The following is a 72089-nucleotide window of genomic DNA, read 5'->3' as shown; positions in this document are numbered from 1 at the left end:
AGAAAAAATAACTTCTTTAACAAATAGAGCTTGAAAACCTGCAAATCCAGATGTAGCAAAATGAAACTAAACCTTTATCTCTCACCCTGCACAAAACTCAACTTAAAATGGATCAAAGACCTAGGCGTTAGACCCGAGACATTGTGCCTACTAGAAGAAAAAGTAGAACCACATCTTCATCATGTTGGCTTAGGACATATTTCCTTAAAAAGATTCCTACTGCACAAGAAATAAAATCAAAGATCAATAAATGGGATGATATCAACTAAAAAACTTCTTCACACCAAAGGGAAAAATCAATACCATAAAGAGAGATACTACAGAATAGAAGAATGTCTTTACCACATGTACATGAAATGACACTAATCTCCAGGATATATATATATATATATATATATATCCAAAATCTTAACACCAGGAAACAAATAACCCAATCAATAAATAGGCTTAGAAACTGAACAGACACTTCACAGAGGATGATATACTATCCATCAACAAATATATGAAAAAATTTTCAACATCTCTAGCAATTAGAGAAATGAAAATCAAAACTCCTCTAATATTTCATCTCACTCCAGTCAAAATGGAAATTATCCACAATAAAAGCAACAATACCTGTTGGTGAGGATGTTGGGGAAAAGGTACACTCATACATTGTTGGTGGGACCAAAAATTTGTGCAACCACTCTGAAAAGCAGTATGGATATTTCTTAGAAAACTTGGAATGGAACCACCATATATGACCCAGCTATCTCACTTCTTGGTTTATACCCAAATAACTTAAAGACAGCATACTATATGACACAGCCACATCAATGTTTATAGCAGCTCAAATCACAATAACTAAACTATAGACCCAAACTAGGTGCCCTTCAATAGATGAATGGATAAAGAAAATGTAGTATATGTACACAATGGAGTATTACTCAGCCTTAAAAAATAAAGTTATGGCATTTTGGGGTAACAGATGGAGTTGGAGAAAATCCTGCTAAGTGAAATAAGCCAATCCCCAAACATCAAAGGCATAATGTTTTCTCTGATAATAAGTTTTGATCCATAAACTGGGGAACATAGGAAAGTATGGAGGAACTTTAGATTGTGCAAAAGGGAGTGAGAGGAAAAAAGGATGTGGGTGGAGAAGGCTGGCAAAATGAGGCAGTCATTATTACCCTGTGTACATACTTGTATGGTTGCATAAACCATAAAACTCTGTATCATATACCACCAGAGAAATAAGAAATTATACTCCATTTAGTTAAAATGCATTCTGCTGTCATTTATAACTAATTAGAACAAATAATTAAAAATAAAAATGTATACAATGATAAAATTACACATTTTATGAAGTATCCATGGAAAAAATATGGTAAATCACAAAGGATACCTTATAAAATAAATCAGCTCCTAATGATGTGATCCCAGTGTAGGCAGGGTAAGATGGAAAGCCAAGATGTGAAAAGCTTTATCTAAGAACCACAAACAGGGAAATGAGGACAATCCTGAAATGCAACTTCATCATTTCCCTGAGAACAACTGTCTTTGCATTACTCTTCTCACAGCTTCCTTTACCTGCTTGTTCCTGAGACTGTAGATGAGCGGATTCAGGAAGGGAGGAACCATGGTGTAAAAGGAAGAGAGAACCATGTCCTGGAGGGTGTCAGAGGTTGCTGAAGGTCTCAGGTACACACCTGTGCTGGAACTGAGGAAGACGGACACCACAAGGATGTGAGGGGTGCAGGTGGAGAAGGCCTTCCCTGGGGCTCTGGTGGGAAAATTCAGCACAGCAGAAAAAATGCAAATGTATGAAATGATTATTATAGCAAAGCAGCCACCACCTATGATTATAATAGAGACAAGAAGAAGGACCATGTTGCTGATGGTGTCAGAGCTGGAGAGCCTCAGCAGAGAGGGAACATCACAGAAGATGGACCACATTTGACTGGCAGAAGGACAGCTGGAATGTGTTCCCATTGTGCACACTTGCATACAGCAGACCACTGAGCAGGGAAGCCAGGGTCATGTGGACACAAATCTGGGGGTTCATGATTAAGAGGTACAGAAGGGGCTGGCAGATGGCCACATAGCAGTCCCAGGCCATGATGGTGAGAACTAGCATTTCCACATATGCACAAAAAGTGACCAAGAAAATATGTATTGCACAACCAGCTACTGAAATGGCCCTGTTGCCAGTAAGAGAGTTGACACATGGATTGGGGACAGTGACAGAAATGAAGTACATATCTAAGATGGACAAATCCCTGAGGAAGAAGTACATGGGTATGTGCAGGTGCTAGTCAGCAGTCATGACTGTAACAATGAGAAGATTCCCTAACATGGTACACAGGTAAGTCATTGGGAATACAGTGAAATAGAGGCAACTCAGATTCCAGCCATCAGGAGAGCCCAAGAGGAGAAATTCAGTTACCATGTTGGCATTGGCCATTTGCTGGAAATTCTGGTTGTTTGAGAAGATGAAGAGTTAAAAAGAGCAAGTAAAAAACATCATTAATGCAATTAGTTCACACATTCATATCCAAATCGTTTTCTTATATTTTGTAGTCACTTTCCCTGGAGAGGAAGGTACTCTTGGTTTTCTGATACATTTAATCATTCTGAGCAGAGTACACCTCCCAGTGCAGGTGTGGAGGCTGCAGCCCAGGGTCTGCGCCTGAATTGCACAGCTTTTCCTCAGCTCCCCATCAGGCCTTCCCTGACCTCCTGAGACTCCATGCAGAGCACTTCCAGGGTTGCCCACCTCCTCGCCTGCATGACCACTTGTGTGACAGTTCATTGTTTAATGCTCTGTAGTTTACTTACCTTCATCCTCCTCCATAAATGCAATTCAATATTATTTTGCCTTTACCTCCACACCTAATAATGCAAATTATAAAACAAACTATAATATTTTTTACATTTTATGTAAAGATCTATATATATATCATGTTGGAGTACTGATCACTACGAACATGATAACATTTTACTCATGAGAAAACCATCTCAAGAATTCAAATTTTCCCATTCCAGTGTCACAGGCCCAGTGTTGTGGAAAACTGAGGTGACCTGAGTGCCCCTTAACTCTGCTGAAGTCTCTCACTCTCCCTGGTGCTCCCCAGGATGGGGGTGGTGCTGTCTCATGGACACACAACCTCAGCCAGCCTGTCCCTGCTCCTGCTGGGCTCTCTATTCCTCTCCAAGTTATTAGGGTAAGGTCTTCAGAGCCTCAGGTTCCCGAGCAGCTGACACTCTCCTCAACTTTTACTTTGTACCTTTAAATGTTCTTACTCTGTGTTCACCACCATGAAGTTGAAGTCCCCTTTGTCCAGACAATAATTTATATTTTCCTTGTGGACACCTTGCATTCCCCACCAAATCTATGCATGTGGTAAACAACTTATTTAAAACCATTAAGACAAATGCACTTGATGTTAAACAGCATTCAACATTTTAAACAATGGAGGCTAAATTTTTAATGTTAAATTATGATACTTGATAATGATAAGAGGATTTCAATAGTGTCTTCTTGTGTAATAATGACACACTTTTGTACTTGCTCCATTTGAGTCATCAGAATCTTCCAAAAATTAGCATCTTTCAGCAAAATACTTACTGCAAAATACTTACTTCTCCTTAGAAAAAAGAGAAGCTAAAATGGGTAATTTGCCTATATTTTACTTGGATGTAATAACACAAAAAATTTTTTGTAGAGTAGGTAACGCTTTTCATTGAAGACACAACTAAAAGGTATTCCAGTGAAGAAAAGCTACAGTACAGAATTATACAGAGCATTATAACTATTTGCAGACATGGAAGTCAAAGGAACCAGTGTATGGCTGCATAATGAAAACCACAGGCAATGGGTAAACACTAAAAGGCCAATACAAAGAGCCTGTGACCATTCAAAACCCAGAAATTCTGGTTAAAAGAAAAAATGCATTCATAGAAGAAATAACTGCAGCAGTTCCAGGGAAAAACTAGCTGTATGGCAGAAAAGAAACTCCTCTCTTGTGGGCTGAGGAAAATCTCACTAACCCAATTAAGAAAGGGAGAAAAGAAATATATAGACACATCTCAAAACAAGAAATACAAATTGCCTTTAAACACATAAAAAAAGTTCAACATCTCTAGCACTCAAGGAAATACCATTCAAAATTATATTGGAATTTTGGCTCAACCCAGTCAAAATGAAATTTATCAACTATTCAAATTATAAGTGCTGGTGAGGATGTGGGTGGAAAAGTAAAATAATACACTGTGAGACTGAAAATTATGACTGTCCCTCTGGAAAACAGTGTGAAGATTCTTCAGAATACTAGGAATATGACCACAATATGACCCAGATTTCCCACTCCTTGCTCTTATTCCCAATGTAGTATAATCAATACACTCACATGAGACATGAACTTCAATGTTGTAGCAGAGCAAGTCACAATTAGAAAGTTATGGAAATAGCCCATATGGAAATCAACAGAAGAATGTACTTTAAAAAAAAAAAAAAAAAAAAAACAAGGGGAGACACTGGGCACTGAATTTGGGCAAACTAGTTTTTCATGATGCACCACTATGTCAAAATGAATCCCCACATAAAATATAACAACAGTGCCCTACAGATTCTAAAATACAAAAATTGTATCATCAAAATCTCCCTTGTTTTGTGGAAGGATAATATTTATAGCGAAAATAGAAATATTATGTAAATTATCCTCAATTCAAATACAAAGTTTTCAACAAAGGATATTTTTGGATTCTGCCTAATATGTCAAGAAAAATTGGATGCACTGGAAGATTTTCTAGGCAGAGTCCGTGTGTGTGTGTGTGTGTGTGCGCGCGCGCGCGCAAGAGCCTCTTCAATTCAGGTTGCTTTTCTAGGCTTTCTTGCTGAGATAGCAGAGAAAAATGGCCTTTCTTTTTTACCCTTTCTAAGACTGAACTGTGGCTTAAAACAGTGGGTTAGAGGCACCCATAACAAGAATCTGGGTGGGTGTAGGAGAGAAACTGAGACACAAATCTGCTGAGTGTTCTGGGAAGATAGAGAATCATCCTGTGTTCTATTTAAAAGAACAGAAACTCAGGGCACCTTCATCCAAACATGGTGTTTGCAGCTCTGCAACAGCTAGTGCCAGGGAATATGTCTGGTTAAAAAACCTGGCTCCATGTATAACCAAAAACACACAGCAGATATCTAAAGTATGGTCAATCAACTCTATTCAGAGCCTTTTGGAGTTGTTGCCCCATTTGACCACAAAATTATTGGAGGCAAAACCCTGAGAATTTCAGTAGAGAACAAAATTTCTATGTGAGAGATCAAAAACCCCTGCATATTTTGTACCTCCAAGATGAAGTAGCCAGCTTTCCTCACATGAGAAGAAGTATAACAGTGTAGAGGAAAGAGAACAAGGGAGGAAATGAAGAACAGAAGAAAGGGAGGGGCAGGAAAAGAGGTGAATCATGAACTGAAATCAAATTTTATTGAAATAAACCTGACAAAACTACTCTGTATAACAATAACTATGTAAACTACTCTCATTAAAACTACTATCTAAAAATATTAAGATCTAATAAAAAATAAGATTGTAAAATATATTCTCAATTATAATGGTAATTCTGAGACCCTAATATACATCTAATTTTTAAGATTCTTTAATTCAATTTTAGTTACTACTTACTGTAATTTATAAATTTAGACAAAATGTAACTCAGAAATTTTGTGTATCAATGAGTTTAATACTGATATATGTTGATGAACTATTTTTTGCATAATGAAAAAAACTAAATTGCTTGCATTTTTACGGCACAAAGCTGAAGAGAAAGAGATAGTATTGCTTGCAATATTCATGAGTATGATAAATTTTCATAGTATAAATAATGAAAATATTTTTGAAATTCTAATTTCTGGGACTTTGAAGAATTGTGCTGCCCTAAACATTGATGTGGCTGTGTCCCTGTAGTATTCTGTTGTTGTTGTTTTTTTTTTTTAAGATCCTTTGGGTTTGTCCGAGGGGAGGGTAGCTGGGTCAAATGGTGGTTCCATTCCCAGATTTCCAAGGAATCTCCATACTGTTTTCTATATTGGTTGCACCAATGTGCAATCCCACCAGCAATGTATGACTGTACCTTTTTCCCACATCCTCACCAACACTTACGGATTGTTTGTCTTCATAATAGCTACCATTCTGACTGGAGTGAGATGATATCTTAGAGTAGTTTTGATTTTCATTACTCTGATTGCTAGAGATGATGAGCATTTTTTCATAAATTTGTTGATTGATTGTATATCCTCGGACTCTGTATACAAATCCGTGGATTTTACAGTGATATTTTCATACATATGTAAATAGTACTTGAATCCCAACCACTTTCCCTACTTCCATTTCTATCTGTCCCTTCATTTCTTCGTCCCTTTTTACCTTTCCTCTTCCCTAATAACCCCTTTTACATTTCCTAGTCATTCTTAATTTGTTTTCAAATTGCATATGTTATAGAGAATGTGATATTTGATTTATGTTTCTGACTTATTCTGCTTAACATAATAGTCACCCATTCCATCCATCTTAAGTTTTTGTCTTTGTTTCTTTCTTTTCTCTTAAGGGCTTGAAATATACCATTTCATGTTCCCTGGCCTTCAAAGTTTCTGTTGATAACTCTTATGTTCTTTTTATGAGTTTATTCTATAAGTGGTTTGGTCTTTTTTACGGCTTTCAATGTACTTTGGGCAATTTTTATAAACGAACGTGGAGAAGTTCTATTCTGGTCATGTCTATTTGGTGTTCTAAATGCTTCCTGTATCTGGACATCCATAGCATTCAAAAAAATTAAGAAATTTTCTGCTATTTTTTTCTCCAAATAAATTGCATTGCCTATGAGCCTGTACTAATACATCATTGTCTATGTTCATAATTCATGAGTTTAGTCTATAAATCAGGTACCAAGGACTTTGTATATTCTGTTTCTTCTTCTTTTCGTTGTCATAACTAACTAAAGGTGACATTCATCATTGCCTTCCAACTCTGATATTTTTTCTTCTGCTTAATCTAGTCTATGATTGAAAATTAGACTTATATTTTTTTTAAATTTGAAATATTAAGCTATTTATTTCCAAGATTGCTGTTTGATTTCTTTTAAGAAGCTCTATTTTTGCACTGTTCTCTAATGCCTTGTAAGGTTTTTATTACTTTATTCATCTTCTATTTGTATCATCTTTGAATTCATACATTATTTTTAATATCTTTTTAATCCTTTTTCTGGCATTTTGTCTACTGCAGTGTCATTGGAATCAGTTGCTAGAGAGTTATGAACATTTAGAGGATCCATGTTACCTTATTTGTTCATATTTCTAATATTTGTGCTAAATTTTGTGCATCCATGGGTTTGTATGTTTCTTCCACATTTATGTGAGAATCTTCTTAGGAAATAACCTTCTCTTGATGATGTATCCTGGGCTACTGGTTTATTTTGTCGAGATTATTTCCAAATTATCGACTCTGTATTATAGACTTTTATGTTTTACCTGACTGTGATTCATGGGTTTTGTCACAGTTTGTACTATCATAGCCTGAAGGACCAACTTTCTTTGTCAATCTTGTGAGAATGGAGTCACATCATGTAGGCAGTGGATTATGTGGGCTGCATTTTTTGTGGTCATTACTGTAGCCTTGTCCATAATTTTCCATCTGCAAAGGCATGGGAGAGACCTAGTGCCACAGTCCAGCTGGGAAAAGTAACCCAGAGGTGACAAGAAACTGAAGATTGAAGCAGGAACTGAAGGTAATTTAAGTTAACTGCTTTATTGAGGAACAGCAGAGGTATGTATATCTAACTGATTTACATAAAGCATGACCCAATCAGCATCATTCAATCATAGCATTGCTCCCCTACAGATATAGCAATCAGCCAATAAGGAGTCCCAACCATCTTGATGGCTCAGTGGCACTGCCTTAGAAGCCACTCCTCCTGGCAAACTGCCAGGCGCCATCTTGACTTGGTCATGGCCTCCAACAAACTAGGCTGAGGTGCTGCTTGGTGCAGGCTTCATACCTGCACAACTCTGTAAACAGAGTTGTTTCACCTCTCTCTGCTCATGCTATGAGGGTGGCTGCCAGAAACTGGATTATAGTACATTTGATCCATACCTACATGGGTACATGTCAGCTGGGGGCTTTTATTTACCCTGTTATTTGACTTGAAGTACCTGTCAAGTTATAAGCGGGAATGTATGTCTTTGGTGGAAAGTAAGATGCATTTTTTTCTTACCTTTGCTGTGGGTTTTAGAAGTTGCAAAGTACCTGCCAATGTGTTCAAGGAATGGGGCTGTATCCCCAATGCAGATGAAAGAAGACAAACAACAATAATACAGCATGAAGGCAAACTAGATATAGGTATGCAGAAACAATCAACAAGAAAAAAAAGGAACACCAGTAACAACAGAGAAGAAAGGGATAAAATATTTAGGATCCACTAAATTGTTAAAGGTTCATAAAAGTAAAAATTATTTTTAAAAAAGGAAGAATGAGAAATTGGAAGAAAATTTTTAAAATTCTATTAAATTATGACAATAAGATAAAAATAACGAAACAAAATGACAAAGTAATAATTAAAAAGAAAGAAACACAAAGCAAAATCTAGTCAAGAATTTCTTCTACATGAGTTGTATGTGCACACACTGTCCTAGTCTGTGCCCAGGGCAATGGTCAATGCCTGCATAGCAGCAAGCCCTTTATACCTGCAGAACTTTGGCATTATGAGGGTTGTGCCAGAAAGTCATATATTCTGCCTGTAGAACTATAGTCTGTGTGGGCTGGGGATGTGGCTCAAGTGATAGCGCTCTCGCCTGGCATGTGTGCGGCCTGGGTTCGATCCTCAGCACCACATACAAACAAAGATGTTGTGTCCCCCAAAAACTAAAAATAAATAAATAAATATTAAAATTCTCTCTCTCTCTCTCTCTCTCAAAAAAAAAAAAAAAAAAAAAAAGAACTATATAGTCTGTGTGCCCAGGGATGTGGCAAATGTTTGAACTCCAGTATCTACCCAAAATATGAATTGAGATTGCTCCAAAGAGCAAATGTATTTTTTTCTATAAGCTGAACGTATTTAGTAAATAAAAATTAGTTATTTGTGTGACTAAAAATGAGTTGTCTCATTAAAATGAGGTGAAATACTCTGTGACATTTTTAAACTATTTTCTTGAGTAAATATGTAATTAAATTATTCATTTGTGTATTTTCAATTTCTTCAATTTATAAGAATACCCATATTCTATTGCTTTGATCTTTATCACCAATTTGGAGGTGACTGTCTTGCCATAATATATATTAACTGTTAATGATAAGCTCAGAGAGTATGTTATTTTTTTATTTAGTAACTTTTTGTGTGTACAGTACTGTAATCAAATATAGGGCATTATGCATCAGGTAAGTGCTCTTCCACTGAGGTATATCCTTGGTCCCTAATACATAGTTTTAAATTCACAGAAAAATATGGAAGGCACAGAGATATTTTCTTCTGTACTTACTTTACTTTCACAGTCCTCCTCCATTATCAATGTCCACTACAAGGGGCATACTCTTGCTACCAATGATGAGCCTACATTTATACATTATTATCACTCACATATTTAATTTATATTAGGATTCTTTCTTGGTGCTATACAACCTGTGGTTTTTAGAGAAATGGATAATATCATGTATTCATAGTTGTAGCTTCAGAAACAAAATGTTTTATTGTCCTTATCCTCTTCCTAATCACCTCAACACACATGTAACCCCTTCCAACCACTGATCTCTATTATATCTGGAATATTTTTTTCCAGAGTAACCTTATATTTGGAAAAGTATAGTATATTTAAAATATTAAAGTTCCAATGTAATTAAATGTAGTCATTTACAAAATACTTTTTAGTTTTTCTTTCTTTTGTGGTGCTAGTGATTGAATACATTACATCAAATGATATAGGCACATTGTCTATGAGTGGGCTACATTTATAGCCCTTGTTTTCCATTTTTTGTTCACCAGTATAGGACATGAGGGCATTCGGATTACATGCAGAAAAAGCAGGAAGTCTATAACAATTTGCCACATAATTAAAAGGAATAAAAAAAATTGGATCATGCTGTACAATACAGTGCTACCTGTAATATCCTACTCAACTGGGATCAGATAAAATCTTCTCAGTGGAATCTGACAATCTCAAGAAGTCATAGTTTATACAATGGTCATCAAAAAGTATTTTACAGCCTTGCTGTAGGAAAACTTTCTAGAAAGTGAGTAGTAAACATGAATTAGAATTATCTCCTCTTCAGTTGTCAGAATGAATCTTTGATGGTTTGGATGTGAGGTGTCCCCAAAAAGCTCATGTATGATATAATGCAAGAAGGTTTAGAGGGGAAATGATTGGGCTAAGAGAGTCTTAAATCAATCAGTGAATTAATCCCCTGATGGGATTAATTGGGTGGTAACTGAAGGCAGGTAAAGTTCGGCTAAGGATGTGCGTCATTGGAGGTTTGCCTTTGATATTTTATAGCTGGTGAGTAGAGTCTCTCTCTGTGCAACAAATGAGCTGTTTCCCTATGCCTTACACTTCCACCATGATGTTCAGCCTCATCTTGAGTCCCAGGGAATGGAGTTGGCAGTCTATTTACTGAGACCTCTGCAACCTTCAAATAAACTCTTTCCCCACTATAATTGTTCTGGTCAGGTCCTGTAGTCACAGCAATGAAAAATCTGACTAAAACAGAATCTCAATGAAATTTGCTATGTACAATTATGACTGCCCATAGTGAATCTCATCAACATGTATATCCCCAAGGTACTAAATTTTTTTAAAAAGTATATAAATAAATAACAGTTCAGTACAGTAGATGAAAGGAAACAAAGCAAGGGGGGAAGAAAAAGGGTATCTACTGGGGGCTGAATTTAAAAGAAAAAACAAAGCTGTAGAATTTGATCAAAATGAATCCTTATGTTTAAATTAAAAGAACCAATAAAAACAAAGAAAAAGTAATTACATTGCCATCTGCTTGAGGTAGTATATTGAGTAAAATAATTCCATAAGTGCTTTAAATTTAGCAAATCCAACATTGTCTAAAATTATGTCCCCTTCTTTGTATAACCCCTTTGGATTAATTCATACTATATGCTTTACGTTTTTGCCATTACAAATTAATGATGTACTTCAAATAATCTAAAAAGTAATTCTAATATTTTCAGAGAAGAGTATAAAATCAGACTATTTAATTTTAACAAAACTGACATTCTTTTAATTTTTTATTATTTTTATTACTATTATTATTTCAGTTTTAGGGATCGAATCCAGGATTCATGCATTCTATGCAACACACTACCATTAAGCTCCATTCTGTATCCTATCAGTAGATTTTCTCTTGGGGGAAATGCCAAAAGAGTCACATTGTTTTGTTTCATAATTTAAGTGCATTGTAAAGGACTTTTTCTCTCATCAGAGAGACAATGGTTGGCACATTCTGAAAGCATAATAGTTTACTTTAAAACTTTCTCATATCAGCTATTTCTACATGACAACTTGCTGCTACCTCCCTAGTACTTCTAAGTTTTCCTATGACAACAAAGTATACACCAGAATGTACAAACTCTCAAGGATGTCATCTTTTTAGTGCCCCCATACACACACACACCGCCCGCATTGGAGGTAATGCCTTGTTTGTATGACACATAAGAGAGAAAGCATCTGGAAATAAGAGAATAATATCTTCACCAGAACAGGATTAGTGAGGGTAAACGTATCAATTTCTATTTAGCTCTCCTCAAATTTAACCTGGAATGTCTATGTAAGAATTCCAATCCCTGGTCTGTTTTCTTGAGTTTTGCCATGCAGCAAAGTACACTGTCCATGCATCCACCTTTCTTGTAGTAAAGGGTTTCATTTTAACCTGAGCAGTTTTGACTGAAAATCTGGAGCTATTGTGTATCATAATAGCCTAAGAATATTCTCTGATATTTATTCCTACTGCAATTAGTCCAGAAAAATCATGCTATTTGTTTGACACTTTCATCTCTATGCTCCTGAATCTGCTAATGATATTGTTTTCTGTCCATCTTGTAACTTTTAGATAAAAGTACAGTCATGGGACTGTTTACCTTTACTTTTAGGTATCAAATTTTGATAAATCCCATGCATCTTCCTTGCATTTAAAAAGTACAAAGTATGGGACTGAAGAGTTCTTAATGCATTAATTTCCTATCAGAAATATAATTAATATTCATTCTAGAAAAGGCTCCATATATGGGCCTAGAGGAATACTCTATAAAAAAGCATCAGACTCATACACTTTTAATATTTTATATTTTCTATTGTTGATTAAATACATATTTTACTCTTTTCTTTAATAGTGGATGAAGAGTCTATGGATGACAATTTAAAAAGGTAAGATTTTATAGAGTAAAAAATTGTATGATAGCTAATTATAGAATGAAGATGAAAGGAACAAATATTTGTTGAGTGTTCCAGTCTAGGATAGACAATTGTATCTAACACTTGTTTGTTAAAGTCATCGAAATGACTTTGAAAGTGTCTGTGCTATTATAACCTGTTATTTGCTAATTAAGCAGTTCTCACTCATTAATAGAAGTTGACTAATTGTCCCATATTCCCACAATTAATAAGGACCAGGCCTGTAGTTACACTGTAAGCTTGCCTGGCTGACAACTTCATTGTATTGCCCTACTGTGTAGGTTGATGTCAGTGCTGTACTAGAATCAAGATGCAGATCTGTATCATCAATTCAGATAGTCAAAGTCAGTTGTGTGTTAATTCTGATTCATAATTTACCTGAGAAGCCTGGGTACAGAGTTTGTCCTGATATTTTTGACAGTTTCACTGATAACAAAATTTCTTTTGTTGTTCATCACAAAGCTGTGGTATCATGTTTTCTTTATACAGAAGATCAGGCTAGTCCTGGAAAGGAATCATTTTACTTGAAGTTAAGGATACCTTTGTGTAAACCATGTTATATTAAATATATTAAGGCTCCATAGAGAGAATATTTTAATTGATATCTCTACTTCCTGATTTCCCAGTTTGGTTTCCTTCAGTATTCTACCCCCATGTATCTTTGACCTCTGTTTTTATAAACTGCTTATTAAATCAAGAGCTACAATTTTCTTCCTATTTACTTTTATGAAGAATTTTTCGTTATAATCTTGTTTTCTTTTTCTATGATTAAAATCTTTTCTTGAATTTTTATTTTTACTTTTTGTTGTGCTCTCTTTATTTTTTTAAAGTTGTGTCAATTGAATATTCATTTTTTTCCTATTGACAGAATCAAAAGCTCAGAGAATTTAAGAATTTTAAGGAATTTTCACCTATCAATGTACCCTCTCACCCTTCAATATATATTTGACATGCTGGCCAAATGATGGTCATGATGATGACCCTGAAACGTATAGATATGAAAGGGACTTTTGTGGATGTAGAAAGGAATAGCAATAAGATTCAATCTGAGGTTCCTTCATGCTAACTCAGTACTTTTCCTGATTATCATTGTGTAGTAAATGTGTTCATAACAGATTAGAGAGGGTCTGTAGAAACCCAACTAAAGTGGATAAGACTGGGATTACTAAGTAAGCCCAGTGATAGAGTATCAGAGTGACACTAACAAAGGGAAGGGCAAAACTGAAGAGAAACAGCACTGTGTTGAGAAGAAATAAGGGTTGTAGAAAATCGACCAAAACCTTGGGGTTTATGACCAGTTTGATTAACACAAAATGAATATTAAGGACATAAAATACTGGAAGGTCTCTATAAAGGCCTATTAAAAATAGGATTTGAAGGAAGTCCTGATAGGTTGTTATTTTCTTGTTTGTTTAACTGGAAGATGTGACAAAATTCAAGGTTTTTTTGAAAGATGTCAAAATAATTTGAGCCACTGGGAAAAGTCTCCAGAGTTTAGAGATGTGAGAGTGGCTTAGGGACTCTAAAAACCCAGGGGACTAGAATTTGTTGGACACATGGATCTACAGCCTATAGCAAGTGTCCATTCTCCTCTACTTCTCTTCTTAACTCATTGATGTCCTTCTTACATGCACATATAGTAGATCATGAAAATAATTGACTGGAAAAGTCATCGAAGAGCTTCAGTTAGGTAGTTGGGAAAATGTTTATGCTAAGCCTGTGACTGAGACTCCATTCAGTTTGTTTCCCATAAGCAGAAAGAACTGTGACTCTTAGTCCTTTGAGTGTAACTTGTATCAGGAATCTGCATCTTCATAGAATGTAGATTTAAAGTTTAGAGTGTCCCACTGAGTCCTGCAGATGAGAGATTGGGGAGTGGAATCCCAGAGGAAGGAGGATATTTAAATAATATTTAGGGAAACACAGGTATGATTACCAGTACTCTGTTTTCCTAGCAATATTTCCACTTGGGTATCTGAGGGCCTTGTAAAGGTTATAGGTGCTTGCTAGTTTATGTAGATTTGAATAAACTGGGATCTATACAGGAAAATATGTATTTATAATACATTAATAATAAGTATTCCCAATAACAACATATACATTCATTTCTTGACTGAACATTCAGTGTTCAATTTTTTTTTTAAGGTTTCATGTTTTCTTTTTCTTTTTTTTTCTTTCTTTTTTTTTCTGGTACCAGGGATTGAACTCAGAGGCATTTGCCCACTGAGCCATTTCCCTAGCCCTACTTTTTATTTTATTTAGATACAGGATCTCACTGAGTTGCTTAGTGCCTCACTTTTGCTGTCTTCTTTTTGATTTTTTTTCTTCTTTGCAATAGGGACAAAACCTAGGGGTGCTTGAACACGGAGACATATCCCCAGCCCTATTGTTTTATGTTTTGTTTTGAGACAGGATGTCACCAAATTGTTGGGGGCCTCACTAATTCACTGAGACTGTCTTCAAACATGAATACTCCTGCCTCAACCTCCCAATTTGCTGTGATTACAAGCATGCATCACCACACGCTGCACAATGGGGTATTTTCAGTAGGTGATATCCATGCTGAAGAACTAATACCACCATTTTAAACTAGTTAGTCTTTGATCCATGGATAACCAAGAGAGAAGCCACTGTGTTTCTTGCTACCCTGTCTTGGGTTATAAAATGGTGTTCCACTTAAGGTTAAAAAAAAAATGTGTGTGTTTGTGTGTGGATGTGCATGTGTGTGTGTGTGTGTGTGTGTGTGTGTGTGTGTGTGAGAGCTATTAATTGGATTTTAAGTTCAGCCTTCAAAAAAGGCAGTTTCTGAGAATAAGTTATTCTCATGTTCTGCCAATACATTGACTGTCAGTCTGAAATGGAATTAAGACTACCTTCATTGAATATTTCATAGTTTAATAAAAGTGGAGGCAGAAAGAGCTTTATAAAACAGAAGTTATGTTTAAATCATATCAGTCAAGAAATACAATTTAATAAAGTTAAATCTAAGTTTTTACCAGAGTTTATTAAAAATACTATCCACCTATTTTATTATACATTTTTACTTTACAGGATTTCTAATAAAATTGATCCTGATGATCATTGTCTCACCTTGGATGAGGCCATCTATAAATATTATGACAAGGTAAAGAGATTTTTGTGAAATCAATTTTCTTGCTCTGAATTTTTGGTTGTGTGGTTTTAAAACTTAGCAATGGTTTCCTAATCTATTTTATGCAAATTTGCTCAGAAAAAATCATTTTAAGAGAATTATGTTGATATTTTTTTAACTTGTACAAATGCCAATGTTCCCTTGAGGAGTTTAGTTTGGTGGGGGATTGAAGAACCATTGTACTGGTAAATACATATAGATAGAAAAATCGCATCAGGAATAAATTTCCTATTGCAGAAGCAATAGGAAATTTAGTCAAGAAATTTTTGTTAGATTTACATTAGTGTGACTTTAAATCATAATTACATGATTTATAATACTCATGCAAAAATTAGTTTTTGTAGAATCAAGAAATTTCCCTCATGCCTTTAATTTGAAATAAATAAGGCACATTGGATAGAGTTTTTTTTTTTTTTATTAGACCCTTTATATTTTACTCAATATATTTCTTGCAGGCTTTTTCCATTATTTCTATCCTTGGCTCCATTTTTACACTAAAGTAACATTAGAAATTATGGAAACATACACATTTAGAATAAGTATATTAATGTTTAGATTAGGGGCTGCAGTTGTAGCTCACTGATATAGTACTTGCCTACCATGTACTGTGAGGCAAGGGGTTCAATCCTCAGCATCATATAAAACTAAGTAAATAAATGTATAAAAATATAATAACATTATAAAAATGTTTGCATTAAAAAGGTATTTCTTCATGCCTTCTGACTCTTTCCACTAAGAGTATATTTAAAACTCTTTATCTAATTGAAAAATAGATATCTTGTGAAAAATAATAACCACTACTGGAAGCATAGACTCTCAATAATTATATGATAAGACTTTAGATTTATATTTTTTGTATCATAGTGTTTTAAAATATTCAAATGCTTATGTCACATTCTGAGATCTCATATTTTAGAAGTTTTTTACTTAGTTATTTAAATATTTATTTAAAAGCTTTTTAAATTTTAATAAGCTAGTCAAGGCTAATAAATACATTTGCATATATCCTGGAGCAGCTACAATATAGTTCAAACATAAGAAAATAGCTTCTTAAATTTTTGAACATGAATAATTGTGTAAAAACTGATGAAAAAAAATTTCTTTCTTCTTCTTTTTCTTTTCTTTCTTTTTTTTTTTTTTTTTTGTTTTTGGTACTAAAGATTGAACTCAGGGGCACTTTACTGCTGAGCCACATCCCAAGCCCTATTTTGTATTTTATTTAGAGACAGAGTCTCACTGAGTTGCTTAGAGCCTCTCCATTGCTGAGGCTGGCTTTGAACTTGCGATCCTCCTGTCTTAGCCTCCCAAGCCACTGGGATTACAGGGGTGCACCACCACACCTGGCTTAGAAAAAAAATTTCTATAGAATGAAGTGTTCTAAATAACATAGCATGCATGAGATGACTATTATTTAACTACTAAATTCTAAAAATATGCTTTAAGTTTGAATTTTCTTTTGATATCTGGGATGTATAAATTCAGGTGCATTATCTTGAATTAGTGCCATAAAGAAGAAGCAAACTAGCCAGGGAAATTTCATAAATATGAAAGTAGGAACCAGAATATTCTTCAAGCATCCGCTCATTATGAGCACAGATTTGGACTTAAGATGAACATTTGTTTCTCACTCCTTGTTTACTTTTTTAAATTATTTACTCCAAGACTCAATATTCTCTTGAAGAAAAAAACTTCTCTTCATTGTATGTTCTTTGAGTCATCTCTGTCTCCATTCTTTGGTTATTTGGTTAATCTTTCTATTTAGTAACTGTGAGGTTTTCATTCAGTGCTATTGCCCCCACAAGGTTGTTTTTGTCATTCTTCTCTATCTTGGAAGGCTCAACATTTATATTAAGTTGTATTTTTAGCTATTTAATACACAAGATGGACAGAACTCATACTGTTTGTGATTTCTATCAGTTTTATTTATAAGATACTCTTAAAGCTTAGGTCTCATATTTTCCCTCAAGAGATAATTTATGCCAATATAAGCCACAAACACACATTTAAAATATCACACATAATTATTTTAAATTTCTAAAAATGTTTTTTTTTTCTCAAAAGCACTCTAAACTACGGATGGCTCCAATTTCATCCTAGGTCATTTGGATTAATAAAATAATTTAATGGATATCAGTATTTGTGAAATTATCTTGGAGGTAAGGGGAATAATATTTTGGAGATCTCTCATCATCCTCACCCCATGAGCAGACATAGCTTAGTAAGTGGCAAGATTAAATTGAATTTACATTGGAATGGCTCAGAAACATGTTCTCCTTCTCTTGTATCCTGCAGTAATGGAAAATATTAAGCTAATTTTTCAAATTTGGTGCATATTACACCTAAATATTTTTTTCTTCCTAGGATATCCCCAAAGAAAATAGAGAATTACCTCACACTTCTAATGAATCGAAGAATGATGGTAAAATATTTTAAGTATCTATTGCAAGCTGATTATTGATTTAAAATTATGGAGCTTTTTCTGTACTCTCTATTTTGTTTTTATTTTTGTAGAAGAAACAAATGAAACTGAGGAACCCAAACTTAAAACATTACCTGGAAACTGTGATGCTGATATTAAAAAGAAAAACGTGATTGAAATCACTCCTGTGGAGGAAATCAATATAAAGAACTATCACAGTAATTTTTCTTCCTCAGTTGGCTCAAAGGTAAGATTTTTTAAAAAATTATTTTTCTTATTGTTTTTGCATATCATCTCTCATATACACACGATACCAAACAGCCTAGAAATACATATAAGGCCATAGAGTCCTAATAACAAGGATAGCAACAGTTTTAACTATACCATTAACAATTATAGAATGTGGTGGGACTAATCTTCAGGATGGCCTTAGGTCTGAGCCTAAACAACTCCATTTTAACTTCATTTTAAAAGACCTTCAGTTTCACCAGGCACATCTACAGATCCCTCCAGAATGGCCTCAAACAATTTACTTCCCCTCACCCTGATAAAAAAGAGTGAAGCCTCTGGCAGGCTGTCCTCATCTGATAAGAGGGAAAGGCCAGAGGATCAGGGTGGAGACCACCAGACCAGATGTTTCTGATCCCAGGATAAATAATGTCACTGAGAAATCCAGTGGTAGCTCATAAGGATTATAAAGGGGGGTCAAAAGCCCCCAAATTTAGTATAAATGATAGAGCAAATTAACAGGGATTCAGCCAGCTGAAACAAGGATGAACTGGAGCTGGAGAGCCTTCTGAGGACCTGACATCCCATCACTTGTCATCATTCCTGAGCCTTTGTGTGATCCTCACCACTCTCAAACTCTACTGCCTCTTCTGGACCTTGGTAAGAGCCACAGCTCCTCCCTACAACCCCTTCCTCAATCAGTCTTCTGCTCCACACCAGGAAAGCCTGCCTTGGTTCTCGACCTGATCACCAAGGTCTGAGTGAGTGTGCATCTGCTGGAAGCTAATCACATGTTAACTTGTAAAAAACCTTATTTAAAATGATCTCTAACTTTAATAGCTGATAAGAAGTGATACGTGATAATGTACAATGTACAAAAAATAGGCACTAGTGATTCCAAAATTAATATTAAAATATATAGGCAAAAAATGGACTGAGAATAGTGGTGCATGCCTGTAATTCTAGCATCTTAGGAGGCTAAGGCAGAAGGATCATGAGTATAAAGCCAACCTCAGCAACTTAGTGAGGGGCTAAGCAATCCTTGAGGCTCTATTTCTAATTAAAATATAAAATGATTGGGGATGTGGCTCAGTGGTTGAATACCCTGAGTTCAATCCCTGGTGCCAAAACAAACAAACAAAAAAAGTGGTGGAGGGGCAAAGGAAGGAGAATGAAGACAAAAATCACAAAATAAAAATTAAGAAGATACAGATGTGAGACAACAAAGCAAGTGCAAAGAAAACCAATAAAACAATAAAAGATCATATGAATTGGAAAGACAAATTTAGTTTGGAGAACATTAGCTTGCTAAAGTGCTTTACCAAGCTTTATATTTTAAAACTTGTATATTAGAAGAACATGAGTATACTTAATATGCAAAGAACTAGTAGTTAGCATTATGATTACACAGATGTCCTTATATTAATCAGGTTTAATTTTTTACAGTAAAATTCAGAATTCATAGATCCTTACAGGTTTGCAGAGTTTAGCAGCACTACCAAAAAGCAAAGGATAGCCTTAAATCTCTTATGCATGTAGACAACAGTGTTAATGGTCAGAACTAGACTTAGTTAAAGCAGACAGATTTATATCAGTTTCTCGATTGGCAGTGTAGCTCTTTTATGTCAGATGCAATATATAAAAGATATATTGGTGGTTAAACCTATATGAACTTTCATTTTATAAACTTTTACAGAACATTTAAATAAGGCTCAGACAAACATATTTAGTTTCAGATGTATACATATATCTAGGGACATATATTCAGGTTATTCATGAAAAAACAATCAAGCCTGGCCAAAATTATAAGTTATCTGTTTCTCTAACAAAGAAAAATCCTAAAAGTAATGGGCATCGCACTTTAATATTTTAGAGCTCAAGCCTTGCACAAACTGTTACTCATTAGTGTGGAGTTTTTTAACAGGCAGCATAGGCAGAGTAGGAGATCTGGCAAATCTGACTCAAGTCACATTTCCATCAACCATCCAGAAGAAGATGAATCTCCATTAATGTCTCTCTCTTAAGGGGTTATCCCCTCCTCCTCAAGGGCAAGTTATTTCCTCCTAAAATAAAATTGTGGTTGAGAAAACATTGATCACTTTCTCAGGGTCCTTCTGGTCTGAAAAGCCTCCTTCTCTTCTAGGAGACCTCCAGCAGAGCAGGAAGGCACTTGCAAATGAAGTTGTTACTATTTGCATGAGCATGTTATCTGTACATTTAATTTTTATAACAAATTTTATCCCAGGAGAGGGATCAGGCTGGAATAGTTAAAAACAAAAAACTATGCCTTAATCTTTTTCCCTTCCAGTTTGTGCTCAAGAGGTTGGAGCACAGGTTGCTGTTGTTTGACCAGTCTCCCTTATCATCATCACAATGCCATCAACTTTAAGTGAGTTCCCCACTGTCAATTGTACCCAGAGATTCTCTCTACATATGTATTTATGTATGTATCTAGGGAATTCTGTAAGTTCACATTGACCATACAAAGACTGTTAGGGACCTCTCTCTGCAGAAATCAGCAGTGCCAAGACATAGGTGCTTAGGCCCTTGTATTTTAGCTTTTTGGATAACAGGTAGGACTGCACCCAGAAGTGTCCTCTGGCCAAATAGGACATGCTTTCAGAGCTTAGAAAGGGGAGACTATTTTCTCCCCAGGTTATTGTTTTATTGAAGAGTACTGGAGACCATTGCCCCTTTCCTAGTGACTGGCAGCTTTTTTTTTTACCCCCCATTAAGATAGGCTAGTTAATCATCAGACAATGAGTGTAATGGGCTCCAGATAAGGCTATTTATTTATTTGTTTAATTTTTCCAAATGTAAAGTAAACCCAGTGAGGTCCAGCATTCCAGTCCACTCCTTTGTCCCCAGGGTGGCAGGAAAATGGAAATGGGGGTGGACCCAAATGGAGGTTACAAAAAAAATTCATACTTCAGGGCTAAAGGCATTCAGCCAAATAGAAAGTCACGGCCAAGCCAATAACTTTCATCCCTTCCCAACATCCTACAGCATAGATTCCAACAATTAGTTTGAACGCTTTTAATGTCTGTTCAGCATGGACTCTGATCAGAGCCTTTATCCAGCAGCCTTAAGTTCCCAGACTAGTGTACTCAAGTGGAAAAGCTTTCAGCCACTTTCTTCCTCACATGACAGGGAATTTCATTTCTTTTTCCTCACTCAAAAATAATTTAAAAATTTTTTATCCTCTGCCATCATCCATGGATTTCATTCTTTGAACCCATGAGACAAAAACACAGAAAGAAAATGGGTGAGACCTATAGCCCGCATACATTTCATTTGTCTTCAGAGGCAGCAAACTGAGCCCTGTTCTCAAACTTTTATCCCTGGGCAAAGAATGGCTAAAAAGCAGAGTAGAGGGCAGATCCTGTTTGCCCATTTCTCTACAGACCAGGCAGCTTTCTTGAGTTGTATTCATTTATTTGTTTATTCTTTGATCCCAGAACTGGTGTCCCTCACCCACAGCAGGATGATTTGCAGTTGCCTGGGGCCAGGCTGAGAAGGTGCTCACACTGTCAGCACTGGGTTGAAAGAAAAAAACTTCTTTTTTTCAATCCTCCTTTGGTGTCCTGCTGCTCACACATTAGGGCAGCACCTTTTGCATCCAACTTAGTTTTGACTGTTAGACTCCTTATTATGTAATGGCCTACATGTCTGTATATACAGAACATTTATTTTATCTCTGACAGTCCAACTCCCAACTGTACAATAATTTAGAAAACCATTCAAAGACCAGATTGTCACATTTTTTCTTAGTCATGTTTACATCTATAGGTGGCCCATTTAGTCAAGATATTTCCCAAGAAACAATCTATAGGATCAACACCCTATTGCCCATGTCTTAAAGGGCCAGAAACAGATACAAACAAAGAAACAAAATGACAGAGAAACAGAGAGGATCCCCAAACCATGGCAGACAGATGGGGACCTTTAAAACAGACCAGATAGTGGGAAAATCTCCCCAAGTTCCCAATTCCTGCTTAACTGTGACTCCTACATCAGTGGCATCACAGATGTTCCCATAGGGGTGGGGAACCAGGTGCTCCCACAAAGGGGACCAGAAGTGTAGAATCAAAGGTCTCAGTGTGCACTGGGCAGTTTACCAGGTGGTCAAGGTGCCGAAACTTTACTGCATTCAGTTTCCTTTTTCTCCAAGTAGACCAAGATGGAGGGATCCTTACAGTGCAGGGAAGGAAGGCGGAGTCCCCGGAGCTCAGGGGCTTCAGCAGCTGCTGGGAGTCCCTGTGTCCCTCCCTTTACTTACAGGAATAGCTCCTCTGGTTCAGTTCCAACCGAGGCCCACTCACCCCTAACTTTCCAGGAGCTCTCCAAAAGTTCATCTTACATCCTCAGCATGAAAGTGCAGTTCATGGAGTGCCAGGCCTGTCCAAGAAACCCAGAGCCAGGGCTTCTTCTCGGGTCCCATCCGGAGTGCCAAGATTTGTAACCAAAAGCTCAGTCCCTGTCTCCAATGCCAATTTGATAATGAGGCCAAGGTTTTGAGGAAAAGAGAAGCTTCATTGCTTTGCTAGCAAAGGAGATAAAGAATTTTTTTCAAGGGTTACATTCCAGGAGGGGGCCTTCAAGTTGCCCTGATGGTCTATTAGTATTCACATTTTGGAGATCCTCACTTCCCAGATCCTCAGCAGACACCCTCTTCCTGTAGCAGGTGTTCGAGGGCAGTTAACTAGGGAAGAAAAGATGACACTGTCTTCCAAATCTTGTTAGGGAGGGAGAGGGGAGAAGAGAGGAAAAAAAATTTTTTTTTTAATAAACCTTAGAGCAATGAGGGCTACATTCAGAGGTGAAGGGACCACTGTGAGATGAACCCAGTGATCTCAAGGGAGGGGAAGCTCAGACTACCAGGATGCGGGTGGGGAAGGGCTGACTGGACTCTGGTCCTTGGGAGCCAACAGGGTGTTACCGCTGAGGGATGGGGAGCTGGAGTGAAATGCAGAAAGGAGTCACTGAGGTGTTTGGTCTACGCGACAGAGAAATGAGCAGGCCTCCCTTCAGAAGGGGAGGCTTTAAAATATCTTTTTATCATTCAGGGAGACCTGGAGATATTTGTGGTTAAAGATTTAGACATATAGAATAGAGCTTAGAATATCTTTTTTTTTTTTTGGGGGGGGTGGGGATTGAACCCAGGGCCTTGTGCATGCAAAGCAAGCATTCTACCAACTGAGCTATGGCCCCAGCCCCTAGAATATCTATTTTGATGACAGGTGGCACTTGACTGTGAAAAGCTAAGGCTTAGGAGAAATAATGAAGAAGGTCAGGAATTAGATACAGATTTAGAGGATCTGGCGGGTAATGAGCCAGAATCCCAGGGGAATGGTGGGAACCTTTTAGGAATTGGAAGGAATGAAGAAGAGGTTGCAATAGGAACTGTGGAGATCCCTGAAGCTTAGCACACTGGAACTGAGAAGGACTGACATTTAGTGGCCCACAAAAATCAAAATAAAATCCAGGAGGTGACAAGTCTCAAGGCCACTGTTGAGACAAGGCTGTCAGGTTCCAGGGCAGGCAAGGGGTGTTCCTGAGGCTCCCCTTCACCCTGCAGAGAGCAGAGGCTTGTAGACTTGCCACTTCCCACAGAGAAGGCTTCCTGTCCCAGAGAATGGCTCAGTTCCTGGAGGTTTCACCCCAGAGAGCCTTTGTCATTCCAGTGGGGAAGGCCGCACTGCAGAGCTGTCCCCTGCACTGCTTGCACATCAGAGACAGCTTGGTTTCTACATCTTTCCACCTCTTCTGTTTGCAAATGAGAGGCAGAGAGGGCAAGCATTTGCTTGTCATCAGACAATTAAGAATCTGAAAAGAAGGTTGTCATTCACATGATTGCTAGGCCAGGGAAGGACAGTCGCAGAAATCTCCTGGAAGAAAAAAAGCATCTTGAACTTTGAGATGGAGTTAAAAAGGAAGAATACACTTTGGGTAGATTATCAAGAAAACATTAATTAAGTTTGCTCATAATTTATATTTGTTCAGCATTTAAGCATTTAGCATTAGAATATTACAATATTTGTTTAGCAATTACATATTAGATAAAAATGAAGACAAATGTGGCAGAATAGGGGGTCTTCAATGACTTTTAAAGGATTTTATTGGAAAGATACAGAATATACTTCAAAAGTAAGTTATTTTTATCATTTCATCTTCAACATCACCATTTTATTTAAATAACACAGTTAATTTAAACTAGTCACATCAATCATGACCTTAAATACCTACCCTAATACTGTGAGGGCAGTAAATTGTTCCAGGCACAGGAGACCCTGAGGGAAGGACCCCTGCTGCGGTACTGGGGCCAGTCCCCTGAGCAGGCAGGAGGCTGCAGCTGTCCCCTGGCCCCATGAATGGGCACAGTCCTTTGGCAAGCTGATGCAAACCTTCCTTAGTCCCTCCTGACCCTGAAGAAAACCAGCTGAATCAAATTTCTAGGGCATTCCTACTTTTACAAACACATGCAGAGATAAAGAGAGAAGATCGAAATCCATGTTATGATCGGAGCAATGAATTTCACGATCCTCAAAAACTGTTCCCAGAATAAGGAAGACAGAAAGCAAGTGAAGACTGTGACTGGAAACACACACGTGTGAAGCATGATTTTGAATATGTTGATGTAAAAGGAAATGAAACTTTAAACAATCAGAGGTATCCAGGAAAAAAAGGGGGGGGGGCAAGGAATGAGACAGAGGAAGAGCCAGCCAGGAAGGTGAGGGAGGGTCCAGGAGGGAGCAGCCTCAGCCTGCTGGGCCCCCTGCAGGGTTTCCATCTCTCAGGGATGGGAAGATACTGAAGAGAATGGAAATTATAAGGACCATACAGAACTCTTTAATACGAGACTATTAATTTGAAAGAAAAGCCATGGAGTAAGTGGGGGGCCATTCGGGAAAAGTTTGAGGAGACCCTCCAGGTCCAACGTTCCCGCATACACAGCATCTCCTGTCTGCTTGGATTTCAAGGAACCTCCCCAGGCCCGAGCAAGAGGCTGCCCTGAGCTGGGCACTTGGTGAAGCTGTATATCCGTTCCGCCGCTCTCCAGGGCCCTTGGACTGGCTGCGGGAGGACCCTGAGCACAGCACTTCAGGACTGAAGGTTGCCCATGAGAGGAGGGTCAGGGTGGCCCCCGGACGCCAATGTCTCTGCCTCCGCTTCTGCCATCGGTGGCAAGATCAGCGGCGCCTCGTCGCAGACGAAGAAGTAGGGCCGGAGGACACCCGACGACACCTGGCTGAAGCTGTAGATGTGGGACCCGTCCGTGACGTTGTAGAAGGACACCTCGCCGGCCTCGTAGTCCAGGAAGACCCCGATGCGGCGCGGCCTCTCTAGCTGCAGCAGGGGCGCTGATGGGGAGGCCAGCACCCTGTACTCGCAGCCGCGCAGCAGCCACAGGGCCCAGACGCCATTCTCCGGGGACGGCGTGGCTTCCCCCTTCCTCTGCACCGAGTCCTGGCAGACGCCCAGGCCCCACTCGGCCCGCACTCCCACCACCACCTCCCAGTAGTGTCTCCCTGATGAGAAGCTCTGCAAGCCCAGGATGCAGGGCCAGGTGTCGAATCGCTCGGGGTTGAGGGGCACGTCCCTCCACAGCTCCCCGTCCTGCACGCTGCGCAGGTCGGCAGTCAGCAGGAGGCTGGGGTGCGCGGTGGAAGGGTCCAGCTTCACGTCCACTGCAGAGAGAGTGATGGGACACGTGAATGCACGGGAAGGACTAGACGCCCCCCCTGGGGGGGGGCCGGGTGAGGGTCGGCAACACCCTCTCTCAGACTGCCCCAAGAAATAGGCCTTTCTCCAGGGTCTGAGCAGGTCTTTGATCTGCTGGGGCGCCCAGGGCGGCCTTAACCAGGCCATTAGGACAGCAGCGCTGTCAGCTTGCTGGGAAGCCAAACACCCAGTCGAAGGCAACTTTGCATTTGCACCCAGAGCTCTTGGGTGCACTTAGGATCATCTGTGCTTGGCATGAAATTTATAAACTGTTTTTCTCAAAACCTATAGGATAATTTCATTAATATGAAATCCACTACTTTCAAAATGGTGTGACTGTGGTGGGGGAATTGTACACTAGATGCCCTGACTCCACGCCCTGGTGTTATTACCTTCATCATTATATGACATTCTAGAACAACAGAGGCTATCTGGGAGGGTCTGATCTAATCCCACAAGCTCTTTAAAACTAGAAAGTCCTCTAGCTATCAGGATGGTGGCAGAAGAGAGTCTTAGACTTGGCTCTGATACAGCCTTGCCAGGGTGGAAGGTGGGAAGGGTCACGAGGGGAAGGTGAGAGCACTCTGAAGCAGACTGGCCCCAAATGATGGCTTGCAGGAAAAACAAGGACCGTGGCCTTGCAGCTGCAGGGAACTCCAGCTGGAAACTCCTTCCCCAGACTCCTCAGAGAGGCTCAGTCCCTTGGTTTTGGCCTTCGTAGACCCTAAACCAAGCAAGGGAGCCACCTACTCCCACCTGCAAGTCTGATCTTTGGACCTGTGAGCTTACTAGTGGGTGTGGTCTAAAGTGGCTGTTTGTAGTGATTGATTCCACAACAGGAGGACCATCTAACATGTACTGTGGAGTCCCCGAAAGACTGATGCAGGATTGATTCACATATATAGTACGCAAACGCATCTACATCAAAACCAGAGTACTTCCTTATAAGCACTCAAAGGTAGTAAATTCATTAATAGACCTTAAGGTCATGGCAAAAACAGTTACTACTCGTACTAGTCCAATTCATCTTCAAGCCACACGTCATGAACTTCTATGGATATCTAAACCTGACTGGCCACATCACTAGGCTCTGTGTGTTCATTACCTATGTTAAATCAGGAAGCCACCTTCTTCTTAATTTTTTTTTTTTTTTTTTTTTTTTTTTTTTGGTATCAGGGCTTGAACTCAGGGCACTCAACCACTCAGTCACATCCCCAGTCCTATTTTGTATTTTATTTAGAGACAGGGTCTCACTGAGTTGCTTAGCACCTTGCCATTGCTGAAGCTGGCTTTGAACTCATGATCCTCCTGCCTCAGCCTCCCCAGCTGCTGGGATTACAGGCATGTGCCACCAAACCTGGCTAGGAAGCCATCCTTAATGTGGTTACTACCACCTCACAATATTGATGAGGAGATTCAAAGACTGTACCTGATTTCCCAACTCCACAGGAAGCAAATACCAGCCTGGAAAGTGGCTGGGGTGGTGGGGGAGGGACTGCGGGGCTCATTTAACATGCACAATGCTCAGCTCCATTATTAGCAAAAGAAATCTGTGAAAGAGCTTTGGCTAGTTCTCTCTGTTCCTTTCTCCTAAACCCAGCTGTCAAGGGCAATACCTTCCCAGCAGCCACCAGGGTGGTGAAGGGACATCTATGTCAGTTGGCACCATGAGGACCTGACTGTCCTGGAGAGATTCCTGCTCTTTTCTAGACTCACCAGCACCCATGCTTCCCTCCATCTTGGTCTCCCCTCTCCTCCGTCACTGCTCCAGGTCAAAGCCGCAGTGCCATGTTGGGGACTTCTTTCTCAGCCCATGCCCTGGGGTTCTAGGTTGGCTCACTCAACTCTCCAGTCAACTCCAGTCCTCTGCTACTGACTGCAGTGCATGTTGCCAGCCTGGCCTCTCCCCTGAAGGTCCTTATTGTGAACTCATCTGCCTCCCTGGCCAGTTTTGGATGCTAAGTATCTGCCAACCTGCCCCCAAACCAGTCGCCCTTCTTGGGCCTTGCCTGCAGAATGGCCATCAGCACAACCAGCCGTTTTGTGTGGCAGTTCTTGGGGTCCAAGACCATGGGTCCTCCTCACTCTCCTCTCACCACAAAATACAGCTCATCCAGGAGCAGATCCCAGCAGCTCTGCCTCCATGGCTGGCCAAGGATGTGGCCATCTGGCACCTTTCATACCAACACTGGGGGGCACCTACACTCATCTGCCACTGAACAGTGACAAAGGACACCAGCTGCTGTCTTGGCATCTTTAATTCATCACAATAAAGCACCCGGATGATGTGCACACAAGGCCAGTCCTGCCCAGGGACACCCTGTGCTCTCCCACTGAGTGCTGCTCACAGAAGCAAAACCACCTCTCCAGCCCTGCTGCATCCTTGTCCTCCTCGCCCTCCCCCTGGGCTGCGCTCACCATCCTGTCCTCACAGTCCCAGCACACCTGCCACACTTCCCGCTGCCCGACGCTCTGCTCTTCTCCCCGTCACGCAGATTTTTCTAATTATTAACATGCATCAAATCACACTCTCCAGAAGTCCGTGTCCTCTCCTCACAGCCGTGTGCCTGGGTAACTGAAGTCAGTATTTGCACCGTGAATCATGGGTCATAGCACATTTGATTTGCTTTTGTTCTTCAATGATTCACTCCACTGGTAGAAAGGGCAGCATAAACTAGGCAGCAAGGGCTGGATTCATTCACTAACTATTTCATTCGGTAAAAAGGAAAAGCATAGGAGGTGACAGAGTCTGGGGGTGTGCTGCGAAGGCCCTCATCAAGTCACATGGCTAGTGTATGTTCACCTGTCCACCAAACAGAGGGGTCACTGGGCGCTACAACTGCGGTAGGTTTTCTCATTACAGGACAAGACTGTCCCTGAGAAGCCACAGTTTGTATTATGTGGTGCAAAGTAAATTTTAAAAGGAAATAGTAAAAATATTGAATCATCACCATTTTAAAGAACAACATGATTGGTGAACAAAGCCATTTCGTGCAGACCCTCTGGGTGTCCCTGACTGGCATCCACTCGGATTGTGCACAAATGTCCCCTCCCCTTTCCTGCAGGCAGGTGCATTGCTCCACCCCTTCACAGCCTGACACTGAAATCCTCAGGAAGGCCAAGGGCAGTGCATGAGTCATGGTGAGAGAGTGCGGTGTATTTTTGGTCTATGTCCCAGGTCCTGACACACCAGTTCCCAAAAGTCCTGAGATAAGGGACTCTTTTGCATGCTAATGAGATGGCTGGTGCTTGGTGGCCTAGATGACCTCAGGATGGGGCTGTTTTCCAGGGAACCCCCTTTGTATTAAAGGGATAGAACCTTCAGTCCAACATCCCCCTACCTCTGGGAGGAGAGTGGGGCTGAAGCTCCAGGAGTCAGCAGTGGCCAGTGGTATCATTGGTCATGCCTGCTGAATGAAGCCTCCATAAACCCAAAGACGGAGCTTGCCAGTGGCTGCACACAAGGAGATCCTGCAAGGAGCAACCAGAGAGGACGTGTTGCCCCTCCCCACACCAACCCTGTTGGTTTCCTCCACCCGGCTGCTGGTCCCCATCCTCTGCAACACCCTGTACAATAACTGACCAAGTGTGAGTAGGGTCTGAGTTCTGGGAGCTGCTCTAGCAAACAAACTGCGCTCATAGAGCGGGTCCCGGGAAAGCTGCTTTGCAGTTGGCTGGTCAGAGGCACAAGCCACAGCCTGCTTGTTCCTTGCTCCTGAAGCAGGACACAGCCTTGCGGGACAAGGCCCTCAACCTGTGGGATTCGGTGTTGTCTGCAGGTGGACAGTGTCAGAATAGACTGAGTGGGAGCCAGCAAGGCAACCCCGGAGAACTGACCGACTCCTCGAGGGAGACACCCACATGTTCTGCTGGACAGGACTGACGCATTGTGCCCCAGGAAGGAGCTGGAGGTCTGCCAGGCTGGACCCCAGGTGAGAGGCCAAGACACCCTGAGAGCACACTCACATATGAGAGCACACTCGCATAGTGAGTCTCAGAGACCTGAGACTCTGCTGTGGCTACTCTGCTGTGGCCACAGGCCAGGGCAGTAAGGGCAGCAGTAAGCTTCACACTCCCAGCATCAGTTCCCAGGCTCGGGGGCTCCACCCACCTTGGAATCTCCTCAACATTTCCCGCATACCAGGGATGCGACATGGGGTCTTCAGCTCCATGGGGATGGTCTCTGGTTCCAGTGGCATCACAGCCTTACTTCTGAGAAGAGCAGAGAACCCGGAAATGTCAGCATGGCCACACCAGCCCTCTCCGCCTCCCCCGCTCCCTCACTGGAGTGGAAAGTACACTTACCAGCTCAGGGCTCCTTGCACACCCTGAAAGTAAGAGACACAAGCAGGTGTAAGTGCTTCCCACAGTTGACTGGGGACACACCACGGAAATGTCTTTAGAATGTACTGGAAATAATTAACAAGCAACATAAGACTGCAGATGACAGTGGATCTCTGTTAATTAAAGGCAAAAAAGGCTATAATTGCATTCTCACATGACTCTCAAATTTAAAAATCAGGCATATAATTATAACAGAGTCAGACTACACAAAGTTTATATTAATTCCCATGAAACCTATCCATGAACTATGGATTGTCAACTGATAGCTCTGGTTGTTGGGCTATTTTAACAGTTACATTCTGCACTTTATACAGATGGAATTAGGGTAAAAATCCTACATGTTTTCGGAATTTACTTGAGGAACATATATAAGTACGGCGTAGATCCTGGGACTAGGCATATCGCTCATGGTCGAGGGCTTGCCTGACTTGAACAGGGCCCTGTGTTCTGTCCCAGTACTCCAGAAAAAGTCATCCTCAAATTCGAATTCTCTGAACCAACAGACAAAGCTACTAACTGTCTAAGGAGATAAGAAAGGAAGTCACTACTATCCAGCAACAGTGTATCTCAAAGCGGGTAACAAAAAGGTCACCTCCAACACACTTGTCTTCTTCCCTAAAAGTGGTCAACAGTCGGACAAATTTCAACAAGGCATGAATGCAGGGAAACCATTTGCCTTGTCCTTTATGGACATGATCGGCCTGGGTCTTGGCCAGTGGGGTAAAATGAAGATCATTGGTATCAGAGAAGAAAGAGAGAGGACACAGACAAAAATTATGTAAGAGTATATTCTTACTATGATTTGTACTATAAACCATTTTAACATTTATATGGTGCAAAGAAATACTCATTTTAAATGAGATGTTATCTGAGATAATGCAGTGAATATTATTTTTGAAAATGCCAACGTTCCTGTGCTTACTTGCCACCTATACTTGAAAAATTAATTTCTTTCTGGCTCTCTGTTTACTCATTAGGAAATGAGCACAGCCATGACATTGGTAATGGGAATAAAGATATTATGGGCATATTAAATAAAGTGCTTGGTAGATAAAAGCGTTTCATGCAGTTACTTAGTGATTCCCCATCAGATGCCACAATATTGACAAATGTGTTTGCAAATGTCCCAGGACAGGGACTGGATTTATGTGTCTGGAACTTGCAGTGTCCAGAGACCAGTCAGTTGGGACACTGTGGGCCAGCTGCTCAGTGGGGATCTGCACTCTCTTTTAGGTTAGAATCCTCATCTGTCACTGGGGCAAGGTACAGAGAAAAGTACCAGGTGAATGAATTTCTCTTGCAGGCGACCCTGTGAACAACACCTGTGGGACGGAATGGCCATGTCTGTGACCCCAGACCCTGGGGACGCTGGGGCAGGAGGGAGTGGTTCAAGGCCAGCCTGAGCCTCTGAGTGAGACCCTGTCTCCAATTAAAACTTTAAAAAGGCTGCTCCGAAGTCCCAAAAGATTGAGAAATCTGCATGGGAGTCCATACACTCCTACCATGCCTGGAGTCTGTACACTTCCACCATACACTCCCCTTAGGACTTAACACGGGAATTTCAAGCTGGTCTAGGTAAAGGACTGCTCATATTTCTGGCTATTTTCCATGAAATGGGCTGCCAGAGGCTTTGGGGGTTGAACATTCATGAAAATCAGCAATATCATCTTTGACAAAAGACGGTTTCTCAGCCAGAATGGCGCAGCTTATCCTTGCTCCAGCTGTTCACGATTCCATAAATAATTAATTTTCTCTCATCACGTATTGAAGTTTTTGTCTTTTGCATGAGCTAAATGGTCCTCTGGGTGCCTCCTGACTCAGGGCCCAGTATTCAGTCATAAGATGCCTTCTAAGGAAGTACTGCTGAGCTCTGTCCTAGAGAGCTGGATGCCTTCGTGTCCCATGCCAAGGCTTGTCCCCATCCCCTCAGCCTCTGTGGGCCTGCCCTCCTGAGGCCGCCTCACCTCCAGCAGCCCCAGGGCTGGGCGCTGGCACCTCTCCTCCAGCTCCTCTGCCAGCTCCTTGAGGGCCTTCCTGTGCTGGGCCAGCTGGTCCTTACTGTCCCGAAGTCTCTGCAGGGTGGCTCTCTCCTCCTCCTCCAGCCTCCGTAGCTGCAGCTGCTCTTCAAGGGCCAGAAAGCCGCGGTGCTTCTCAAACTCCAACCTGAAGCGCTGCCACTGCATCTCCACCTTCTCCTGGAGCAACAGGAGACCCCATCAGGCTGGGGGAAGGTGTGCGGGGCCTGCCTCACGTGGGACAGGCAGCCAGAGAAGGGACGTCCCACATCATCCCTGAACCCACCCCCCTCACTCTCCTCTGGGGAGGACCTCAGAAACCAGAGGCCGGGAACAGGAGAGGTGGCCGGTGGGGTTTTCAAGCAGAGTCTGGGAAGACTGTGGCTGTGGGCCCCCTTCTGCTGCAGGGCCAGAGGCAAGGCCTTCGACACGCAGGTTTCAATATCATGAGTCAAATACAGCAGAAAGAGAAGCGTGGGGATCATCTGGGCACCTCTGAGAGCCTGTGTGGCCCCACAGCAGAGGGCTGGCTCTGCTGCTGGATGGGTGGCCAGGAAGAGCAGGAGGCCTGGGCTGTGAGGGACAATGTGACAGGAGAACACCGGATGTTCTCTTGTCCCAGGAGAAGCAAGAAACCAGCACAAGGCTGTGTCCTCTGCAGAGCCCAGAAGAACTAACTGCCACGCAGGCCACTCACTCCAGGCTATTACACCAGCCCCTACCCAAATCTCCCATCACGGCTCTTGTTGTTGCTTTCCTGGTGCTGAGGACAGAGCCCCTGAGGCACACTGGCCCTCACAGGGCGATGTCTGACTGAGCCTAAGGATCACACTGTGCGCAGGGGATCGCATCTAAATGTTATTCTCTTGAAATTAGTAGCTAGAAACCCAGCTTTAAACTGAGCATGAGCGGCAAGTCACCCTCCCAAAGCATCTGCACCTTGGGTTGTCCGTTTTGTTTTTAAACCTGATAGCTTCTTGGTTTAATTGAAAGGCATAAATTATCATCAAAATTATTATAAAAGATATATATATATATATATATATATATATATATATATATATATATATATATATATTTGTAATCCAAATAATAGTTCTCCCCAAATGTCTGGAGGTACTTTGGATCGCCCCTCTAGGGGAGGTGCCGCCTGCTGCCGCCATCCACCACAGAGGCTGAGTGCTGTTGAAGGACAGCCTGCGGGGGCAATGCCTGCCCCGCCCCCAACACACACACACAAGGAACTGAGGGCCCCACTGGCCACAGCGCCAAGGTTTCCCACTTCCTTCTTCCCATTTTGCATTCCTACCTCCTTTACTGTTTTCTAAATCACTAATTCATACACTCTTGGCCTCCTCCTCAGGGACACTGACTCTGCATTTCACATTCTGCTTCCTGAGAGGCATGGCTCATAGAAATGCATACTGTCTCCCAGGGCAGGCTGCTGGAGAGAGGGCTGAGCACTGTCACAGGGAGAGGAGTCCAGGGGTGCACTAGGGATGACGGGGTGGAGGGGCTACGGCAGCCCAGCTTCCTTCACATCACCCTCTTGAGTGCCACCTTGGGTTGTCTGTTTTGTTTTTAAACCTGATAATTTCTTGTTTTTCTCCTACATTTCATTTACACACAGTGGCTGTGAACCTGGGCCAAAATGCCCTCCTCTCCAGTTCCACAGCTGGGGATGCTTTGGGTCACCACACTTGATGCTGCCATTCATGGCAGAGGCTGGAATGTTGCTTGGCTCCTTCTGGATGTGAAGAAAGAAGAAGTGCTGCTGCAGAACTTAGAGCTCCTTTCCATTAAGCCTGTGCCTAATGGTTCTGGCTCGTGTGAACATGAACGACCAAGAAGTTCAGACATGGCTACTTGCCTCTGAACGAGATATCTTAGCATCACTTCTATGTTATGTCATGCATTGGAGGTTTTAAAATGTGGGAATTCAGATCTTGCACTTGAGTTCCTGATCTCATAAATCTGTGGTCAGGCCAATATTTTAAAAAATAAAATATTATTAGCTTTAAATAATAAAGATTGTGAATCAGTGCTTAACTTTACCTTTAATAGACATAGCAATAGGAGAAGATAAGACTTATTTCATAAGAAAAATGTTAGCAAAAATGGTTCTTATGAACCAGGTACAGTATTGCACTGTAATTCCAGTGACTCACTGAAGCTGGAGGATCACAAGTTTAAGGCCACCTTCTACAACTTAGTGGGACCTATCTCAAAGTAAAAAGTAAAAAGGACTTTGGATGTAGCTCAATGGCAGAGCACCTTGAGTTAAATGCCCAGCACAATAATAAATAAATAAATAAATAAATGTCCTTATGAAAATATCTGTATGAAGATAGTATATCAAACTAAATTTTTTAAAGAGAATTTTATATATATATTTATATATATTTTATATATATATATATATATATATATATATATATATATATATTAGTTTTTGGTGGACACAATATCTTTATTTTATTTTTATGTAGTGCTGAGGATCGAACCCAGTGCCCCGAGCAAGCCAGGTGAGCGCACTACCGCTTGAGCCACATCCCCAACCCAAACTATATTTTTGAGGAAGAAAATAATATAAAGAATGATTCTAGCAGGAAGAGGAATATTCTATAAAATATATCTGATCATGTTGTATACTGTGCTCTGTACATAATATACCCATCCACCCATGCACTATATGTGGTTCACAGCCTTGACACTTTGGCAGGTTTGACCTACAATTCACTGTTGAGGGGTGCAGTTGCTGCTCTGGGCACTGTAGGGAGCCGAGCAACTTTCCAGCCTCTGCCATGAATGGCAGCAGTAAACGTGGTGACCCAAAGCCTCTCCAGCTGTGGAAAGGAGAAGAGGGCTTAACTTTACCTATAATAGACATAGCAATAGGAGAAGATAAGGTTCACAGCCACTGTGTGTAAATAAAATGTAGGAGAAAAACAAGGGGGGAGGGGCTGCAGAAAGAGGGGACCCTGGATGGATGACCCAAGGAGGCTGAAGGCTCCAATTCCCTCCCTGTATAGATGGTGCCTGGGAACTGCACCACATCTGTCACCAAGCCTGTGGCATTCACTATTTAACTGTCTGACAAATACAGTTTGACACTCCAGTAGCAGGTGGTGGCACCCACCCCAGCAGTGAGTTTCACAGTAAGATCAAGAGAGTAAAGCTATTTATAATCTGGATAGGGTCCTGCCGACAGAGGTAAAAACAAAAATGAACAATGTCATTTGGGGTCTGGGACAATTCAGGATGGCCATGAGATGTTTCTCTGGAGCGCCTAAGTAAATGGCAAGCTCACAGGAGAATGGAGACTCAGGAAGAGGGTGGTGCCTGCAGCTCCCAAGGCCCAATGCCCCCTACCTTCCACTGCACGGTCTTCCTCCCCATGTTGGCTTCCTGCATCAGGGCCTCCTCCATCTCCTTTTTCACCAGCTCTAGTGCCATCTGCAGCTTCACCTGTGTGGAGAAGACTGTGAGCACCTGCAGGATCAACTGGAAAACTCCCTAGAACGCAGGTGGACACCTTCACTGGTAACTCATTTAATACCAGATGCAAAGATTCATCTAAAATCGTGCTCCTTGCACCATTACAATACTAAAACTACAATGACTGAAATGTAAAAATGAGTAACAAAACATTTTACATCAACACGATAGGAAACTTAATGACAAGAAATAGAATTACAATGTCAAATAAGTACATTTTATAACAGTGCCAATTTTGAAAAAAAATGCTTATAATGAATATGTAAAAAAAATAGATGGAGGGAAATGAAGACATCATTAGGTGAAATGTCATCTATTGATGCTAGGTTGAAGAGTGATACAATTTCTTATTAAATACGATGAGAAAAGTATTTGATATTAGTACTATAAGTAATGATATTTCACCAAAAATCAATCTTGTTGGTTAAAATATGTTAAATGAAGTCAGATGCGGTGGTGCATGCCCATAATCTCAGCAAGTTGGAGGGTGAGGCAGGAGGATCTCAAGTTCAAGGTCAGCCTCAGCAACTTGTGAGACCCTATCTCAAAAAAAAAAAAAAAAAGTCTGAGGATGTGGCTCAGTGGTAAAGCCCCAGGGTTCAATCCTTGGTGTCAATAAATAAATAAATAAATAAATAAATAAAATACTTTAGGTGAAAAACACAATATTCTGTACTTCTTAAAAGGAGTAAAAGAAGTATATAAAAAAGCCTGCCAAACAATTAAACAAACAAAAACCCAGAAATTAGATCTCTGTTCAATGATAAGACCCTTCCAAGAAGCAAATACATGCCTTTTTTTTTAAAACAGGAAGCACCCCTAAAGACACATATAGAAATATGTTTTTAGTAGAAAATAATACAAATTCGACCTCCAAACTTATTCAATAAATCTTACATATATATCTTTCACTTAAAAATATTATAATACTCTATATAAAGTACACATAAAGTAACGTTAGAATTCATGGTGGCATCAGAATAAAAAGAGGCATATGTTTGGTGTTTGCAAGGAATAGAGCCATTCTCACTTGTAAACAGAGGAAAGCTCTCTGGGACCGAAGACACTGAACAAAAGCAAGGAGGTGAAAGAAGAGCATGTTTGGGGACAAGAGTGACTAGGCTAATTTTGCTGGGTCCCATGTTTGGCTTGGATAAGAGCAGAAGGAAGGGAACTTCAGAACCTAGAAAGTCGTGATTGACAAGCCAAAGAGTTTGGATGGTACTTATTTTTTTATTTAGTTGACTACTGAAAACAGAGAATGTCTTTAGCGATATCACAGCAGCCATGTTCTGTATGGTACCTTGGGGATTTAGACAGGCAGGAGCATACTTGACTTTTCAGGTAGGCTAGAGAACAAACGCCTAGTACCTGTAATTTGCAGAGGATAACAGAAATCAAGAGGAAAAATCAAAATTTCCAAGATTGTCCAGATGAATGTTGACTGGTGAATACCCCAGTCCTTAACTTAAAACAAACAAATAGAATAAATAAATGAATGCTTTAAGAAAGCTGGTGCTTGGAACTTATTCCAGTGTCACCGAGTGCTTTGGCTAACTGTGCCATAGATTAAAAAAACAGCGTTGACCTCTTCTGTGCTAGCAGCTGTTCCAGATGCTGGGGACAGGCACGTGTTTAGAGTATGGCCCAGGACCCAAGGGCACCTGTGGGAAGACACCTGGGCAGAGTCCCTCGGAGCGCTCTCGGGGTCAAGCACCTCCTCAGGGGAATGCTCAAGTCCTCCGTTCCCAGACCTTCGTGTGGAGTCCAGTGACTCCCTACTTTAGGGGACCCAGACAGTCCAGGCACGAGCAGACGCTATTCCTCAGCCAGAGGGTGGCCTTGGTGCCCGTGTTAAGGGACCTAGACAGACACCAGGCAAATGCCGCGCCCTAGGAATCCCGTCAGTGGAAGCGAGTACCACAGAGGTGCAAGGCTGTCTCACAGCACAGCCCGCCGGCTCGGGATCGGGAAGAAAAAGACCGGCTTGAAAGCCAGGGACCGAGGGTCCTGCGCTCGCTCGGCAGTCGGTCCCGCGCTGCCTAGCTGGAGCCAAGGCAGGACGACCCCGCTGGCCGGGCGCTCCGTGCCCCGGTGCCTTCCGCCTGACACGAGCGGCCCGCGGCCCAGCTCCGCACCCCGGGCTCCCGCGCTCACCTGGTAGCTCCTGGCGGCCTCCCGCAGCGGCGCCGTGTGGTGGCCCTGGTGCTCGGGCGTGGTGTCGCAGACCCAGCACAAGAGTGCCTGGTCCTCCTCGCAGAAGCGGCTCAGGTCCTCGCCGTGCCGCGCGCACTGGCGCGCCCCCGCGGGCTCCGCGCCCATCCCGAGCTGCCGCACGCTGTCCACCAAGCTGGCCAGCTGCCGGTTGGGCCGAAAGTTCTCGGGCCTGAAGGGGCCGCGGCACTGAGGACAGGCGTACACGTCGCCCTGCGCGCTGTCCGACTTCTCGCAGAACTCCGAGATGCACCGGAGGCAGAAGCTGTGGCCGCAGTCCACGCTGATGGGGTCCTGCAGGAAATCCAGGCACACGGAGCACCGGGCCTCCTCCCGGAGCCGCTCCCCAGGCGTCCCGGAGGCCATGGTGCTGGCCTCGCCTGGCCGCGTGGCTGCCGCTGCCCCGCGGCGCCGGTTATCTACTCTGTCGCCTGGAACCAAGAGAAGGGCTCATGGCCAGGATGGGTTATCGCTGGCTGGGGTTCAAGAGTCTTAATTAATCACTTCTGCTGATGATTTACAACTCAGACACCCCCAACCACAGGGGTGAAATTGACATTCAAGTAATCCTCACCTCCTAGGAAGCTGAGCTCTTTCTCTCTTCCTCACTCTTCCGTCCAGGGAACATTTTTATTTCAGTTCTTTGATGTAATGCAACATTTAAGTCATCTGAAAGGGAGACATTATGGAGATTTGACTACTTATCTCAGAAGTTCAAAAGTCCAAAGTTTAACAAAATTTTACAAAGTAAGGGCTGGGGTTGTGGCTCAGAGGTAGAGAGCTCCCCTAGCATGCGGGAGGCACTGGGTTCAATCCTTGGCACCACATAAAATAAAATAAAGATATTGTGTCCACCTATAATTAAAAAAATAAACATTTTTTAAGAAAACAAACAAACCCCCCCCCCAAAACAACAACAACAACAACAAAGAAAGTAACCTGAAGTGCATCGATGAAGGGGATTAGCTGATTGTAGCCAGGTTCTGTGGGCTTCATGATATTCCAGGTGAACTCAACATGGTGGCACATATTTGCCTAAGGGTGAGCCCAGCTGAACTTTTCTCTCCAGGCTGTGCACCTTCCCAGTGGAGCAGCTACTAATGTTTCCAGGGTCAGGAGATTTGAATAACTGAGCTCCTTCCTCTCCTTATTGCTGATCCACTCCATGGTCTTCCTATAGCAAAGTCATTATTTAAATCTTTTTCTTTATATAGTATGCTCATTTTTCTTAATCTTCTTTCCACCAACTTTAGTTTTTCTATCTTCTGTGAATTATCTAATGATAAAGAAATGAAACCATTGAAGAGGAGATACCTGAATAGATGCACATAATGATGATAGGTCTACAGCCCAGCAACAATTCTGAAGGTTTAAAAAATATGGCACTGGGACTGAGGTTGTACAATGGTAGAGCGCATGCCTAGCACGTGGGAGGCACTGGGTTCCAACCTCAACATCACATAAAAAATAAATATTTTAAAAAATGTGGCACCCATTTGCTGACAGCCAGTATGGACTGGTGTGTTACAATTGGGGCAACGCATACACTGGAAGTGAGAAAGAGGTAATCCAAGGTATTAGTTGGAAGGCACATTTCCCTCCACCATCAGTGCATCTATGGGAGGAGGGAGACTGAGACAGGAGCAGGTAGGGGATTAACCAAAGACCTGCTCCCCCAAGGGGAGGCAGAGTTGGAGGAGTACAGTGAGGTCTTTAATGTCATCTACAAGGCTGGCAGGTCGGTGGGAATGTCTGTCATCTGAACAAAGTGTAATTTCACTATGGATGAGTTTTAAGGTGACAGTGGGTCGTGCTTCTGGCAAATCAGTCTGTCTGTGCATGTTTATGTTTATTGGTAGCCACGGAACCCTGGGGCCTGAGGCATGAGGATGAGGAACAGAGCCAGGACCTCATCTCTAAAGCAGCCTTGAGATCAACTGAGAGAGATGAGCACAGAGTCAGGCCAATGTGTCATTACAAGTTATTACCTGGGAGAAATATCACCCACCGGTCCTGCAGGAATATAGCAGAGGACTCTACAGTGGCCTGCAGGGTCAAGACAGACCCTGATGTGTGGGGGCGAGTGAAGGTGCAGGTAGATCCCCCACCAGTGCACACAGCGGCTGTGGAGGAAGGCAGCTGGGGCACCAGGTGGCCAGAGGCGGCCAGCCAGGCTCATGCTGGGCCTGAGGAGTGGCAGCAAGATAAGTTTGCAGGGAGTGGCTGGGCCAGATGACTCAGGCCCTGGCGTGTCCTCCAAGGTTGATGCCTATGAGCCCAAATCCTGGCCTGGGCTTTGGTAGTCACTGGGGTGTAAAGGACCTGAGGTTGCCTGCCCAAAGGTAAGGTGGAGAGATGAAATGGATCGGCACTTCAGGTTCGAGCAGGACACTGAAGATGTGAGGTTTGAGAAGAAAGGGAAAGGGCCGCGGGCCTGGAATTGGTGAAGCCAACCTGGTTCCAGGTTGCAGGCTGTGCCACTTACTAAGAGGCTGGGATGAGCTGGGTCACTTTCCCTGCTGCATTTCATCTCACACTGGAGGTCAGTCCTGCGGCCCTCTTACGAGGCTGTGCAGAGGGTCACATGAGCTAAGAGGCACCACATGCCAAAGAGAGGTCCTGGCATAAGCTGGATATATTTAACTAAAGACAGAAAAAGAGATGACAAAATGAGTGGAGCGAGGATAATGAATCAGAAGATGAGCTGCTTCGGGTCGGGGCCGGCTCCTGTTTTCACTGCTGTGTCCTGGGGACTTCATAGAGTGAGTGGCACATATGACACTCAGAAAATACTAGCAAGCGGGGGTGGGGAAAGAAGGTAGGAGAGAATTCAAAGGTGACCATTATACATCCAGCATGACATCTGTATCTTTCTTATCATCTTGTTCTGTCCCCATGGCTCTGACAGAGGCTGGAATATCTAATTCACAAAACTTGAAATACAATAAAGCAACCTATTGGCTCCCATGCATGGATAAGTTGATAATTAGGTAATTTGAACCAGACACCCCCATAAGATGGCAGGCTAAGGAAAGATCACCATTACTGGTGGGGTCATGGTGGTTTTTCCGAGGTTGGGGTGAGATAGGGGAGGTCACTTATTGTTTTAGAGCTGTTAAGCTCAAAGTGTTTTCTTTCTTTTCTTTTTCTTTTTTTGGCACCAGGGCTTGAGCCCAGGGGTGATTAACCACTGAGCCACATCCCCAGCTTTTTTTTTTTTTTTTACCGGAGAAGTTCCACTTTATTACAAAAGGCTGTGGGCTTATATAGATCTAAGGAGAGGTGGCAGGGCTTAGGTAAATGATGGGTCACCCGTTTATTGGTAAGTTCTTCCATATGTCAGTTCCGGAGCCCACGAAATTAGTTCTTATTGGGGCTAAAGGTTTCCCGCCAGTGGGATTTGAATATTGACGCTGGCAGGAGAATTGGTGCCGGCGGGAAAGGGAGAGGCAGGAAAAGAAGTTCCTCAGGTGCCATGTTGGGTTTTTTTGGGGTGTGGCTGCAGTTATACCTTTTCCCAACAATCCTCCATTTTTGTTTTCTTAGGAACTGGGGCGTCGTTGGTCAGATCTGGCTGCTTCCTGCTGTGTGGGGGCGGCGTGGGACCTAGAAAGGGGAATGTCCGGGGGGCAGGTCTGGGGATACCATGGCAACCAGAAATAAAACCCAGTGGCTATAGACAGCTACTTCGGTAGGGGTGAAGTCTATAAAAGTTCCTTGAAGCCACAAGTCGTCGATGGCATCGAACCAGTCCTGGATGGAGGAGATTGTTGGTATCAGCCACTGGTCTTGTAACAGAGACTCTAGGAAGTATTGGAAGCGTTGCCTCGACATGGCGTCACCAGCACCTGAAGATCAGAGCGAACAAAAACAGGATGAAGATAAAAATTAAAGCAAAGGTCAGTTTTTGGCAGAAGTTCCATGCTGGGGGCTGACAGAGTTCCTCAGAGAGGAATGTTGCTACTATATTAATGAATCTGGGCTAACATAAAAGAATGTTGTTGAATTACAGGAATTGTCGACCCAGTTGCTCAAACCCACCTCCCCTAACCCCATAACGGGGTTCTTCCAATCCTCTCTCACCATGTACTTGCTACCTTTCGTGGGGCCCCTTATTGGGATACTCCTTTTTTGCCCTCTCTTGCCCTGCATAACGAAGTTCCTTCAAACTCAATTACAGAAAATTTCTAATCAAACTTTCAACTAGCTTCTGCTTAGGCATCACCAGCCTCTGATGACCGATGAACCCCCAACATCTTCAAGAGAACAGCTCACTCAGTGCTGAAGCTCACTACCAGGCACAATGGAAAACAACGGTCATCGGACAGCGGGAGACAACGAGCCCAGAGGAACTCTTAGCCTGCCATCCTGGATTTTTGAGCCTTTATGTCCTTTTAAGCCTCCTCATGGCCCTTGGCCTCTTCTCTGTCAGTCCCCAGCTTTTTAAAAATATTTTATTTGGAGACAGGGTCTTGCTGAGTTGCTTAGGGCCTCACTACCTTGATAAGGCTCACTTTGAACTCCCAATCCTCCCATTTCAGCCTCCCAAGCCCCTGCAATTACCTGTAATTACGTCTTACACCACAGGGCCAGGCCTAAAATTGCTTGTTTTCTGACACTGGGAGGCTAATGAGGTCTATAACATTGTTCTTAAAAACAAACTTCCCTTAGGAGTGGGCCAGTAGTGGGGTGGATGGTAATAGCCCTGCAGGAAGCTCCTCCCGGGCATCTGATTATTTAACTTGAATTCCTGTTTCTCATGGTCTCTCTTTCAGGGTAAACAATCTTTGTGCCAATGCTCCTTGTTGTTAAAGTGGTTCTGATGCTCAGCCTCTCCATTCCTGACCCTAACCCTGATAGACTCAGGGTGCAAAGTTTAGGATCCCCCCCACCACCCCCCGGGGAGCCCTGCCCATCCTCCACACCTCCTCTGGCCTCCCTGGCCAGCCTCCTCTGAAGCCATCAGCTAGCTGGAATACAGAACCCACGTTCTCCTCTGCTGCTAGCCTTAGTTTACTCCCTATTGGCAGGGGACTGGATTTATGGCTCAGTGGTAGAGTGCTTGCCTAGCATGCATGAGGCACTGGATTTGATCTTCAGCACCACATAAACAAAGTTTGGGCTCCTGGTCTCTGCACAGCCTCCTGTTTACTAGGAGCCCTATTGGCCAAAGCCCTCATCTTTCCCAGGTCCCACCCTCCTCTCTGCTTGAGGGATCCACAATCTCCCAGCCCCACAGCCTGAGCTGAGACCTCAAGAGCACCAGGTCTGACTCAGCATTTCCCTCCAGCTTGGGGATGTTAAAATGTCTCTGTTTGTTTCCACTTAAGCAATTGCACCCTGCATTTGTAACCCTGACATTTTTTTTCAAACATCTTATTTTACCTTCATTTACTTCTCTTTATTTTATTTTTATGTGGTGCTGAAGATCAAACCCAGTGCCTCATGCATGCTAGGCGAGCACTCTACCACTGAGCCATAAATCCAGCCCCCTGACATTTTTTTTAATGGAGTGAAATACACTTAACAAAAAATTGACTATCCTGGGGGCTAGGGCTGTAGCTCAGTGGCAGAGTGCTTGCCTAACATGTGTGAGGCACTGGGTTCAAGTCTCCGCACCCCATAAAATAAATAAATAAAGGTATTCTGTCCATCTACAACTAAAAATTTTTTTTTAATTTACAATCCTATTTTTAAGCACAGAGTCGGTGATATTAAATACATCAATAGTGTTGAAAACAATGATAATCTCCTAAACATTTCACCATACACAGCTGTCGCTCTGTTAAATAATAACTTCCCGCTTGCTATACCCCGTGGCTGGCGACACCTTTCTGCTTTCTGTCCCTCTCATCCTGCCCACTCGAGGTGACTTACCCAGGTGCGTCCTCTAATACTCGTCTTTTCTGTCAACTTACTTGACTCAGTGTCACTTCTGCAACAATCATCCTCATCATAACATGTTGCAGATTTCTTCATGTGTAACCATAATAATGTTTCATTTTACACACACACACACACACACACATACACACCCCACAGTTGACTATTAACTCCTCTATCAGGAACTCATGGGCTGCTTCTGTATTTCAGCCGTGTGTGGAATGCCTCTAAGAGCACAAATACACATGCAATCTTTCCAGACCCTGGTTTATTCTGGTGGGTCTGTACCTGGAGGTGGGATTCCACATCATAAGGTAGTTCTAGCTTCTCCAACAGTGCCAAAGATTCCACTTTCTTTACAAGCTCCCCACTCTTGCCATTTTCTGCTCTTATTTTTCATGGTTTTCCTTTTTCAGTGCTCATGCTGGGGTCACACCCAGGGCCTTGCACATTCTGGACAAACACTCCACTGCGACCGTGTCTCCAGCCCTGTTTCCTGCTTTCTATTGCACTGACCTAATGAGTGTGAGCTCCTAGCCCTGCGTTTTCTCCCCAGAAGCCCCACTGAAGCCTGGCCCACCCAGGTGGTCTCTTACTCCCTGTAGGCACAGCACCAACCTTCCCTGCCCAGGGAGGGATGCTGGCACCCAATGCACCTTGGTGCTGCCATGGAAGGAATTCAGGGAGAAGGGCCAAGCTCTGACCACTCCCAGGGTCCAGTGGTGGTGAAAGTGGACCAAGGGCCTACCAGAGGCAGATGCGGAGGAGGCAGATGCCCTCCCCAGCACTCTCCATGCCCAGAGGTCCAGGCAGCGCAACTGCATTTCAACAAACTGTATCTATGTGATAATGCTACATTGTATTATTATTTTATGCAATTTGCCTGATTCAGGGACAATAATGCATTCTGTTCACATTTTTATTCCCAAGTCCCTTTCCTCTGAGCCAGGACAGAGTAAAGTCGAGTCAAGCTCCTGCAGGAAGTTAATAAATGTGATAGCCCAAGAGAGTCTCATCATCTCTCTTACACCTGCTCTGTGCTTTAGATGGGAGAGAGTCTCCACTTGAGCACATGTAGGGAGCAGTACTGGTTGTGGACAGGGCTGGATTGGACAGTGCTGTCCTGTGCTTCTCAGGCTGGCCGCAGGCCACCACTTACTGGTTTAATAGATGATTTCAGCTGCCATGCACCAGAGTGCACGTCCTGCTTCAGGGGAAACTGGCACATGGACAAAATAGTGTCACAGAAGGGTGACATTACCAGACCCAAGTACTGGGGGGAGGGGCAGCAGAACGCAGGTAGCATGTGAGCCCAGGGACGGACCTGAAAACTCACAAAGGAGCTTGTGTCTGAAGTTGGTGCTCTGGAGGCTTGGCAGATACAGCCTGCCCTGTCATTCCAGAGGATTCTACTCAGAGGAAGCAGTGTGCAGAGAGCGGCCGAAGATGCAGGACTGTCTTTCTGGTGTGCTGGGTCCTCAGGAATTTGATGTCTCTCCTTCCTAGGTGGCCATCCAGGGAGACTGGATAGGGCTAGTTGTGCGCGCTATTCCAGAAAGTGTGATTTTTGTTGTTAAGAAGTGGATCCCAATGTCATCACACGTAGTATGTCTTCACTGTGGATGAGGCAGTCAGTGTGGAAGCCCTTGGGTCAGTGTGGACTAGAGGCTTTATATACCCTCAGGGACGTCCCAGGGCAGCTGGGGTGGAATGGCACAGTAAAGTCGTGGGGTGTTCTGCCGGCTATTAGAGGCAGCCCCACCCCGGCTGCAGCTGCACAGGGCCCATTGTCCATCTGACAAATGGAAGACACATATGCCAGGCCTCCCTGGCCTCCACTGGGTGAGGCATCAGGGAAGCTCTTCAGTGAGCTTAGAGGCCGCCCCAGCCTTTCGTGTGGATCCAGTCTCCAGTCTGTGTAAAACGCAGGAGAAAGGCGGGGGCACTTCTCCAGGCCACGGACTTGCACACTTCTTCAGGGGCCGCCTAGATCAGGTCCAGGCTTTACACCATGCAGTTGTGGATGACAGTTTAATACAGAACATACCTTGGCCCTGAGCACTCCTGCTGCAGGTCCACGCTAAGAGGGTCTGAATGTATGGGTCTCCCACAAATTCCACTGCAGGACAAGAAGGAAAAATCATGAGCCAGAGGAAAAACAATTTTCTTCTGCCTTCTATGACATTTAAAGGAAGATAAAGGACATAGTTATTGGATTAATTCGAGGCAAGGTGGGAGGGAAATCAGGAAAAAACTCATCATGATGTTTGAAAGTGGTTTCCCAAAAATGGAAACAGGAGGCAAAGCACTTAAACAAAGAAACAAAAAACAAAGAACAACAAAAAAATCCAAAAGATTAGAGATTCTGGCATAAACATTTTTTGGAAATGGACATATTTTCAAAGTGTGTAAGTAAAGGTAGGTGACCCTAACTAGGCCCTTCAAAAGCAATATTCATCCAAAATTTAACTTTACAAGTAAAATTACTCTGAAGAGCTGATCTTCCTAGGTGGATGTGGTGGTGACAGCCCTGTCCCAGCAGTTACATCCGGAAGCCGGAAGCTGTCCCAGCCCTGGTGGATGCTCTCTGTCTACCCTTCACCCAGCAGGTTCACCCCCTGCTGTGCCTGCTTTGGTCTCTTCCCCTTGGGCCTCCCTTACCAGCTCCTGAGCTGCCTGGTTGGATAGGACCTTGAATGGCTTGTGTAACCATCACTAGTTCTCGTCCCTTGGTGTCCCTTGGAGCTTCATTCTATTGATGTAGCACCTGCAATCCCGTGACTGTCCCAAGAGCACTTTGAAGCTGAGGCGACTTGCATACCCCATGTTCCCACCTGCCCCTGCAGTGACCCTGGTGCTCACACGGACTTCTCTGCCTGTGTCCTGTGGTGACATGGCTTCTAAATAAGGCATGGTGGAAACTAAGAGTGGAGCATGTGGCTCTGATGTGACCCAGCGGATGCTCTTCCAAAGACCGGCTCCCCAGCCACAGAACACCACGGGAGAAAGAAGAGGAAGTGCAGGTCTCTGGGGACACTGTTGTCTGCAGAGGCTAATTGTTCTGAGTTTCCTTATCTCCAGGGTGCGTTCCAAACAGAGCTGTTCCTCTGTGAGGCTCCCTCTCTAGTTATGAGTCTAGTGGTGACAGGGATAACAGCAAGTGGGCTGCCAGTTTCAGGATGTGGCTGTCCTGGAAAGAGTGACTGGTGGTTTTGGGCCTGTTCATTTATCCTCTGTGGCTGGTTGCTTCAACTAATTCACTAGTTTAACTCAATTACTTGATTCCAGAGAATGGTTCTAATTTTTAAAAGCAGTCATTTGGCACAATTTTTCCTGGGACATTAACATATTGATAAAATACAATGTCATCTGTCACCCTGCTGGGAAGAATGCAAAGCATTATTCATAATAGCTCAGGGGATCAAATAGGTACACAGACAATGCAGCAAGAAATGACATAGACTATTAAGATAATCCCAGTCCTTTATTAAAAAAAAAGAAATAAAAATAATATATGTGACAATAATTCTTCCAATAACTTAGGTTGCAGAACTTGGACATCTAACGTACCCATTGCACATCAAGCCCTCTCTGCAGGTTAGCAATGGTGCAGTGTTAGGATGAGGGGCTGGGGCTTTGGGGCAGTAAAGCCTTGACTGGCACTCCTGGGAAATCCCTCCCCTGCGACCCTGTGCTGAGGCAATTCCTATACTGACAAAGTTGAGTTTAGGTTTGTCAACAAACTGTGTCCCCACCTTAGTTCAGGATCATTTTGTCTATGAAATTATAGAATTAAATTTTAGAAAACACTTGACTGTCTATCCTATCTATCAAATCATCTGTCCTTCTGTAATACCTAAGCAAGGGATAGTCTTCAACGCAACTTCAGCCTGAGTTTTAGAACACGCTTCCTTTTATTGAACCAAAATATCTACAGCAGTTACCACAACATAGCCAGGCTACTCAAAATATCACCAATATCATGGTGCTAACTCATTTCAGAATTTCAAACTTCTCTGTGCAACAATAAATTAACTATGTACCTATGAAGAAAAAATTTTAAATTTTACTAGAAAATATTAAAATATTAATCCAAGATAAAATTTAAATATTTACACATTAGTAAATGTATTAATTTAGTGTTATGCACAAATGGATACTTATTTTTAGTTCAACAGTGTAACCTTGTGTGTGTACGTGTGTTACTGAGGATTCAACTCAGGAGTGTTCTACCATTGGATTACTTCCCCAGCCTGTTTTTAAATTCTTGTTTTGAGATGGGGTCTTGCAAAGTTGTTAAAGCTACCTCAGCTTCCCAAGTTGCTGGGATTACAGATAGACCACACCAAACCCAATTTCACAACATAATTCTTAATTAATAAGCAATTCAAAAATAAGTGTGCCACGTTCAAAATGAGAAGCCAGTAATAGGATGCTTGATCCACTATGCAGTTAATGACTACAAATGAGCATTTCTTAGGACATATTACTTTCTTAAGTCACTATCAGAAATCATGGTGCACACAGGAAGAAAAGGTTCTTGGAAGGAATGACCATGTGACTTGGGCTGGGAGGAAGAGGGGAAGATGAATGCATGAGTTCATTTTGCATTACTTTAACACAATACATGAGATGAGTTGACTTTATAAGGAAAGGAACAATTTAGCTGATACTTTTGGTGGCTGAAAGTCCAAACAGCATGGCACAGGCTCTGGCCCTGTTGGCTGTATCACCATCTCTCTGGGGCTCATCCACACTCCCAGCAGATGAACCCTTGAGGGACAAGTAATAGCCACACCATAGCAACGACTGAGTGGGAGAGGAGCACAGAGCAGGGCCTTCCAAAACTAAGTTCCTGTAGCCTGTGGGTGCACACAGGTTGATGTCTTTAATCCTGTGGGAACATACAAATGCACACTGTGCCCTGCACTTTATACATTTCAAGCCATGTCAATATTCCCTTCCTTCTAGAGACAATGTGTCTCCTGCTAGTGTCTCCTTGCTGCAGGATAGGGAAGCCCACCCTGTCATGACATGGAGGAACATTGGACAGTAGCCTCCTGATGCCCCTGCCCGCCATGACCAGCTCTCACTGGGCAGCTGGACTGACTTGTGCAGCTGATACATTCTGGTGGTGGCTGTGTGCATTGCTTCATCCCAGGGCCCCTCTGGCCTGTGGAGGTGAGCTGAGATGGTCTTTGAAAACCTGCAGCTGGCCTTCTCCTTTTCTCCAGCTGGGGTTGACCTGCACATAGGTCTGTTACCTTATTTCTGCAGCTGACAAAGAAAGAATACACGAACTGCTTTGCAGGCCCAACCAAGCCTCTCTCTGCAAGGTCTCGGGCCTTAGAAGAGCTACAATGGCATCAGATGGAAATGGTCCATCCTGAAAGAGGATCCATTAACAGTATGTTAATTTTCCCACTAGAGAGAAAAGGCCTATCACGGACATTAACTATTATTATTATTTTGGGAGGGAGGGGTACCCGGGGCACTCAGGGGCACTCAGGGGTACTTGACCACTGAGCCAGATCACAACCCTATTTTTGTATTTTATTTAGAGACAGGGTCTCACTGAGTTGCTTAGTGGCTTGATAAGTTGTCAAGGCTGCCTTTGAACTCATGATCCTCCTGCCTCAGCCTCCCAAACCACTGGGATTATAGGAATGGGCTACCACTCTAGTCTGGACATTAACCATTAAAAAAAAAAAACAAAAACAAACAAACAAAACAAACAAACAAACCTGCAGACAAGCTACAGACTATAGATCAAAACCCCTGCTGTGTGACCCAGTAGGTGGGCCACCCCAGGAGTGGAGTAGAGCACCAGGCAGAGCACCAGGAGCCTGACTCTGGGTGACAGCACTCTGGGTATTTGGAAATATACATTTTGTCTGTAATTTCTTTCATTTTCCAAATTTTCTAAAATTATACATATAAATCATATTTTTTTAAAAAAACTGTGTATTAGTCAAATCAGCATCAACAAATAACTAATGATGTAGCCTTCTCTATCAGGGTATTTATGTGATTCTCTTGTGTATCCTAATACTCCAACAAGTTCAAGGTATGTAGTAGGTGCTCAACATGCATGTATTTACTAAATTAATGATTGATTAAAAAAGCAAAAAAAGTTTCTATTTTTAACTTCTTTATTCAATACTTCAACACTTTCTTTTAAACTGAAATATTCAAAATCACTTTCACTAGAAGTATTAACAAATTAAACCTTAAATAGACAGACTTCCACATACTTAGATTAAAAATAAATCCTGCTATACTTAAGACCTGGGTTGATAAACCTTTCCAATTTGTCTGTAATTCATATGTTACATTTTCTTAGATTGAGAGATTCACTAAGAATGAGACTGTTTTTTTAAATGGTGCTGGGGATTGAACCCAGGGCCTTGTGCACTTAAGTTAAGCACTCTACCAACTGAGCTACATCCCCAGGCCAAGAATGAGCTTTAAGCTGGGTGTGGTGGCATACATCTGTAATCCCAATGGCTCAGGAAGCTGAGACAGGAGGATCAGGAGTTCAAAGCCAGCCTCAGCAATGGTGAGTCACTAAGCAACTCAGTGAGACCTTGTCTCTAAATTAAACACAAAATATGGCTGGGGATGTGGCTCAGTGGTCAAGTGCCCCTGAGTACAATCCCAAGTACCAATAAATAAATAAATAAATAAATAAATAAATAAATAAATAATGACTTTTGCAATATTTCTTTAATTGAATGAGTTAGTTTGAACATGGAGATATATATTAGACATATGTATATACATATATGTGTATATGTATATGCTCCTACTATTGCTGTCACATACATATAGATATGTACACACATACATATATATACACACACACATATATACATATATTATAGCAAAGGTAGGACCCATTCTAAGTTAAGAAAAAATTAAATCCATTTTAAAAAGAATGTGCAAATTGCTTCTATCTCAACGTTTTATCCACAACAAAGCCTCAGTGGACACAGAGGAATATCAGAAGTTAGCTTTCATTGTTTACAGACTTGATTGGCAAATTATAGAACACATTGGGGAAAAGGATTCTCGGTAGGACCAGGTCCCCAAGATACCCAGGGTTTCTGAAAGGAGAAGCCTGCTCCACCCAGAGCCAGACACCAGCAGGAGAGACAAGTTCCAGCTCTCACAATGAAAATGCAGGCGGACTTTGGGTCAGAGGAGGGCAAGGCAGCTTTCAGAGCAGCAGCCCTTGGGTCTCCGTGTGATGGCCAGAGGGACAGCAGGGGAGGCGCGTGCAGATGAAGCAGCTTTTCAAGGAGAAAATCAGCATGCTATGTGTTTCATATCCAAGGGCACAGTTTCCTGGCTATGGTTGTGGATTCCTCCTTGTCAGGGCAACTTGCTCTGCCTATGTAAAAAGAGATGGTCTTGCCTAAATGTGCTGAGATATAAAACTGTAATGACAACAACAACAAAAACTTAAAAAGGCTTCCTGAGACATCAAAGCCATTTAATGTACTGTAGGGCAGATGGCATGTAAGAACAATAAAGGGGCTGGGGTAAATGGCTCAGTGGTAGAGCACTTATCTAGCATATGTGAGGCACTGGGTTTGATTCTCAGCACTGCATATAAATAAATAAATAAGGTCCATTGACATCTAAAAAACATCAAAAAAAAGAATGATAATATTCTTGATTGTGTTTATTCCCATATAATTTGAAAAGAAAAACCACAGAATTAGACCTGAGTTTATGCTGGTTGCTCTAGTACTGAAGCAGGCAGCATTCTGAGAGGCAGCAATCTTTATTATTTTCAGCTAATGTAATGAAGCTAATTTTTTTTATCAGTCATTGAACTCAGGGGCACTCAACCACTGAACCACATTCCCAGCCTTACCTTGTATTTTATTTAGAGACAGGGTCTCACTGAGTTGCTTAGTACCTTGCTTTTGCTGAGGCTGGATCTAAACTCGCAATCCTCCTGTCTCAGCCTCCAGAGCCACTGGGATTACAGGCATGCACCACCGCACCAGGCTCATGAAGTTAATTTTAAAAGTTGGAAATAATATTTAAGTGATTGTAGTGAGTTTATTATTGAAAGTATTTAAGCCATGAATGGTGATTAAACAAGTTCAGTTTCTTGTTGCATTTGAACTTATAAGAGAAAGTTTAGCCAGAAGCTGTGGTGCACTTCTGTAAACCCAGAGGCTCAGGAGGCTGAGACAGGAGGATTTGGAGTTCAAAGCCAGCCTCAGCAATGTTGAAGTGTTAAACAAGTCAGTGAGATCCTGTCTCTAAATAAAATACAAAATAGGGCTGGGGATGTGGTTCAGTGTTTGAGTGCCCCTGAGTTCATTCCCCTGTACCCTGCCCCACCAAAAGGAAATTTAACTGGGAAACTTAGCCCAAAACCCTGTAAACTTAGTCTAGTGGGATGCTGTGCTTGTTTGCTTTTATTGGGATCTCACAAACCTGCATATCATACTTCCCCATGGCTAAATGATTTATTTTTAATTCATTCATGATCAAGTAAATGGTAATAAAAGTATGATATTAGGTGTATATAAGGGTCTGAAAAAGTGAGCGAGATAAGCAGGATATTACATTTAAAAGGAACAGTAAATAGATTTACTTAATTACATGATAATGTCACACACAAAAAGTGAGAAAGCCAAGGCAGGAAAAGACCATGTTCCAAGATGGCATAGTTAATTACTACAAGATCTGGGGGCATAGCTCTATCATGGCTGTGTGCCCAGACAGCTTCTAAGTATCGCCCAGTCTTGGAGCAAATCCTTCTATGTGGTTAAATTCCAGCACCCAGCATCCCCTGGTTGTTCATTTGAAGGTCGGAGGCAGAACTGCTGGGATATGCTCTTCAGGCCAAGGGGCAGCGCTTGCCTTGGATAGTGTCACCTGCTGGTCACACAGGTGACCAGCTCCTCCAGACTTCAGGAAGGAAGTGGTCTCTAAGGGGGCAAAAGGATGTGGGAAATTAGCCCTCAGACATGTCCAGGGATAATATCCCAGGGGCCTGTGAAGGGGACAGAAAGGCAAGATCTGGGTGGCTAGAAGAACCCAGAGGAGATGAGAGTCGGGAACCAAATGGGCAAGGAGAAGAGCAGACCCAGGTGTGAGAGGCAGGGAAGAGGACCCAGCAGGGCCCAGCCAACCAAGAATGCCCTGGGGTCCCCATGGCCTCGTCTTGAGCTGGATTTAAGAGATCCAGTGTGTGCGTGAGGCTTCCTGCTCCGTGCTGGGCTCCTGAAGGCAGCTTCATAGAGCTTACGATGTCGTCTTCAGTCCATGTAAAGGTTCCATGTTCAGTGGACATAGCCTTCCTGATGCTTTTGCCCAGGCACAAGAGGAGAAAAGAGAACACAGCAAAAAACCAAACTGCAGTCTTGGAGATGATGAGCAAAGTGGCAAATCAGCAGAAGAGGGTCCTCAGGGGAGTGCGTGGACTGGCCAGTGTTCTGTTCACCAACCAGGGATGATCCACAGCTCCTCTGTGCCCCTGTGTAAGATGCGCTTTCACTTCCTCACAGAGACTGAGTTACTGAGTAGGGCACAGTGGTCATGGAGGGCCGCAGGGAAAGCGCTGCAGCCATCAGGGTGAGAGATGGTGGCACGTATTCCAGGCAGCAAGCAAGTGGGCGGATAATAGTGATCCCCCTGGACCTGGAAATAGTTGCAGGTGGAGCCCCTGATTTTGCAGAACAGTCTAATATTGGGTCAAAGTCAAGGTTTCTGGTTGAGCAGTGGTGAAGAGTACCTCCTTGTGGGGGTGGACAGCTGCACCAAGGGTCTGGTGGGCAGCTGGGTGGAGGTGAGGTCACAGAAGTCTCAGGAGCTGAGTGGACATCTGTGGTGCATTTCAGAGAGGACAGCTGTTTGCACCCTAATATTCAAGACTGACACGTGAAATTGAAGGTTAAGAGCTGAGAGACTGAACGTAGAGTCAGGCTAGCAGCAGGCCCGGTGCAACCCCAGCACCATGAATGAATGAATGAGTAAAGTCAAGAGCTGCATGTTGAGCTGCTGTAAACTCTGAGAGTTTGCAAACGTGAAGAGCCAGCTATGGTGGAATCCAGAGGAAGGTCACGGATATTAAGTGACAAGCTGATCAGGAAGAGGGAGGGGTCCTGAGAGCCCTGGACAAAGCAAGCAGAGGAGCTGGGGGTGGTGGTGGTCACACCTGTGATCCCAGCTTCTCGGAGGCAGAGGCAGGAGGGTGGCAAGTGCAAGGCCAGCCTGGGCAACTGGTGAGACCCTGTCTAAAATCAAAAGGGCTGGGGTGGAGCTCAGTGGTAGAGCACTTGCCTTGCACGAGTGAAGCCCGGGTTCAACCCCCACTACAACAAGCAAACGCACAAACCAACTCATAAATGAAGCAGAGGACTAAGGGCCACTGAAGAAAGGAACAGTCTCCACCAGGGAAGGAGTCCATGGGAGTGGGCAGCCCATGGAGGCAGCACAGCTGGACCTTTGATGTGTGCTTCACCTCTCGTTTACAGAGAGTAAAAACCAGGCTTTTGGCAAACTGGAACAACTCTAGCAGAGAGGTGGCCACTGCTGGCCAGGAGAGGATGAGCTGGAAACCTGCAGCACCTCCCAGCGTGGGGGAGGACACAGCTCAAGTGAGGGACTAGCTGAGACCCATGCACACCACTCTTTCGGGGTACAGATGAACGGTAGGTGGGGGTGTTAGTGGCCTAAGCTTGCACGTGCTCCCATGGGGACCCCAGGCTTCTGGTCAAGAGACAAGGCCATGCTGAGGTTTGAAAACAGAACACATTTGCAATCCTCACTGAGGAGACGGAGGAGTGACTGGGTCAGGAGGAGTGACTGGGTCAGGAAGCCTGGAGCCATTGATATTCAGATCCAAATGTGGTCAAATAAAAGGAGCATGGGATTGTGCATTTGAACCTCCCAAGAGCAGCACATGCAAACCTAAAACAAAACAAAAAAGCCCTGAAGGTCCAAACACCAGCGGTCATAATATTCTTGTCCTCGCACCCTGTGCTTATCATACATGTTTTCTGCACTCCCTGCCCCCAGACGATGCAAGCCCCAAATGTGTCTGCAGTCACTGAGTTTCAGCTGCTCGGATTCCGGACCCTTCAGGAGTGGCAGACCCTGCTCTTCACCATTTTCCTACTCATCTACCTCCTGACCCTCACCGGGAACATCATCATCATCATCGCAGTGGTGAGCCAGGACAGGCGCCTGCACTCCCCCATATACACGTTCCTCCAGCACCTCTCTTTTCTGGAGATCTGGTACACATCCACCATCGTGCCCCTTCTCCTGGCCAACCTGGCCTCCTGGGGCCGGGCCATCTCCTTCTCCGCCTGTATGGCGCAGCTCTACTTCTTCGTGTTCTCTGGGGCTACTGAGTGTTTCCTCCTGGCCATGATGGCCTACGACTGGTACCTGGCCATCTGCAGTCCACTGCACTACCCCTTCCTCATGAGCCCTGACACCTGCAGGCACCTGGTGGCCCTCTGCTGGTTGACAGGGGTGGGCACAGGCTTTCTGCCATCCATGATGATTTCCCAGCTGGACTTCTGTGGGCCCAACCAGATCAACCACTTCTTCTGTGACCTCCCGCCGCTCATGCAACTCTCCTGCTCCAGTGCCCACGTCACCGAGATGGCCATCTCAGTCCTGTCGGTCGCAGTGCTGTGCATCTGTTTTCTCGTGACCCTCATGCTCTATGTCTTCATTGTGTCCTCCATATTGAGGATCCCTTCAGCTTCTGGACGGAGGAAGACCTTCTCCACCTGTGGGTCCCACCTGGCTGTTGTCACCATCTACTATGGGACCATGATCTCCATGTATGTGCGCCCCAGTGCCCACCTGTCACCCGAAATCAATAAGATCATCTCTGTCTTCTACACCGTGGTCACACCACTGATGAACCCAGTCATCTACAGCTTGAGGAACAAAGACTTCAGGGAGGCTGTTAGAAAAGCTATCAGAAGGCAGGGCGGCCGCTGTGGAGTCGGAGTGAGAGGACAGGTCTTCATTAGGTAGGGAGAGTCTGCAGGCAGCAGCTCATGGGGCCAGGCAGGACCAGGACTCTGGCTTCGGAGCCCAGGCTGAGCATCCCCGCTAGTGTGCAGAGGGTCCTGTGGCTGTAAGGAATCAGTGACTTGAAGTCCCCCTCCCAGGAGACGTCAGAAGATGGGCTTCTGTGTGGGGACCTTCTGTCCTCAGGCATGTTTTCTCTTCTGCTGGGAATCTGTAGTCTCAGCGCCTGGTGATGGCATGCGTGGCCTGAACCCAGAGGAACAAAGACTTCAAGGAGGCTGTTAGAAAAGCCCTGAGAAGGCAGCTTGCCACTTGGCCACTGGTCCCTGAGGGATTCCCTTGCATTTGCACAGCATAGGGACAGGCAGTTCTAATCTCTTACACATTGTTGGGAAACTGGCCTTGCACACCTCAAACCTGATGTATGACAGCTGTGGCAAGAATGAATGAAAAAGCAAACCAAGACTTTGGAATTGTGTTTTGTCCTCCATCATCTCCTAGTGATAAGAGAACAAATAAGGATTTTTAAAGTGCTAAGCATTTGTCTTGGATAAGCTAGACTTCTAATATTTTCTGTTTAATGAAATTCCAGGGAAGGAAGGAAGGGGATAGAGGGATTGGAAGACTGGAGTCAGGCCCTGTGGCATAATACAAATTTCTTTCACAAGTTCCTTTGCTCACCCAGGATTTAGGAGATCTCTGCCACTCCCGGCCCCCCCACACACACCCTGACAGATTCCATTCCTTAATTCCACAAATACTTTTAATCCCCTGAAGTAGGAGGTCTCCTGCTGCAGTCTGCAGTGCCTGGAGATACAAGATATAGAAAAGGCTAGGAAGATTGGCCTCGATGAAGCCTAATTCCAGAAGGCAAGAGGGCTTGAGCCCTATAGAGAATAAGGATGTGCTTCTGTTTCTGTAAACACTGGAACAGAGAGTAGGCTGGGCTTGAAGGCAGACCAGCAAGGCCTGCATCAGCAGGGGGTTAGGGAAGCTCTGCCCACCTAGTGCTCAATCTTCACTGCTGGCAGGAGGAGAGCAGAAGTGGACAGAGAAGTCCAGGCATGCAGGACAGAAGAGGGAGGCAGAGTGACTGGGGAGGTGGACAGAGGTCAGCCTGGGGAGGGGTAGAGCCTTGTTCCTGTGGATCATTAGTAACCCTGTAGAGGTTTTGAATTTACACTAAGAGAAATGATTGATTATTGGAGGGTACTAAATATAGAACTGAAGATGAAGTTTGCATTTACAACTATTTAAAAACTATTTAAAGAAAAGACAGAGAAAGAACTGTTGGGTTAATGCAGCAGCTCATGGGGTAGAGGAAGTTGGTTTGATTTTAGATTTGTTAATGAAATCCATATAAGCAGGTCCCTTCAGGAGAGTGCAACCAAAAAATCAAGAGAGCAAAGACAGAGCAGAGCAAAGGAATGGAAAATACAAAAAGGTGGGAGGAGGAACCCCAAGTAGTAGAAGACCCGAGGCTGAGCTAGCTGCGGAGCTGGGGGCTCAGGGGCGGAGCTGGCAGGAGGAAGGGACAGCAGGGAAGCTGGAGCCAGAGGGTTGCACTTTGCCTGACCCAGAGCACTGCTGTCCCTAGAGGGCAGTGTCTTTGTCATGCAGAGGGTGATACCACAGGGGGCAGTGCCCAAGAGAATGCTCCGGAGGGAAGGGAGCAGCTGTGTTTGCAAATAGTTTTCCTGAAGGGTAGTGTTGAAGGGGTGAGAGCCAAATATCTCACTGGAGGTGTAGTTGTGTTTTTATAAATTGTAAGATGTTAGCACCTGGGTTGATTCCAATGCAGGTGGGGAAGGCCATTAGTGTGCAAAATCCTGAGAGGTCTCTAGTATAAGCAGCACCTGAAAGCCTGGGATTGGGCAGGACGGGTCCAGGACAAGTGTGAAGTGGCAGTGCTCAGAGGGAGAGAACTTGGTTCAGCCTCAGGGGCAGAAGGCAGAGGTCTTCCTTGGATGAGGTCTTAGAAATGGAGATGGAATTGGGCACTTTCACCTGAGGGCTCGCCTGCTTTTTTTTTTTAATTGTTGTGTCAATTTTATTGAGATACAATTAACATACAGTAAGATTTACCTTTTGTGTGTGTGTGTGTGTGTGTGTGTGTGTGTGTGTGTGTGTGTGTATGTGGTGCTGGGGATTGAACCGAGAGCCTTGTGCATGCAAGGCAAGCACTCTACCAACTGAGCTGTATCCCCAGCCCTAACCTTCTTATGTTTATGACAAGGTTGGTGGCACCTATGTGCCACAGACAGCAGCACCCTCGGGCTTGAAGGGAGGGCTACAGGTGCCCCAGACCCACTTTGCCCAGTGAGGGTGGTATCATTCGTTCATGTGGCACTGCCTGTGGGTTCAGCACTTTAGGATTATGGTGAAAGTCAGGGTTCATCCTGGGTTGAGGCTGAGCTTCTGGGCACAGTTGGAGACGGAACAAGAAAGGGAAGGACTTCAAGTCAGTGATGACCAAGAAGATAAATGAAGAGTCAGTTAGTAAGCAAAGCCAAGGATAGAAATCCAAAGCAAAAACTAAAGGCAGGTCTAACCAGGTTACCGGAGCTACCTGGATTGACAGGAAGTGATACTTAGGGGTCTGGTGTCTTCCATCAGTAACTTAAGGCATTGTCTGGCTTGGAGTGAAAGCAGAGCCAAAGGTGTGGCTGCTGGAACAGTGAGGAGCTGGGCATAGTGAAGTGGGGAGGGGTCAGTCCCTGCAGGGCTCCTGGCTGTGAGAAGACCTGCCTTAGAGTCATTTGCAAATGAGAGAGAGCAGCTCAGGGCAAAGGGGTTGATCTTAATCTGGAAAGACAGCTTCTTGTAAGTACAGAAGCAAGATTCTCCAAGGAAGAGGATTTCAAAAGGGAGTGTTGGAGGACACCCAGGACTAAGCAGGGTACAGCAAGGACTTCCTCAGGCTCCTCAGCCACTCCTGAGAAAGAAGGAGACCTAGAGTTCAGCTTTCCATTGGACGGGGTGGGCGCCATGGGGTCAGGCATGCAGCCATGCCCTCTGCCCAGCAGTGGCCTTGCCTGGAGCGCCCTCCAGGCTGTTCAAGGCCACTCAGGCGCAGCAGCTGTCACTCCGCCCCACACCTCGCTCCTGCTTCAGTGGCTTGTGCAAGTGCCAGCTCAAGGAGTCCGGTCTTTGGTGGGAGATGGTTTAATGGAACTGAAGTTCAGCGCAATTTATTCCTCAGTTACTTTTCCAAAGATCACTGGACCATTGTACAGTGTTATATGAGTAATAATATGTGTTTTAAAATTATTATTTATTTTGATTCTCAGTTGTTGACTAAATAAATGTATCAACTTTTTAAGGTGTCATTTCAGATACCTGAAGTGTTTCTGTCATAGGTACAACATAGACAGGAGTTAGAATAAAGCTCACCCCATGCTGAAAATAATTCCTGTGGCTGTGAGCCTTACTAATGTCTAAAGATTGCTTCAGTTCCCTGACTGTGATGTAACAAACTGAATCACGTGGGTACATTACCTATTGTGCACATAGAATGAAAACAGTGCATTTATTATATGAATACCATTCTTTTGGTTAAGTTGTCAACATGACCAACAATTTAATGATGGTGTAGAAAAGGAAAATTGACATTCAATTTCCTGATGAATAGAGAAACTATTCCGTTTTCATGAAAATCACCTCTATTTTCCATTTACTTCTGAACCACCAAGTGACTGATAAACTCAGCCTAATTCCGTTTTAAGATTGGGATCCATCTCCTCACAAATTCATGAAAAGTTCATTTCTGTTTTACTATAAATTCCTGAGATTTCTCAACTTGTTTGGAATGCCTGCCCATGCCTTGAACTCATCCATGCCTGGGTCTCCCTGACCAGATAGCAACCCTCTCTTAAACCTCAGCAGTACCTCATAAATTCTGATATTGGGATCTGAATTTATTCCCTACCTTGAAATGTTAAGCCATGCAGATCATTGTATTATGCTTGTCAAAATCCTGTTTGCTATAAGTTCTCAAGACACCTCCCTTTGCAACTTTTTGTGCTATAAAATTTTTCTGGAGAGCTGGGGTGCTGATCTCTAGCCCAGGGTTGGGAGAGACAGTCCTGGCCAGCTTTCTTTGTGTACACAATATAAACTTGCTTAATTTGATTTAAAATTGGAATCAGTGGTCTTTTCTTTTCGGAGTGGTTCAACAGTGAAAAAGAGTTTATGATCAAAATAGAGGAAAATGACTGCCTGATCTTAGAGTCTAAATGGCATGTGAATCCACATTCTTTCCTGGGTTTGTAATCTTTTACCCTCTTCACATGTTTGCTGTTGTTTTAACCAAAAATCTATTTATAACCTTTCTTTCCCATCTCTAAATCTGTATGATGCCTCAAGGAATAGCTCCAAATGTGTATAGCGCTCTCTCTCTCTCTCTCTCTTTCTTTCTTTCCCAGGAATCAAACTCAGGGACACTCTAGGATTGACCCACATTCTCAGGGAATGGCCATTTCACAGCCCACAAGTTCACTAGTTATCACTGCTCAGCCGCTGCAGATGCAGGAAGAGCAAGTGAGGGTCCAGGGTGTAGTGGTTTCTGTGGTCTGGCACAACCCAAAAACATCTGGTCAAAATGCCATGGGCCCAGTGCCCTCCACAGTTGCCCAGCTCTGTTCTGGGCTCTGAGCCAAAGTGCAGTCACTCCATGATCTCAGTTTAGATTAAAGAAGAATATGGCTTCTATGCTCTGTGAGATCATTATTAGTCTGAATTTTGGAATAACCTTCCCTTTGCTTAATTTTGCTGATTTCACTATCTATGTATGCCTAAGCAGAATATTATATATATATATAGAATTCCCCACTTTAGAAACTCTTATAAATAAATTTACATTTCCTTACCCTTTTTAATTACAGTTCTTTTTTTTTTTTTTTGATAGTTACTCATGTGGGCTGGGGATGTGGCTCAAGCGGTTGCGTGCTCGCCTGGCATGCGTGAGGCACTGGGTTCGATCCTCAACACCACATAAAAATAAAATAAACATATTGTGTCCACCTAAAACTAACTAAATAAATATTTTTTTTTAAAAAAAGATAGTTACTCATGTGTAGAAGTGAAACTAATTTCTTTATTTCACTGGTGTACACAATTCCATTTTAATACTATAATTTTTTTTCTCCATTCTAAGGAGAAGAGGGTAATCTGGATAATATTGTAGTTCTATTTTCTCTTTAACTTTTGAGGAAACTTCATGTTGTTTTCCATTGGAATGGAGAAGCTGGTAAAGGACTAGCAAGACAAAGCAACAAAACAGAAATATATCCACTTTTATATGTCCAAAGTATTATTATTATTATCATCATCATCATCATCATCATCATCATTATTATTATTATGTACTGGGGATAGATTCCAGGGGTGCTTCACCACTGAGCTATACCCCAGTCCTTTTTACTATGTAGCTTTTTTTGGCTATTATTTCATAAAATAATAAGTTTAATTGAAAATGAGAGAAATTAGAAACCTGTGTACTACTTGTAGAATGTAAAATTTTGAAGCCCTTATGGAAAACAATTTGAGGGTTGCTGAGAAAAATGAAAATTTAAAATACACCCTATGATCCAGCAATTTCACTCTGGATGGTTTCTGGATCATGGCTTCAACCACCTTCACACTGAATATATTTTAGAGATTGCATTTGTAATGAACGCATATAGACTTTTCTCTTATTATTCCCTAAACTAAGGTAGCATTTACATTGTATTAAGTATTATATAATCTAGAGTTGATGTGCGCAGTGTCTGCAGGATATGTGTAAGTTATATGCAAATGCTATGCTTTTTTTTTGGTAAAGGACTTGAGAATCAGTAAATTTTGGTGTCTTTGGGGCAAAAGTCAATCCTCTGTGAATACCAAGGTTAAAAGTAAAAAAGAAAAAATGTCGTCCAATTTATGAAATACATATACCCTTAAACTTTACTAGAGGAAAATATCTTTTGAAGTAATTAATAAAAATATTTAAAAGATGTGTAGGCATTCTCATTTTTGTTTTGTCCATTTAAGAAAAATGTTACCTGTGAGGGGAAAAAAATGTGATTCAACTTAAAATTGAAAGAGACTCTTCTCAATTACATATTCATTAGCTCCATATGTGAAATAGTTTAGATGCCTAAATACTTAAAGCAGTTTTATATACTTACTTTTTAGGAAGATATATTTGTTACAACATTTGCAATTTTGATGTTTCAAGGAGCCAGATGCCAATTATTCTGATATTGCTGAAATTGGAGGCAGACTTTGGAGATAATTCCAAAATCAGCAACTGGGTTTTTCCATCTTTCATCAAAAAACCACTCTGTGTCACTTTCATACTGGATGGACCAGGTGATGCAGCCTACAGGACACTGCTCGAGTAAACCAAACAAGATAGCTAGAGCAGAGTGAGGACCCGGAGCACACTCCATACCATCATTTCATCTGTTACTAAATGCAAAGGAAGTGTTCTGTGCTGAATTTTGTAAGTTCATAAAAGAAGAGAAATATGCAATTTAACCAAGTAGACAACTTTTCAGACTTTTATTACTACTCTTGGCAATTGAAACTCCTCTTTCTAGGCCAGGTAGTACACTGAGAATAATTTGGGGTTCCGTCCATATTTTAGGTACACAAGAAGCCCCAGGAACATGACATCCACAGCTATCTTAGTGTTACCTGGATCCAGGGCCATCCAGCTGCTTCTCCAGTGAAAGACCTCTGGTTTCTTCCAAAGACATTCAATGTTGAAACACTCCAAGCATCTGGATTTATTCTTCAGTTAGGAGCTTCATTGGATTTTCACATGTGATGTCGCCAGAGAACAAAGGAAACAGGTTGTGTGTCTTGTTTATGATGCCTCCTGCAGCAGGTATCTCAGTGCTGCAGAAACATGAACATAAATGCTGGGCCCAAATTCCAATCTAGTGGGTTCCTTTTGCAGTGGCTGCATCTGGACATCTGTTGAGAGCTGTGCTGCCACCTTGTGGATCATAAATGACACCATGTTACATATGCAAGTGCACACTGACATCATGACATCATGTCCTGCTCTTGTGGTCCATGCTTTAGCCAGGGGAAGCCCCAAGTAAATGGTGCTAAAAGGACAATTTGTCTGACTGCTGCATGTATCATAGTTGAAATTGATGCTTCCATGGAATTAAAATTCTTCTTTCTAGACCAGGCACTGTGCACATAATAATTTAGAGGTTCTATCCATTCTAGGTAAGTATGAAGCCCCAAGGACCTAATGTCACCACTTAAAGACAGCCCACATCCAAGGGACGACTGTGGCAGTTTTAAGGGTGTGGAAACCTGGGTGTGGAACCAGAGGCCTGAATAAAATCACACTAAAACTGAATGTCCTTGGAAGGCTGAGGCAGGAGGATTGCAAGTTCAAAGCCAGCGTCAGCAAAAGTGAGGTGCTAAGCAACTCAGTGAGACACTGTCTCTAAATGAAATTCAAAATAGGGCTGGGGATGGGGCTCAGTGGTCGAGTGCCACTGAGCTCAATTCTTTATACCCACTCTCCCCCCACAACAAAAAACAAAACTGAATGTCAGACTGGCCGTGGACAATATGTGGATGTGGAAAATGCAAAAAAATTTTTCAAATAACTCTGTTCCTGGAACCACAGCAAATTTAAACAAGGCCAAAAAAGTATAATTGTGGGAAGATATGGATGGAAGCCAGCTTCTTTAAGTACCATATGTGGGAAACTTTCTGCATTAATTAATGATTACATGGTTTTCCCAGAAATCTTTATTTTTTTTTTTTTAAATACCTGGTGTTGAACTCAGGGGCACTCTACCACTGAGCCACATCCCAGCCCTATTTTGTATTTTATTTTTAGAGATAGTGTCTCTCTGGAGTTGCTTAGTGCCTTGCCATTGGTGAGGCTGGCTTTGTGATCCTCCTTCCTTACCCTCCCAAGCTGCTGGAATTACAGGTGTGCACTACCACATCTAGCATAATAGGGAAGAAATTTCTTAGTTTTGGGCTCAACATTCTCACATATATAAATAAAAGAGAATTTTCAAGGTTTAAACACAGGTTTAATCATTTCACAGTATGTTCATATATAAAAGCATCAAGTTGTGTACAGTAAATTTCTACAATTTCACTTGTCAAGTGTGATATTCAAGCTGGGGAAGGATGAATTCTGAAACATTTTATTAAAAACAAAAATATTTTATTGAAAGTAAAAGGAGGGAAGAGATACACGATTTCTTGTGACTAAACATAGTTACTCTTTGGGAAGAAGATGATTACTTCTAATTTGTAGTGCAATGCTGTCAGAGACTTCTTTCTTCTTTGCTTCTAAGTATTAAGACATATCAAACTCTTACTTGATTAGAATCCACAACAAAGAACTGATTAAGACCATATATTTTACAGACACACACACACACACACACACACACACACACACAATATATCTGTCCTCTTTGTATGCTAGAGAGAAAAAAATTAATGGGCTTTTAACTTTCTTAATGTAATTAATAAATAAACAAATTTACTTGATTATTCAGCTCATCTCAACTGGTCAAATTGATTCTGTTTAAAGTTACAGGTATCCCATTTAGACCCCTAAAAAGTCATCTTCGTTTATGTGTTGGGAATGATGAGTCAAAATCAAGAAGCACCTTCTGCTGTGATCTCATTAAGATTCTGGGAGCACTGAGAGCATCCTTGAACCTGAAGTCACTCAGGGAACTGACTTCTCCCTGTGCTACCCTCCCATAAACACACCTTTCCCTCTACCCACTTCTTGTCTGTTTTCCAGGAACAGACTGATTTGCAAAATTGTTTCAATTTTCACACACTCATCTTACCAGTAACCAATCTAAGGTTTACTTTTCATGTAGTTTCAGGGTCTGGTCTAATCAAAACTGAAGAGTGAACTAATTAAGTCTTTGCATGATAAAGTGCAAAATTTAGTCAAATTCAGGTAGTTTTGCAAAGTTTTTTTTAACATAAATTATCATGCAAGTATTAAATGGATGTATTTTGTGTTTCTTATGTGAAACCAGAAAACTAATGAGCAGAGTGAATCACTGAGAAATAGGTGAATCCATGCTGTTGGGATTTTTCATTTAGAAGTAGCTAAACATTTAATACTATTGAATTAAAGATGAAACATGGGGATCTATAATTATGGGCTCTCTTAAAATGTGATCTTTCAGTCAGGGTTATTATTAGTTTATATTAAACCAAGTCTATGAGTTCACAGTTAATTTGGTGCTTTGTGAAATTCATTTCACCTAACATATAATTAAATCAAACAGAAATGCCACAATGTTTTCACTGTGAGTTTGTTGACTCTAGGTTGGTTTGTGTGTGTGTGATGCTGGGGATTAGAACTCAGGGCCTTGTGCATGCAAGGCAAGCACTCTACCAACTGAGCTATATCCCCAGCCCAACTCTAGGTTTATTTACCCCCTACCACAGTCTCATATAAAATTTCTGCTTTTTTTCTTTGCACAATGTAAGTAATTGGGAAACTTTATTAAAACCATAAAATGATCAATTTGCAATGAATTAAGAGTAATGCAGTTATTAAATTCAAGATGAATAAAACAGACAGTAATGCTTACTAACTTTGGTTTGAGTCAGGATTTAATAGGCCTCTGATTTTATACACAGTGTTTTTCCTCAGGATTGTTCACTGGCTAGGCAATGCACTTGAGAGCAAGAAGAGATGTCATGTTCAACTGTATCAGTAAGATGGCAAGGCTCTGGGTCACCACAGAAACATTGTTGCTTTCAACAAAAGCCATAGACATATAGCTACTGTAAAATGAAAGCATACAATTGGGGACACACAAAACCATGTTTGTACAATGTTGCAATGGAGGCATAGATGTATCAATTAAGCACCTACTGTCTCATTCCATCTTAATATTTGCTTCTTTTTTCTCTTGTGGCATTGCATATAAAATATATTAAAATTTATGGCAGAGGAACAAGTCCAGATTCTTGGATATTTTAGTATTAAATGTCTTCAAAAGAAATCTATGTCTATCTGAATAGGGATGTGTGTGGGCTCTATCTCATTCAGTGAGGAGATCCACGGAACAGGGTAGAGGAGAGTGTGGCTGCAGAGTCGCTAATCAAGATCTTTGCAGACCAATCAGGGAGCAGGTCTGATTTTATTGTGCAGTTACCATGTATATATACTCAGGGAGCAGCTAAGCAGATCTCAGGCAGCCACCAATGCAATGCAACTGTCCTTGTAGTGACCAATGGAGGAGCCGGCTGTGGAGCAAGCACAGCAACTGCAACAGGAGGCCAAACGCCCAGGGCTGTGCCTTCCTTCCGTTTGCCACTAACTGGCCAAGCTTGGGGGAGTGGCCTGCCACTCAGACACCCTTAATAGACGCCAGGTATGCAGTACTCTATGCACTTGTTCCCACAGGGATGAACTGTTATGATCAGCTAGTTATCCCCAGGGTACAGATGTGCATGGGTTAACTAGACACATTTTAAGTTCTTTGGATCCTATATTTAGTCACCTTATATTTAGAGCCTCATTTTTTTTTAGTACACAACCTGGCCCTAGAAAACAATATCCACTTCAACAGGAACATCAGCTCCCAACAGTGGTCAGTAAAGTCCATCTAAAATGATGTCTATGTAAGCTAGGTGTATAGCACAGGCCTGTAACCCCAGCAGCTGGGGAGATTGAGGGAGGAAGAACTGAAGAGCAGCCCTAGCAGTTAGCAAAGCCTTAAGCAACTTAGCAAGACCCTGTCTCAAAATAAAAATAAATAAGTAAGTAAATAAATAAATAGGGCTGGGGATCTGGCTCAGTGCCCCTGGGTTCAATCCCCAGTACCAAAATAAATAAATAAATAGGATGTCTATTTAGTGGAAGTGCAATCACAATTTCAGTATGAAATTGTTCTCACTAGCAGATGGAAGATGGCAGAGGATCTAGACTGCATGGTGTTCTAAATCAGTGTTATTGGGTCTAAGGGGACAATGTTCATCTACCTGTACAAAATCATAAGTTTACATGGCATTTCCTGAGCTTTCAAGTAAGAAATCCATGCACAGAGAAGTTATTTATAAAGAACATAGAACAATTAATTGATGTGATTTGGAATTAAATCTGCAGTCTGCCTCCAAAGTCAGCAATCTTAGTAACTAACAAATTAGTATGTAGCCCTTGGAAATTCCACATTTGTTATTATATTGTAGCAAATTTATTTAAGTATATAAAAAGTAAATTAATGGAATTACTGTTATTATTTATTTATGAGAGCTGTCTTCGATAGGGAACAAACTGAATAGAGAATTTCTTTTCATTTTAAAGTTAAGGAAAACACATAGTTTTCTAAAATTATTCAAAATGGGCAAAAATTTAGATAAATAAAAATTAACAGAATCTATGCTCCTTTAAAAATGATCATTAATAGCTTTAAATATATTTCCATCTCTTGATGTTGAAAACAATATGGATTTCTCCATTTTCATTGTCATTCTTTTGCTTCTGAAGGAGCTGAGACTCACCTTCACATTGAGACCCCACCAGGCAGCTGCTGTGGGGAACAGAAATGCACACCTCAGCGAGACCTGAGGCTTAGAAAGACAGAAAAGACGGAATCAAATGCTATGCAAGGGTAGAGTCTAAGGGAGGTTCACAGGTATGCATGCCATCCGAACCAGCAGAGCGATGCTCCAAGACTCCCTAGGTGAACACCTAGCATGTCCATTTGCAGAGGAGAAATTGAGCTGGAAGCACTAGGGAACGTTTGCAAAAATGCACTGGTGATCTTCACCTGCCAATCTGCCAGACTGGATTTCCATGATGGAATTTGGATGTGAGCATGCTGAGAAGGAAAGTGGGCATGTGGCTAACGTCTAAGGAGCGCAGCCTGTGGCTTTCGCACTGCACGGTATCTCCCTATCACCCTCCCCAGGGCTCCCTGCACCTCCTTGTTTCTCAGGCTGTAAATGAAAGGATTCAGCATGGGGTTGATGACTGCGTAGAACAAGGAGATGAGCTTGTCCCCCTCCGCGGAGTAAAGGGACTTGGGCCTCAGGTACCTGATCAGCCCTGTCCCGTAGTAAATGGTCACCACAGTCAGGTGGGAGGTGCAGGTGGAGAAGGCTCTTTTCCTGCCCTCCGCGGAGTCCACCCTCATCACAGCCAGCAGGATGCGAAGGTAGGAGAGCAGAATGAGGAGGAAGGGTACCATCACGGTTCCAGCGCCCCCTACCGCCATCATGGCTTCCTGCAGCGTCGTGTCTACACAGAACAGGTGCAGAAGGATGGGCAGCTCACAGAAAATGTAGTCCACCACGTAGGGACCGCAGAGTGGGAGGATGAAGCAGGAGAGCGGCACCACCGAAGCGAAAAAACCCAGCGCCCAGGCGCCCAGGGCCAGCGCGACGCACGCGGGCCAGCTCAGGAGCAGCAGGTATCGCAGCGGGTGGCAGATGGCCACGTAGCGGTCCAGAGCCATCACTGCCAGAAGGAAGCACTCCGTGCACTCGAGGAACAGGGTGAGGTAGGTCTGAGCAAGGCAGAAGGCGTAGGAGATGACATTCCTGCTTGTGAGGAAGTTGAAGAGCATCTTGGGCACCACTAGCGTGCTGAAGAGGACGTCCAGCAAAGCCAGGTGACAAAGGAAGAAGTACATGGGCGACTGCAGAGAGACATCGAGGACCACTAAGGTGACAACCGCTGTGTTCCCAAAGCAGCACGTCAGGTAGACCAGAGAGAGCAGGAGGAACAGGGAGAGCTCGGCCTGGGGGTGATTGGAGAAGCCCACAAGCACCAGCTCAGAGACGACGCTGGCGTTGGCCAGTCTCATGGCCGCCACTGACCAGTGCCTGTGGCAGGGAGGAGAATGCAGCATCTGAGGAAGGAACCCTGGGGTCGAGCCAGTCCCCCTGCACTCGGCTCCACTGCCAAAGTCAGTGCGTTTTAAACAGAAGTGGCAACCGTTTGTGAAATCTCTTTGGACAGCAGAACACTCAGAGCACAGCACTCTCACCCCATGGCCTGCCTTCTGGCAAAGCGGAACTTTACTTGGGTATTTATTTTAATCACATATATGACGCAAGGCAGATCTTTAGGTTTCAAGCTGAGTACTTCAGCCACCTCTACTCACTATTTTCCATGTATCCAGTGCACCCCTATATTTTGCCAATCAAATGTTTTAGGTTCAATAAAATAAGATGACTTGTCCAACATCACACATTGAAAATTTGAAGGCTGAAAATAATTCCATTCTCCTCTAACTACAGTAAAAACAGAAATGACAGAATAGTTTTCCCTTATCATGACAAAAGGTTTGTTTTTTTTCTTCCTGATCCCTAAGGAAAATAAATTATCATCTCATATTTGTGGTACACTACAGCTAATTGGTCTATTTCAACCATCTTAGTGTTAGTAAAAATAATATAGTTAATTATCTAAACAATGGAGCTTTTGAATTTCTAGGAATTTCTAGTCATGATCTCCGAGTACATAATACTGTCATTTCAAACCTAGGCCTTTTGATTACTCTAAGCAATGTGGGATTGGCTCTACCGAACTGTGTTTCCCAAATGTGCCCACATCTACAGCAATACACTTTCTATAATCTTTAAGAAAATATGAATTTCATGTTCCTGCTTGTGCTGAAACAGAAGCTGTGGACTGGTCACATGAAGTGCAGATCGTCTTCTAAGACACACATATGCCAATGTCCACTGCTGCTACCATGCAGCATAGCACCAAAGGGAAACAAACAGAGCTTCTGAGATATTTTTTTTTTTTCCTCCCAGTGCTGGGGATCCAAGCCATAACCTCATTCCTGCTAGGCAAGTGGCAAGTACTCTACCACTGAGTACATTCCCAGTCCTGTTCCTGAGATTCTTTTTTTTTTTTTTTTTTTGTAATGTGGATTTTGAGACAGGGTCTCCCTAAGTTGCTTAGGACCTCACTAAGTTGCTGAGGCTGGCCTTGAACTTGTGATCCTCCTGCCTCAGCCTCCTGAATTGCTGAGATTACAAGTTTGTTTCACTCTGCCCAGCTCTGAGAATATTTTGAATTACAGCAGTGCAGAAATCATAAAACATGGAGTCCAAGATTCACATAAACTCAGACATCACTCTTTTCTCCACTGAGTTCTATTTCTACTATTTTTCTCTTTGTCCTGCTTAAAATCCCCCCTTTTGTCGCTTCCCTGTTTGATTCTTTATGAAGGATATTTCTAGATTTTTCCATCTACTCTCTTCTCAGTGTTTTTCCATTTTGCACAGCCTGCATCAAACAATGAGCAGGACTACTTGACACCAAGCCACACGGTGGGGGAGGATAAAAGGGAAACAGAGGCCCAGATGAAGCCAGAGAGGGAGAGCTGGAACTGGAGGATGCCCACGGGGAGGGAGGAGCTTGGGGAGAGGAGTCTCCATACTTGCCTGATTTTAGATGTTAGGCAACATGTTCATTCATAGTTGGTACTTCGTAAATGAATTGTCCTGAAAAGGATCAAATTTTCAGATCTTCTCCTATTAAAGAGGTGGTATGAAGAGCACAGCTTTGTCAGCCACTGGGGCTCCTCACAGTTAAGCTTAGCTAGAAATTGTCTCTTCTTCACATGGTGCTTCTCAGCACTGTGGAACTCAGGTTCCAAAGAAATCTGCAAAGCCCATTTCTCGTTCTTAGTCAAGCTTAGAAGCTATTCACATCCTCTTATTCCCTTCCTTACTCCCCCCCAAATTTATATTGCATTCACTGCAAGGAAATGAGAGTGAAGTGAAGGAAAGATGCTTTCTAGGCATTATAAATTGGAGTAGAGACTTCAGTGAGTTAAGTGAAATATATTAACAGCCGAAGTTTTAGCTGAATCCCAAAGGGAACCAGTTAACTTCATGTAAAAAATAAAAACTAATTAATTATTGTGCCTCTTACTTTTGATGCAGACAGCTCATTAATGCAACTTTAATTTCCTACTGATGGTTCCAGGTGTTGACTCTGTTACTTCTCTGTGAGGAACATCTTAATTTGGAATTTTAAATTCAAAAAATTTAAAACTAATATGTTAATGACATATTTTAAGACATACAAATTTTCTGAACAGAAATTTTGCAAAATCCTAGGTAAATTCAATTATGTTATAAATATAAGTAATACAATTAACAAAGAAATGTTATGTTACTTAAGTGTGGATAACTCTTTTGTGGTCAGACATATGCCATTCTCCAAAGCAAGAACACTGGCAAGGGCTGGGGTTGTGGCTCAGTGGGAGAGCGCTTGCCTAGCATGTGTGAGGCACTGGGTTTGATCCTCAGCACCACATAAAAATGAAATAAAGATATTGTGACCACCTATAACTAAAATATATATACATATTTTTTTGAAAAAGAACACTGGCAAGATAAAGCTCCTGGGTGGACTTCCATAACAACCCTTTAACAAACTTGAATCACAGGCAGAAAAATTGACTTAATTCCATATAAATTAATAAAAATAACTGTTTGTTTTTTGTTGATACTATTGCCCATTCCCTTTAAAAGTTGAGTTTTTGAGCATCAAATTATCTCCAGACAAAATTAGAGGGAACAAAGGCAAATTTACGAATATATACAAGATGCTCATGAAACTTATAACTGAAGGGGCAAAGACACCTCACCTGTCCATGTGTTCATCACAACGCATTACCATGCAGTGATAAGCACTACGACTTATAGTAGGGTAAAATAAAGAATAGCCAAAGTACCGGCCTTGATCAAAGGCGAGCAAAGACTTTGTAATGTTTCGACAGGTGAGAGGATACCTGGAGAAATGGAGGATGTCATAGGTGAGGAAGGATTACTGGAGGGCAGTGTGGAGAGTTCACTGCCCCCCCATCCATGAACTCGCTCTTCTGGGGCTGGGACGATGGAAGAAAGAGGTTCAGGGCACACCAGATAGTGGCCAAGCTGAAACAGCAGGTGAGTGTGTCTCAGATGCTCCTAAGGGACGTGGGGAGTTCAGATTCTGTTTTAAGTGAACCCTTGACCATGTCCTGTGTGTGTTTGTGTGTGTGTGTGTGTGTGTGTGTGTGTGTGGCATGAGTCTTCCCTTCCTGAACACCTGAGTGCTTCCTTTTTCTGCATAATGTCAACTCAGCAAACCACCACACTCAACAGGAGGCAATGTGACTGCAAACTATCACTGTGACCATCTTACAGAGC

The 72089-nt window shown here is 42.7% G+C and overlaps 3 protein-coding genes and 1 pseudogene across 3 annotated transcripts; 1 reads left to right on the top strand and 3 right to left on the bottom strand.

Annotated features, from left to right (window-relative positions):
* Nucleotides 1–1515: 1515 nt before the first annotated feature.
* Nucleotides 1516–2443, bottom strand: LOC113178702 (olfactory receptor 14C36-like; annotated as a pseudogene).
* Nucleotides 2444–25320: 22877 nt separating this feature from the next.
* LOC144254395 (E3 ubiquitin-protein ligase TRIM58-like) lies at nt 25321–38378 on the bottom strand. Its single transcript, XM_077797563.1, has 6 exons — nt 37956–38378; nt 35673–35768; nt 32250–32480; nt 30247–30269; nt 30053–30150; nt 25321–25907 (listed from the first exon to the last, which is right to left on the bottom strand). Exons 1-6 carry the CDS (start codon nt 38376–38378, stop codon nt 25321–25323), a joined length of 1458 nt encoding a protein of 485 aa, XP_077653689.1.
* Nucleotides 38379–54944: 16566 nt separating this feature from the next.
* LOC144254382 (olfactory receptor 11L1-like) lies at nt 54945–55919 on the top strand. Its single transcript, XM_077797524.1, has one exon. The coding sequence runs from the start codon at nt 54945–54947 to the stop codon at nt 55917–55919; it is 975 nt and encodes a 324-aa protein (XP_077653650.1).
* Nucleotides 55920–67774: 11855 nt separating this feature from the next.
* On the bottom strand, nt 67775–68737 carry LOC144254374 (olfactory receptor 2A12-like). The gene has a single exon (XM_077797475.1). It carries the CDS (start codon nt 68735–68737, stop codon nt 67775–67777), a length of 963 nt encoding a protein of 320 aa, XP_077653601.1.
* Between the last annotated feature and the right edge of the window lie 3352 nt (nt 68738–72089).

Source organism: Urocitellus parryii, chromosome 1 (genome assembly GCF_045843805.1).
Source record: "Urocitellus parryii isolate mUroPar1 chromosome 1, mUroPar1.hap1, whole genome shotgun sequence".
Classification (NCBI taxonomy): Eukaryota; Metazoa; Chordata; class Mammalia; order Rodentia; family Sciuridae; genus Urocitellus; species Urocitellus parryii.
The sequence above is the reverse complement of the archived record's forward strand: the minus strand, read 5'-3'. Positions and strand labels throughout refer to the sequence as shown.

Coding starts and splice junctions, on each gene's coding strand:
- LOC144254374 (XM_077797475.1), bottom strand. CDS start 68,737: ATGAGACTGGCCAACGCCAGCGTCGTCTCTGAGCTGGTGCTTGTGGGC.
- LOC144254395 (XM_077797563.1), bottom strand. CDS start 38,378: ATGGCCTCCGGGACGCCTGGGGAGCGGCTCCGGGAGGAGGCCCGGTGC. Junction 32,481..35,672: donor GGAAGACCGTGCAGTGGAAG/GTAGGGGGCATT, acceptor CTGTTGCTCCAG/GAGAAGGTGGAGATGCAGTG. Junction 25,908..30,052: donor AATGTTGAGGAGATTCCAAG/GTGGGTGGAGCC, acceptor CTCTCTCTGCAG/TGGACGTGAAGCTGGACCCT.
- LOC144254382 (XM_077797524.1), top strand. CDS start 54,945: ATGCAAGCCCCAAATGTGTCTGCAGTCACTGAGTTTCAGCTGCTCGGA.